The sequence below is a fragment of the Pongo abelii genome, chromosome 11 (assembly GCF_028885655.2).
Source record: "Pongo abelii isolate AG06213 chromosome 11, NHGRI_mPonAbe1-v2.0_pri, whole genome shotgun sequence".
In the NCBI taxonomy this organism is placed as follows: domain Eukaryota; kingdom Metazoa; phylum Chordata; class Mammalia; order Primates; family Hominidae; genus Pongo; species Pongo abelii.
Window position 1 is genome coordinate 21,196,855 of NC_071996.2, and position 71,400 is coordinate 21,268,254.

At 46.9% G+C, this 71,400-nt stretch overlaps 1 protein-coding gene and 1 non-coding gene across 7 annotated transcripts; one reads left to right on the plus strand and one right to left on the minus strand.

The window, feature by feature from the left end:
* Window positions 1-2,178: 2,178 nt before the first annotated feature.
* Window positions 2,179-59,607, minus strand: GYPC (glycophorin C (Gerbich blood group)). 6 transcript variants are annotated; one of them, XM_054549184.2, is made up of 5 exons: window positions 58,134-59,607; window positions 43,644-43,848; window positions 24,659-24,715; window positions 23,397-23,453; window positions 2,179-2,683 (listed from the first exon to the last, which is right to left on the minus strand). In XM_054549184.2, the coding sequence occupies exons 2-5, from the start codon at window positions 43,783-43,785 to the stop codon at window positions 2,562-2,564; spliced, it is 378 nt and encodes a 125-aa protein (XP_054405159.2). In that variant the 5' UTR covers window positions 43,786-43,848; window positions 58,134-59,607; the 3' UTR covers window positions 2,179-2,561. The 6 variants fall into 6 exon arrangements, with proteins under 6 accessions (XP_054405159.2, XP_063568785.1, XP_063568787.1 ...); XM_063712715.1 differs by lacking the exon at window positions 2,179-2,683 and adding an exon at window positions 20,673-21,392 and having other exon boundaries at window positions 58,134-58,589; XM_054549185.2 differs by lacking the exon at window positions 2,179-2,683 and adding an exon at window positions 22,540-22,996.
* LOC112132547 (U6 spliceosomal RNA) lies at window positions 14,426-14,532 on the plus strand. Its single transcript, XR_002914295.3, has one exon. It is a non-coding gene; the product is annotated as a U6 spliceosomal RNA (small nuclear RNA).
* Window positions 59,608-71,400: the final 11,793 nt, after the last annotated feature.

The following is a 71,400-nucleotide window of genomic DNA, read 5'->3' on the forward strand; positions in this document are numbered from 1 at the left end:
TGCCATCAGGGAAGCGAAGCTGGGCCCTCAGCAGACACCATACCTGCTGGGGTCTTGATGTTGCGCTTCCCAGCCTCCAGAAATGTGAGAAAGAAACGTCTGTTCTTTATAAATTACCCATTCTCAGGTACTTGTTATAACAACAGAAACAAAATCAAGACAGTAGAATATAAATCCCAGAGTGCACCTTCTGTGTGTGAATAGCACAACCTGCCCTTTTGGTCCTAACCGCTGGCCTTGAGTTTGGATTACTGGTGCCCACAATGATTACTATTCTAGAGCAGCTCTTGCAGAACCACACACCCAGAAGGGCCACCTAGCCTTGCCCTGAGTGGACAGGGCACGATGTATGAGCTGACAGTCATTCGTTTTAGAATGACATCTTCAACTGTATTATTTTGGCATAGATTTTGTTTTCTCATTAATCATGCGGGAGCACTCTTTTGTCCCACAAAGTAACACACTCTCTCCCAAACTTCTCAAAATGCATGGCCTTCCTGGTCCAGCTCTTTAATATCTCCCATAAAGGAACAGTGCAGAGACAGTGAGGAATGGCAGCCAACACGTGGCTTCAGGTAGGCTAAGGGATGGGGTTTAAAGAAGACTAGAATCCACAGGAGAATGTGCCCAGCCTGAAGCAGGCACTGTCATGTGCTTCCAGCATATTGTTGCAGCAGAGGAAAATGCCTACTATTTCTGGCTTCTCTAATTTTTCAAGAGAATCCAGAAATTCAGATATTTATGGGATGTCTTCCAGTTTTTAAGTGTGGGCAAGTAATCCAATGTTTTTAAAAACCCTGTGCAGGGAGCACTGTGAGATCAAAAGCCTATATAGCTGTGGGTGGGATGTGGAGCTCTGTTTTAGAGGATCAGTGCAGGAGGCTGTCAATTTCCTTCCCCTAGTTTCTTCAGGTGTTATTCCTGAGGACAGAGCATGTGATACCTGCATATGTGACCAAGTTACACTGGTCCTCTGTAAGATTTCATTTTAAAAATTGTATTTTCTCCACTGTGTCCATGGAGGGCAACATGCTTGCCCAGAGCTTTCAACCGAGTTGCCTGGCATCACCTTGCATCCCACCAGCACAGGAGGACTGAGACATATGTTCTCTGGACTCAATTAAAAAATCCCACTGAAGGGCCCTGAGTCAGCCCAACTTGAGTCAAATGCCATCTTTGGAAAGAATCAACTATAAACGGGGTGGGTGTGAAGTACTGTGATTGGCTGAGCTTGGATCAGGTACTTCCCCCTGGGCCAATCAACTGTGGCCAGAGGGTGTGTGTCTGTGAACCTGGAGGGTCCTATGTAAATCGCAGAGCAGTGGTGGGAGGGGTGTGTCCTTGAAGAAGGGAAATGAGATATCCCCTATAGAGAGAAACAGAGCGACTCTGTATGTTATGGACTAGATGTGTCCCCCTGCCAATTCATGAATTCATGCCTTGAAACCCTAACCCCCAATGCAATGGTATTAGGAGGAGATGGGGACCTTTGGGAGGTGATTAGGTTTAGATGAGGTTATGAGGGTGGGGCTCTCATGATTAAATTGATGCTCTTATAGGAAGACACCAGAGAGCTCTCTCTTTCTCTCTTAATCTCTCTCTTCCTCCACCATGTGAGAGCACTGCAAGAAGGCAGCTGTTCTGCAAACCAGGAAGAGAGCTTTCATCAGAGGCTAGGATCTAGGACTTTCAGCCTCCAGAGCTGTGAGAATAAATGTCTGTTGTGGAAGCCACCCAGTTCGTGGTATTTTATTGTGGCAGCCTAAGTTGACAAAGACACTGCCATAGGCAAATTAGACACTTGTTAGGAAAATCTTCCCTGTCATTTCCCTGAACGTGAACTCATTGCCAAAAACATCCTTGCTAATACCAGGCCATGACATTTACCAGTTCTGTCACCTTGGGCAAGTTTTTTGTTTGTCTTCTTTACTCCCTGAGTCTCAGAGCTTTAATTTCTCTAGTGGGGGTAATTATAATGATCTCCTGGTGCTGTGTGAGGATTAAATGAGATAATCCTTTTTGAGTGCCTGGTATGGCCCTTAGCACATTAAATAATAGCTGTTGTTCCTGTTACTCTTACTACTGTTATGACTTTTGTTGAACATTTTTTTCTTTTATGCCCCATGACTCAGGGCTGATGCTGGAGAGCTGGGGTTTGGTTTTCACACATGGCAACAATGACCATAGGAATCTACTTTATTTGTTGCTTTGCCTCATTTGCTAACTTAGTGCTACTTTGGCATAAACGTGGTATCAGTCACTGTGCTGATGGTCCTGTGGCACTTTGGGAAGATGGACAACTGGGGTCAGGGGCTTCAGATATCTAGGGCTTCATGGGACCGTAATTAACAGTGAAGTGGTGTTTTGATCGATGAGTCTCAGAGGAAGTCTTGTCCACCTGCACTGCTAGAGCTAAATTCAGGCGTTGATTCAATCCTGGTTGCTGGGGCCAGTGTGGATGGCAAGCGGGAGGAGATGATGTTTCTTTGGCAGCATCAGGACCCTCCTCTGAATCCCTGACCTTGGGTCTTGTGCTCTAGCCTGCTGGTGTCCCAAGGCTCTCACAGACAAGGCAAAGCTGACAGAGGTGGTGAGTTCAGAAGCCATGCTTCTGGGGTGTCCAGGAAGGAACTGGGAGCAGGCTGAGGTCGCCCTGGGGAGGGGGTTGCCATTTGGCTTGAACCTGGAAGAATAAGTGAGGTAGAGGAAGCAGACGAGTGGTAAGGAGCCTAAGGCAGAGGCGTGAAGTGAGGAAAAGGCTGGAACAAAATGTGGGTCAGAAGCACAGAGACAGGGAGTCTAAAAGAGGGACCCAGACACCAGGTCACCCTGGCTCTTGAATCCTGTTCAGCTTAATATGAAGCTGTTGTCTCTCAGCCCTAACTCCACCCTTTTACAACTCATTTTGCAATGCTGAACTTGAGACTGCAAACCAGGTTTCTGCCTTGCCAGCTTCCCTTTGTTAGGCTCCTCTAATTGCCCCCATGAGCCTCTGTGAGGCAAGCGTGGGAATGGCTCCTCCCTGTTCCTGGGAGAATCAGCCAGCCCTGGTTCTTCCTCATAGTAGTGACAGTTCCTTTCCATTGCAGCCTCTGAACTATTCCCCTGAGATGCACCAGAACCGCCCGAACAGTGCCCCTTCCTGAGGCCTGGACCCCAGATCTTCCTGGGCGCAGAGACACCAGCACCAATAGCAGAGATGAGAAAGTTCGGAGAAGGATCAAGACCTTAGAAAACATATTTTCTTTATTTCCTCAAAAGTCAGGGTTTTCTCCTAGAAGTTCAATCTAGTTCCGTCACAAATTAGGTTGAATGGATGTGCCGCTCTATTTTTTGGCTCCCTACTCATTTCCATTTGTGTTTTCTCCCCTTCCGCACCAATACCTCATTGCCTAATTACTTAAGATGTATAATAATTCCTAGTCTTTGACAGGGTAAGTCCTCCTGTCTAAGTCTGCATCTTCAGGACCATCTTGGCTATTCTTACTCTTTGTTCCTCTTTGTCAGTATCAGAAGCAGCAGATCAAGCTACACAACCACAACCACAACACGACAAAAACAAAAAATCCAACCACTTTTGTGTTCAAAACACAAAAAGTGCTTTGTGTGCTTTGGAATGCATTGAAGACATAGACAAGGGTTATTCTTTAATGTTTTTAAATCAGGTTTATAATTTTGTCCATATAGGTCAGGTATATCCTTTGTTAAATTTACTCTTGTGGACTTTATAAGCTTGAGACAATTTTAAATGATACCTTTAAAAATGACATTTTAAAATGTTGTTAGTGTATAGAAATGCAATTTTAAAAAGTGACCTCTACTAGGAATCTACAGAGTAATGGTAAATTCTCTTATTAATTCAATAATTCACCTGTAGATTCTCTGGGTTTTCTACATGGACAGTCATAGTATCTGCAAGTACTGACTGTTTTGGCTGTTCTTGCCTGATCTTCATAACAATATTTTCCTTGCCTTTCTTTGGGAGTTGGGACCCACAGCATGATGTTTAATGGAAGCAGTGATAATGGGCCCTTTACCTCCTCCTAACCTTAAGGAAATGCTTTTAACATGCCACTCTTCTATGTGATGTTTGCGTTATTGGGTTGAGAAACTTTCTATTTCTAGCTTGCTAGGAATTTTTAGAATGAAAGTAAAGTTGTATCAAATGCTTTTTCTTCAACTAAGAGATACTGATCTTTCCCTTTGAACTGTGAATGTATGACTTTCATTCATTGATTTTAAAAAATGTTAAATCCACCTTACACTACAAGAATAAACCCAATGGTGATATATAAGCTTTCTTACACATTGCTGGATTCAGTTTGCTAATATATTTTAAGATTTTCTTACATCTAGGTTCATGAGAGACAGGTTGCCTGTAATTTTATTTTCTTACACTGTTGTGGTTGGATTTCGGTATCCATAGTATGCCAACTTCATAAAATGATCCCATTGTCTATTTTCTGGAGGATTCTCAGTAAATTTGGAATTGTTCATCTCGTGGGTACTCAGACCTGGTGCTCTCTCTGTGGAAAGAGATCTTTCTAGCTACTGCTCCATTAAGTGGCTATAGAACCATTCAAAATTTTTGTTTTTTAGTTTTCCTCAGTGTTGGTAAGTTATATTTTTAATGAATTTGCACATATTATCCAAGTTTTCAAGTTTATTGGTATAATGTTGCTGTCCTTGTATTGCCTTCTTAATAGCTGCAGAATTTGAAGTTATGTTTTCTCTTTTACACCTAAATTATTTATTCATGCCTTCTCTCATGTTTTTCTTGATTACTTTTGCCTGAAGTTTTAAAATTTGCCATTTCAAAGAACCAGTTTTTAGCATTTTTTGTCTATTGTATATGCTTATTTTTCATTAATTTTTGCTTTCATCTTTAGTATACTCTCCCTTCCATTTTCTTTAGGTTTGTTCTATTGTTTTTCTTAAGATGTTTAGTTCATTAAATTGTAGCCTTTCTTGTTCCTACTATTAACATTTAAGGATATACGTTTCCATCTATGCAAGGGAACTTCAAAAAGTTCATGGAAAATTTAATTAAAAGATAAAAATTAAAAATATAAGCTTTATTTCTCAACATAAGCACCATCAAGTTCAAGACACTTTTGCAAGCAATGAAGCCAGCCAGTTAGTCTATTCCTAAAGAACTGAGGGTCCTTGGAATTTAACCATGTCAATGCAGTCTTTTTTACATCATTAGCTGAAGAAGGATGGGTGCCCTTTACAAACTTTTTAAGATTAGAAAGCAAAAAGAAGTCAGAAGGAGCCAAATCAGGATGGAAGGCAGATGCCTCATGATATCCCATAAAAACTCTCATGAAATTGCCCTTGTTTGATGAGAGGAATGAGCAGGGTCATTGTAGTGGTGGAGAAGGATCCTCTGGGGAAGCTTCCCCAGGCATTTTTTTGCTAAAGCAGAAACTGCTACCTTTCTCAACATACTCTCATAATAAGTAGATGTTATTGTTCTTTGGTTCTCCAGAAAGTCAACAAGCAAAATGCCTTAAGCATCTGAAAATCTGTTCCCATGACCTCTGCTCTTAACCCATCCGCTTTTGCTTTGAATGGACCACTTCCACCTCTTGGTGGCCATTGCTTTGATTGTGCTTTGTCTTCAGGTAAAGCCACATTTTATCTCCTGTTGCGGTTCTTTGAAGGAATGGTTCAGGATCTTGATTCCTCTTGTTTAAAATTTCCATTGGGAGATCTGGTCCTGTCTGCAGCAGATCTGGGCACAATGGCTTGGGCACCCGTCAAGTGGAAAGTTTGTTCAACTTTAATTTCTTAGTCAGAATTTTGTAAGCTGAATGATTTGAGATGTCTATGGTGGTGTCTCTTGTTTCTGCTGTTAATCATCAGTCCTCCTAGATTAGGGCATGAGCAAGATTAATTTTTTTCTAACAAGTTGATGTGAATGGTTGGCCACTATGGGCTTCATCTTCAACATCTTCTTGTCCTTTCTTTAAAGAAGTTATCCATATGCAAACTGCTGATTTTGGGGGCATTGTTTCCACAAACTTTTCATAAGGTACCAATAATTTCATCCTTCTTCCACCTACCTAAGCTTCACCACAAATTTGCATTTGTTTTTGCTTCAATTTTAGCAGAATTCATGTTGCTTTGATAAGGGCCCTTTTCAAAACGATGTCTTATACTTCTTAGTGCCTCAAACTAGATCCTGATAGACATATTATAACAAGTTAGTATGAGCTTGTTTTGGTGCAAAATAATTTTCAAATCCACGCTTAGTTTTTTTATAATATGCATTTTCTGTGGATGTTTTGAAGACCCTTTGAATATCAAATTCACATTTCATTTCATTTTCATATGCAGTCTTTTACATATTTTCTAATTTCTATTATTATTTCTTCTTTGACTCGCATTATTCTGAAGTATGTTGTTGAATTTGTGTGTGTGTGTATATATATATATTTTTTAATATATATAATTTGTGTGTATATAAAATATATATATATATAAAAATTATCTTTATGTTATTGATTTTTAACTTAATTTCATCATGGCCAGAGATTAGGGTTTATAAGATACCAAGATACCAATCCTTTGACAGTAGTTGAGACTTTTTTTTTTTTGGTCTTTGTTAACAATTTTTGTAAATATTTGTTTTTTGTTTGTTTGTGATGGAGTCTCACTCTGTCACCCAGGCCTGAGTGCAGTGGCACAATCTCGGCTCACTGCAACCTCCGCCTCCTGGGTTCAAGCGATTCTCCTGCCTCAGCTTCCTGAGTAGCTGGGACTACAGGTGCACACCAGTATGCTTGGCTAATTTTTGTATTTTTTTAGTAGAGAAGGGGTTCCACTACATTGCTTAGGCTGGCCTTGAACTTCTGGCCTTGTGATCTGCCCACTTCGGCCTCCCAAAGTGCTGGGATTACAGGCATGAGCCACTGTGCCCAGCTCAATTTTTGTAAATATTCTATGTAGGCTTGAAGAGAATGTGTATTTCTTTACTGTTGGATGCTGTGGATACTAATTATTATGTATCTATGTGTCCATTGTTATCTTCTGTCTTCTATCATCTCTACCTACCTTCCTATCCACCTACCTACCTACCTTCCTTCTTGATCTCCATTATATCAAGACTGGTGTATTTTTCAAACTTGTGTGTCTCCTTCTTTCTCTCCCTCCCTTCCTTCCTTTTTTCCTCCCTCTTTGCAAGACAGCTGTGTCAATATCTCCTGAAATAATGGTGGATTTGTCTATTTCTCTGTGAAGTTCCTGCCAACTTTTGCTTTATATATTTCAAAACCGTATTTCTAGATGCATAAAAGTTTATAACTATTATATTAGCTTTGGGGAGTTGATATTTGCATTTTTTTTTACTTTTTTACTTTTATCCTTTCTGCATTGATATGTTTTAGACCTATTTCTTATAAATAGCATGTTTTACTCTTCTATTATGACAATCTTCTCTTTTAAGTGGAAAAATTAATAGATTTGCATTAATTGTATTTCTAACATAATTGATTGGTTTCTAATAAGTCATTTTGTACTTTCTGTCCAATCTTTTCTATATTTGTTTCTCTAGCTTTCTTTTGAAATGATTAGATATTTTTTCTTATTCCATTTTTTTGGGGCTCTGGTTTAGAATTTATACATGTTTTTCTGTTATTTATTTAACAGGTTTGTTTAACTTATCAAAGTCAAAATTTAATAAATTATAATTTCCCCAAACAATATAGAAACCGAGAACATGTTAATTTTAACTCCTTTCTAAATACAGTATTGATGCCCAGTCTTTTAGTTTTAACCATATTTCTAACCTTATTGGCATAACAATTATTATTATTTGCATAAAATCAGTATTTGTTTAGATTTACTTATATTTTATCATCATGTTCTTGACAAATATGAATTCTAGGTTGATAATTTTTTCTACTTTCTCCTTGAAAGTATTATGTCTGTTTTCATGGCTTCCTTTATTGCTGTTGAGAAGACATTTGCCAAAATACTGTTGACACGTTAAAATTTAGCCTGTATTTTCTCTCACATTACTGCTAATACATTCTTATTCTCATCACTATTAGCACTTTCACTATGATATGACTAGGTGTGGATTCTTTGTATTCATCCTATATGGGTCTTTGGGATTTCTGTATTCTGAAGATTGGTGCCTTTAATTAATCCTGGAAAGTTCTCAGTCACCTATTACCTCCCACCATTTCTTTCTTCCCCTTCTGGAAATCTGATTAGATGTAGTCTAGCTTTCCTTACTCAGTCCTCCATATATTTTTGACACACATCTCAAGTATGGACCTAATTTTGCTTAACATACTTGGTGCTCGCGGGGCCCATTTGCTATGAGAGTCTGGTTTTCTAACTCTGGGTCTCCCTTGCCAGGCAAATACTTTTACTTCCTGAGTCAGCAAGCTGGTGCCTTTCTGCATCTTTATTTCTTTTCTGAGTCCACAGAAATGTCCTCCTTGCATTTGAGGCTACTTTCCCTGTTTTGTGCTTTATCTCTTATAACCATATATTCAGAACAGAAGTGATGCATCTAAAGAGGAAGTTTACATATGCTATCTTGACAGAAAACATTACTTCTAAAAGTATATAAAAGAGACCGAGACCATCCTGGCCAACATGGTGAAACCCCGTCTCTACTAAAAATACAAAAATTATCTGGGCATGATAGTGGGTGCCTGTAGTCCCAGCTACTTGGGAGACTGAGGCAGGAGAATTGCTTGAACCCAGGAGGTGGAGGTTGCAGTGAGCCAAGATTGTGCCATTGCACTCCAGCCTAGCGACAGAGTGAGACTCCATCTCAAAAGAAAAAAAAAGTGATAATAATGATATTAAGCCTAAATTAAATGAGCTTTCCTTTGCTGCATGAATGTTGAGCCTAGTTTTGCTTTGTCGTGTAATCTGAGAAAGGGGTGTAGGTTCATGTGCTGTAAATGTTTACAGGCTTGTGGACTTTAATGTCTTAGTAGGTGAATGTTAAGGAATTGTAAGGTGAGATACCCAGGGAATGTATTTGCATGCTCTTCACTTCCTTTCTAGAGATAATGGGTTCTTCTAAATTAGGAACTTTGAAAAATGGCAGGAGTTTTCATCATTTTGGCCTGTGGTGAAGGAAGATTCCCTCTAGTCCATCTCATGACACTAAAAGTGATGTTTCTCAATTCCAAATTTGATGATGCCACTCCCTGCTGAGAATCCTCCTGGGGATCCCAGGAGGATTACAGAGCAAAGTAGAAACTTCACAGCTGGACCCTCAGGGCTGTCAGTGAGCATCTTCCTGTTTCCTTCTCTAGGCTTGCCTCCTGCCACATTCCCCACTCCACCTATACGCTCCAGCGACTCACAGCACTTTGGACATGTCACAGCCATTTCTACCTAATCATTTACCTCTTCCTGAAATCCCCCATTTGCTAGCTCAGATAACTGATAACTCTGATAACTCAATCATACGTCCTTACCCATTCAGTACTAACAGAAATCTTCCTCTGAGGTTTTCTTGACCAACTCCTCTCTCTCCATCCCGCCATCTTCTGGGTCATGCATTGAAGCATCCTGCAGTTTTCTCTCTCCCTGTAGTTAGCAAGCTTTATTGCCATTTTGGGGTTACTTTCTATTATTGTTGCTGCCTCTGGGACCTCCCTGAGGACAGGTATTGTTCCCTATAGACCTAATGTACACACAGGACCAGGCACATAGGAGGTCCTGCATGCACGCTTGGTGACTTGGAATGAAGGTGTGTTCTCCCACTATGGTGTATGGGTGGTGCTGGGCTGTCTCAGGGCCCTGCAAGTCCTGCTCTGCCTTGGCCTAGGAACAAAGCTTCCCACTTGAATCTAGGGCAACACCATCCCCCAGGGCTTTCCTCTATCCTGAGAATTAAGTGTTTGTATCCAGATAAGACATTTCTGGAAGGATGTACCATTACCTCCTCCATTATCCCATCCCAGGCAGACATCTCTGGTAAAGCAGGGAAATTCCAATGGGACGTGGGTTATCTGAACATGTTTGCCCTGCTCCTGAGGGTTTGCTTGGGAAAGTATCTACTTCAATGGGAATAGATGCCAGCTCTGCAAATGGGGATGCTGGCTTGGCATCCCCACTCACCTTGAGGCAAGCAGGAGGGTGTCTGGACCCTCTTAGAGCAATTCTTCTGCAGGTCCCTTGGTTAAACCGCACGTTCCCAGATCTCAGTGTGGATCTTCCGTCTCAGAGCTAGCATTTTCTAATACATTGTGTAGTTATTATGTGTACTGGCTAAAGCCTGGGTTCAGCTCCGGACTTTGCCACTTCGTGCTATGCAATTTGGATGAGCTTTCTAATGTTTATTTTCTCTATTTCCTTATCTGTAACATGGGAAGAAAATAATAATACCTACCTCAAAGGATTGTTGTGAGCATTAAATGAGTTAATAGATTACACCTTGTACATAGTAAATGCTTAGTACACTTAGAAATGTTAGTCAGAACTCATGTCTAATGCACTGTGTAGCCTCAGAAAAGCCCTTGCCCCATCTCTTAGCTGGCCTTCTAGCATCTGAGGGCCCTAGTTCTCTCCCATTTTACCAGTCAGTCCCACCCTAGTTGGCTTCCAAACACTCATGGCATGTTAGCAGTGCAGCTGGGCACAGGTCTGGAATCCCTCTCTGAAGGAAGGGCCTTGACTGTAGTTTGGGTGATAATCATGATGATTTACTTTTTCTCTTTTGGTTCTAAAGACCACTCCCTTGGGCGTGGGCTGGAAAATACTCTGCAATTTACAACAGTGCCAATTTTTGGTGAGGCTCATCTAATTTTTAAAATTCTTTTTATTATATATTTTTGGTAGGGGATGTGGAAAAGTACTTGGTAGGAGAAAAGTATCTGGAAACAATGTCCCATAAAGACACCTATAAAGGTGTCTGATCTTGGAAGGCAAAGAGAAGAGGCACAAGCTGAAGCTCCCTCCTGTCTCGGCCTCTGAAGCGGGTGGGGTCTTGATTCTGATGGAACTTCTTTTAATGGTCTTAGTACCCTAAGTAATTACCCTTCATATGCAAGTGAAATTTTCCAATCTTTTCTGTGCTTTTTTGGCATGCTTGAGTTTACAGTGGGTATATTTGTATTTTATTGTTTTTCACTAACATTATATCACAAGCATTTCCTCAACTTATTAAAAATTCTTTGTAACATCATTTTCTTGCTGTAGAATATTTAATTGCAAGTCTGCATCATAATTCTCTTAACATTCCCCTAATGATGCAAATTTAAATAGTTCTATATTTTTTCTATGGCAAATAGAGCTATTGTAAGCCTTTTTTAAATGGAAATTTTGGCCCATATTTCAGCATATTGTTTTCAGGATAGACTTTTAGAGGGAGAAATTTTGGATCAAAGAATACGAACAGTTACAAGATTCTTGGCACACTGCCAAATGTACTGTCAGTGAGGTCATGCCCACGTTTATATTCACTAGCCAGTGCGAGCCTAGTGACTTTGGGTAAGAGTCGTTTAAATGATCTCTGGCCTAATTTAATATGTTAAAATGCAATACACACAGGTACACCCATATTTACTACACATATATATGCACATACATGTATATATAGAAGTGTATACATATACATCTACCTATTTAAATCTAATCTATCTACCTATATCTACATCTCTATAAAGTTGACCCTTGAACAATGTGAGGGTTAGGAGTACCACCCCCACCCCTACACAGTCAGAAATACATGAATAAGTCTTTTGACTTCCCCAAAACTTAACTACTAATAGATTACTGTTGAGTAGAAGCCTTACCTATAACCTTAATCAATTGTTATATGTATCATATAGTATATTCTCATCATAAAGCAAGCTAGAGAAAAGAAAACATTACTAAGAAAATCATAAGGACTGCGTGAGCTGTCTTGCGCTTGTAATCCCAGCTACTTGGGAGGCTCAGGTGGGAGGGTTGCTTGAGCCCAGGAGTCCGAGGCTGCAGTGAGATATGATTCTACTGCTGCACTGCAGCGTGGGCAACAGAGAGAGACCTATGTCTCAAGAAAATTATAAAGAAAAAAAGAAAATCATAAGGAAGAGAAAATATATTTGATATATTTATTATTCATTAAGTGCAAGTGGAACATCAGAAAGATTTTCATCTTCATGTTGAGTAGGCTGAGGAGGAGGCGGGGTTGGTCTTGCTGTCTCAGGGGTGGCAGAGGTGGAAGAAAATCTGCATAAGAGTGAAACTGCTCCGTTCAAATCCGTGTTGTTCAAGGGTCAGTGGTGTATGTATACATACATATATACAAATATACATACATATATGTATTTTTTATTAGTAATGCAGCTGCACATTTTTTTCCTGTTAGAATCATTTTTCAATGGCAGGTGATTAATAGTGGGTGGAATAAACAAGCTACAGAACTTCCTTCTACCTCCCTGGGGGGCAGCTGCAGTTAGCTGCCAAGAATTCCAATTCAGCTTTGCTATTTAAAATCTCCAGCCTTGTTTTAAAAATCAAACACGTCTGTGAGGGGAAAATCTCTCTCCATGTAAACAAACAAAAAATATCTTTCTGATAATACATTTCAACAGGGTATTGAAAGGAATGAAAAATACTCATGGTAAAGAGCTTTCTTCACTTTTAGGTACCTCTGCATCTCACTACATTGGCTAATTCTAAGTTTAAGGAAGAAGAAAGGAGCAAGGTTTATCACCCCCCACCCCCCATTTTTTTTTGGGTTTTTTTGATTGTTTGTTTGTTTGTTTTTGAGACAGAGTCTCGCTGTATCACCCAGGCTGGAGTGCAATGGCCCAATCTTGGCTTACTGCAATCTCTGCCCCCTGGGTTCAAGCAGTTCTCCTGCCTCAGCCTCCTGAATAGCTGGGATTACAGACACGTGCCACCACACCTGGCTAATTTTTGTATTTTTAGTAGAGACAGAGTTTTGCTATGCTGGCCAGGCTAGCCTCCAACTCCTGGTCTCAAGTGATCTGCCCACCTCGGCCTCCCAAAGTGCTGGGATTACAGATGTGAGCCACTGCATCCGGCCTATCACCCCTTTTTTACTAATAAGGAACAAAACTCCAAGAGGAGAGCCACCTAACTCTGCTCCATGTCATCTCCCAGGAGCTGCCTTGTCTTATTCACCTAGTGAATATCAACTGCAAGACACAAACAGATTCATTCAATTGTCAGCCCACATGTGGTGTCTAGTAATTGCACAGGTACCCAGTATTGAATGGATGCCTAGTATTGCTCTGGTATCTAGTATTGCACAGGTGCCAGTATTGATCAGATGCTAGTATTGCACAGCTATACCCAGTATTACACAGGTATGTATTGCCCAGGTGCAAACATTGTTTGATGCTAATGTTGTACAGCTGTCCAGTATTGCACGGGAGCCAATATTGCTCAGCTGCCCAGTATAGAATAGGTGCTCAGTATTGCATAGGGGTCAGTATTGCACAGGTATTCTGCATGGCACATGTGTTGATATTACTCAGATGCTAGTGGTACACAGCTGTTCAGTACTGCTTAGATACTAGTATTGTACAGGTGCCAGTATTGCCCAGGTGGCTAGTATTCCACTGCTAGCCAGCATTGCACAGGTGCCCAGTATGGAACAGATGCTAGCATTGCACAGGTATCCAGTACTTACAACATATGTGAAGCATGCTCCCTCTGGCATCTCCATGACCTCATTTCTTAGGAAAATGAGAAAGTGGGACACGAGTCCCATATTGGATTTTGTGACCTTGTCTGAAACACTTGCCTGACTTCTAGCACAGCCTTTTTTTGGTCTCATGTTCTCACATGGGCGCAGGATGGCATTCCGACCTGAGGAGCGTGTCAGGGCTAAGCCGGGGAAGACTAGTGAACTTGGAATCATCTACGTTTTCTTCCCTCCTGTGTCCCTCCCACTGCACACTCCACACACATGCCTCGGCATCCCTTTCTGCTCTCCTATCTCCAGATGAAGAGGGAAGGTGGTGGGCCTTCTCACTATTCTCCCTGCTTCCTCCCTGCTTCCTCCCTGCCTGGAGGGACGTACTTGGCAGAGAGCTTTCTAATACTCATCCCAAAGAAGAAAACTTGCAGGTAGAATTTCTGACTCAGGTCAAAAGCCTGGGTGGAATGGCCTTCTCCCTGGCCTCCCAGAGGCATAGAGGCCAGGCCTCATGAGGTAGCCCTTCTGAATCCTTTGCTTTCATTTTCTCTTTGGGATCCTAGTTAGGTATCTTTTGTTGCAGAGGAGCTGCAGATGTGTCTATGTGATACTTAAAAACTTAGTTTATTCCATAGAGATTTTAGTACAACGGCAGATGAACGGTCTTCATCCACAAACTCAACAGGTCTAGTTTGATCTTTTGCTCCAGGGGCTATTGTGTTCTGTACACATGGTGCTTCATAACGAATTCAGGGTCATATTGATTCACAATTGTGTTAAAAGAGGATTTTGGTGCTCACTTACGCAGCACATATACTAAAATTGGAATGATACAGAGAAGATTAGCATGGCCCCTGTGCACGGATAACATGCACATTCATGCAGCGTTCCATATTTTTGTTAAAAAAAAAATTAAGAGGATTTTGTCTCATCCTGAAAGATCTCTCATAAGGTGCTTTTCCCTGTTCAGGCCTCAGTAATTTCTAGGCTGTCTTCCTCCCCAGAGTACAACCTCTAATTCCTCTCAACATTGGATGCAACGTGATTTGCAAATCTGACCATATCTGCACCCACTTTCCTCCTGTAAAGGGCTCTTACCACCTTCAATTACAGCATAGTGGCCAGCCCTCTCATTACCTGTTCTTTGCAGTCTCTGTGTCTGGAGTCATCCTCGGTTACTTCCATACATGCCTGAAGCTGCAGGAAGAACTGCACACTTGCAGGTTCCAATATCACCTCGATTTCTCCGCATTTGTCATCCCCTCACCTAGATAGCTCCTTCAAAACCCATCTCAGAATTCTCCCTCCAACAATCCTTCCCGGACTTCCCCTCAGGCCATTTGGTCCTCTGTGATGGAACCCTAGCAGCTTCAACTATTTGAACACATCTCTTATTGCAGCCAGTGTCCTCCAGGGAGCCAGCGAGGCCTTGCTCAGCTCCAAATCTCTGGCATTGCACCACCCGTAGTGTAAATGCAGAGAACGTTTGTGTCCCGAATGAAGGAATTAATGGTGTTATCTCTGCCTGGGAGCTGAGGTCTGGATGCCTACCATCCTTTCACCCTAACACCTCCATTTGTTACCTTAAGAAGACAATGTCCGTGCACTGCAGCTATGAACAAAATGGTCCTTCCTGGGCCGAGCACGGTGGCTCACGCCTGTAATCCCAACACTTTGGGAGGCTGAGGTAGGCGAATTACCTGAGATCAGGAGTTCAAGGCCAGCCTGGCTAACATGGTGAAACCCCTTCTCTACTAAAAATACAAAAAATTAGCTGGGCATCATGGTAGGCACCTGTAATCCCAGCTACTTGGGAAGCTGAGGCAGGAGAATTGCTTGAACCTGGAAGGCGGAGGTTGCAGTGAGCCGAGATTGCATCATTACACTCCAGCTTGGGCAACAAGAGCAAAACTCTGTCTCAAAAAAAAAAAAAAAAAGGTCCTTCCCTGGAGAAAGGAGTGGACTGACTCTGACTTGGGGAATCTCAGTAAGCCCAGAGGAAGCTTTATCTTGAGAGAGCTGAATATAGAACTTGTTTTTAAGTACTTTTTGAGAGAGAAAAAATGATAATAATTTCAGCTACTTGAAAAATAAAAGGTGGCTAATGTAATGTACTTGGTTCTAAAAAGACTAGGAGATCTGCATATCTTAACATCAGCTTTGGAGGTCTATAATGTTGGCAAGAGACCTCTTGATTACAGGATGATCTTAGAATAGAGGCTGGCGAACTCCACCCAACCTTATTGCCAGGGCTGTGGATTTATGGATCCACCCATGAACCAAAACATTCTCACAGCTGTATGCCTCTATGTGTTCCTGTCATAGCAAACCAATAAAAAAGACCAAACCTGCAGTGAGATCTCTCATACACTGGCCAGAGGATGGAGAAAAGTTTTCTGCTTTAAACTCTTGCATGTGGTTTGAGAAACAGAACATGTTTTTGATTTTCTGGAGAGAAAGCTGGGACACTTTAAAGACCTATGAGCCCTGTTATTTAGTTCATTGCATTGTTCATTCAACATGTATTTATTGAGTACTCACAGGTACCAGGCACAATGTTAGGCAGTGCCTACCTTTTTGGGAGACAATTCTCCATGGGTCTCTTGCATTTTTCACATCTGTTGAGTGAGGCAGGAACTGCACTGTGTTCTTGACTACCTTTTCCAGGATGTTTGTGTATTAAACAGACATGGAAGACCCAGTAATAGCTCCCTCCAGTGCAAAAGGCAGGCATTTTACTGCCCATTATGAGATTCCGATTTTCTTGGTTCAAGATTTCTCTTCTGGAACTCAACCCACCATATGGATAAACATCCTCTGAGATCACCCACATCACCCACGTGTAACTTGGAGATGTAGAGATGTCATTCAAATATGCTGACGTCATGCTGCTTGCTGGGCTGTAAGTGCCTTTGTCTCTGACCCAGGAATCTCATGTCTTCTGTCAGCATCTATGAAACTGGTATAGGCCGAATTCCTCATTTAAAAGCAGGGCAAAACCTCAGACCCTTCACAATTCTTGGCAAGCTTATATCTTCCTTTAAATTACTATTCAAAACATGAAAATGCAAATATTTTGGTTGCCATGTTACTGGTAAGAACTGTGCAGCACGGAGAAGTTAAGTAGCTCTTCCTAGGTCACACAGAGCTAGTTAGTGCCTGAGATGAGATTTTTGTCCAAGTCTGTCCAATTCCACAGCCACTCTCTTTTCATAACATCATGCTGACATGCTAAATTGCAAACATTAAAATGCCTGTAGTTCTACTTGTGGCACTGGGCCAGTTAAAGTACTGTTGGCCCCTAAATCATTCCCGTTGCTACGATGATAAAAATATTTAGGTAAGGAATGAAAAACAATTGAGCAGACTCTCTCCAGGGAGGACAAAAAGATAAAATCATGAAGGGGAGTTCCTTCCATTAAAAGAAGAAGAGAAAATTCTAATATTTACACAACAGTTGGCTCAAAGCCTTGACCTCCTGCCGCTTCTTCTGGTGAATAGATGAGATCCATCTCTCTCCAGGCAGGATGGGCTGAGTCATGTGAAATTCAGACTAAACAATGGTGCAGCTGGAGGAGCAGGTGAGCCCCAGGGTGGGGAGGCCTCCAGCTCTACAGGCAGGGTCTGAGCCTTGCTAGATCTTTTGAAGCCCCTTTGTGAATTTCCATGGTGCATTTTCATCTTTTGTCTTGTTTAATTTGATCATTATCTTATCCATATGATAGAGACTGACCTGTTCCTTCAGTGACTCTTTATTACCTATGCAACAAAGTCCAAATTTCTTAGCTTGGAACTGAAGCCGCTCTATGGTCAAGCCCTTATATACTGTGCAACTGGCCCAAGCCTCCCTTCGTCTCTAAAGCCTTTCCTAAGTCCATCTCACTCCCAAGATAGAACTGATCTCTCTCTCCTTAGTATTTTAAATTGATCTGTATCACTACTCTCTCAGCATCCATAATACTTTAGGGCTTATACATATTTACATGTTTATCTTCTCCCCTAAACTAGGGACCCCTGAAGGCAGAGGCTGCTATATTTAGCTATGTAATTTCAACACTTACATGGTACCTAATAAATGTTTGTGGATTACAGCTATATACTCAGACACACACACATATATATTATCTATCTGTCTCTGAATCTGAAATTTAATCACTAAATACTCTTAGTTTGGGAATGAGCACTCTGAAGAAGCACAAATCATCTAAGAAGTGTTGGTAGGGATGCTTTGGCATGATGTAATCTAGATGATCACTTTCTTTTTCATAACAGTGGCCTGGGTGCAAGCGTCCTGGGTGCTGGAAGTGTGGATAAGGTGTGACTGGGCTGGCTATCTCTATAAGTTAATCATCCCATCAAGAGCAGATAGGCTCCACTGCATTATCTCTCCCCACCACGAGGAGAGACCTCTCAACCAGGGCAGCTCTGACTAGGGATGGGGTTGCTGGCAGAGGTGCCTGGGCCATCACTGTCCAGGGCCACTGGGTGGCAGAGACCTGGCTGGGGATTCTCTGATCCCAGCACTGGTGTCATGCCAGCATCCATGAGTCTTGATGCCACCTGCTCTGCTCCCTGGGCAGCTCCTGCTGACTCATCTCAACCTGCTGAAGGGAGGCCAGACAGGCCTGAGTTAAATGGCTCCTCTGCCATTAGAAGCTGTGAGACCTCCAGTAAAGCTCATTGACCTTTCTGAGCCTCAATTTCTACAGATCTAAAGGGAGGATAAGGATATCCACTTGCTAGGATTATTTCGAGGATTAAAGGAGGCTTATGTGCAAAGAAGCTGGGATTTTCTACAGACAGAGCTCTGTCCCTTTCCCTCTTCTTCCAGCACTTCTCTGCCCCATCCCCTCTCTTCCTTTCCTCTCCTCTTTCTTCCTTCTTAACAGTCTTTTTGACTCTTTGGTGTGTGCAAATTTGTGCATTATTTACCCCAACTTTGCAGGCATGCGGCAGAATGATTTAGTACATTGCTGGAGGAAGTATCAAAGATTTAAAAACCTGGTCCCTAATCTAAGAGAGGAGTATTAATTGCCCACAAGTGTCCACCAGTGTGCACTCTGTGTGTGTATATGTGTGTGCATTATCTCTTTAAGTTGCCCTGCTCTCTGGTGTGGCCATCTGGCCTCTGCTGTTAGCCTGCAACAGTTCCCTCCTCGTGGCATCTGAGCTAGGCCACCTGGGACAACCCAGCTTTGCAGCTTCCATGTCATCACTACTGCTGCTGAGCCTGATTCTGGCTGGGTCTAGGGACCAAGTAGACTGGGAGCAGACTGTGTTTCAATTGTTTTCCAGGACACTAGGCAGGCAAAGAGTGAGGATAAAGGGAGGTGAGGAAGGGGAGGTGAGTGGCCAGGGAGTCAAGCTGAATATAGACAGCTCCTGGGCCCAATGAGGGAGAAAGGAATGAGTTACCATCATTCTTCCCCCACATAGGCACCTGCTCTCTAGGAGGCCTGGAGAGCCCTGGGCTCATCCTCTTCTGGAGCCTTTTCACCCCAATGCGTGTCTATGTGTAGGTTCTGGTGCCTCCTCTGTGCTCACTGGACAGTGATCTGTGCTCCCAAACCTGGAAGATATGGGTGCTCAAAAACCCGAAATGGCATTGCCATAGGAAGGGATATTAGAAACCATTTACCTGAGTGTTTCCAAAATGTGCTCCGAGGACAACTTGGTCCACGAGTTCCTAGCAGGTATCCTGTGAGCAAATGGGGTCTGTGGTTCAACACGCTTGGGAAAGGCTGTGTGCACCGCTCCCCTCCCACCAGTGTCAGCATTCACACTGGGCCAGTAAAGACGCTGAGGAGCCTGCACTGCTTTCACTTTGCATGATACATCATTTTCTAAACTGACTTGTGCATATTTGTTGGGACTATTTATCCCCATTTTTGCCACGCTGGTGTTCTGAAGATCAGTGTGGGCCATGCAGATACAGCCAAGCCCTTTATTTCATAGATGAAGGCCTGTGAGCTCAGGTCACCAGGAAAAGGTCTCACTTTTGGATCAGGCTTCTGCCATCACTGCTTCTGTGAGCTCCCAGCTCATCTCCCCCACCACGGCCCCAGGACTGCCAGCTCCTCTGATGGGTGGACCCCCCCACTGAGCTCACATCCCCATAATCCTCCCAGGGACATCTTTGGGACCTTTCTGCCAACTCCCAGGTGGAGATGGTGCAGCCTCAAGAAGCCTGAGCCCCAGGGAGTACCTAGGTGACCCCAGCACCTGGCGTGCAGTCTTTAACCTCATAGCTGCTGGTCCTTGGAGTGACAGCTGAGCTGTTGGGAATCTTGGAAAAACTCGCCTGGAAGGGGATTGTTCACCAGTTCATCTTCTCTTTCTGTTACTGTTATTTTGAGTGACAGCTATTCTTCAGGAAGTGTGCAGAAGTAGTGCAATAAGGAGTGTTTGTTTACCGCTGCACACAGTTGTTGACACTGGAAGACAGGAAGGTCTGAGCACTTGACCCTCAACGCTGGGAGTCAGGCACAACAGAGGTGTCATTATCAGCATCATTTGTACGTGAGGGAGGAGAACATGGAGGCCAGAGGGGTCAAACAAGTTGTTCAAGGTCCTGGGACCAGGAAAGGAGAGCTGGGACCCAAAGCCAGGGAGTGGAGCTCTGCAGCCTCTGCTTCCACCCCTGGGTTCCACGGTCACTGTGATTGGAAGGATGAAATTCACTCATATTTTTTGATCAGGTCCATTTGTTCTAATACTGCACCTTGGAAAATCAACACTTCAGCTAGTGCCCTGGCCACTGGGAAAGGCTATTTCTAGTGGGACATTTCACCCTTCCTTTTGTTTCATGCAGCTGATGCCCCTGTAGGGAAAGGAAAGCTGGTCACTTGTCCTTCCTCCCTTGGCAGGCTTGGGAGCCGCCTGTACCGGCTGTGCTCTCTGAGAACTGGCCCCCACAGGAGCCAGAAATGAACTGTCCTGGCCCCGTCAGAGAACATAATATTGCACAGGTGAAAAGCAAGCCCTGGGTGGCGTTTATCTTTCCCCAGATAACTACAGTAATACTGTTGGACTCTGAATGCTCGGTTACATTTCAAATTTATTTCCAATCGTTCTGAGCTGGATCAATGGGAGACAAAGGTACCTTTTAGCTCTGGCACCTGCTGTTCTCCCAAATGTCAAGGACTGACATTTGATGCCATTATCCCCAGTCAGCATACAGATGACTTATTTCCTTGCTTCCCCAGCCCCCGGGTACCCCGGCACCCCCTCACCCTCAACAGGGACTTTCCTGCCAGTGAGCTGATGTTGCTCTGCACTGCCCAGGGGGCCCCATGTGCCCAGACTTTCTCCCACCTCCGTGGAGCAAAGGGTGGCCTCTTGGGTGGCCATCACCTCCCTGGGTCCCTGGGAGAGGGCTCTTGTAGCGCGAGTCCTCCTCCATTCCTCCCTGGGCAGGCACCTAGTGTTTCCAGGTGCCTATCTTGGGAAGAAGAAAGTGCTCTCTCTCTGTCTGGTGGTATCAGCAGGGGTGCTGGGCGATGGGGTGTATTTTTCCTGATGGAGCTGGAGGAGGCATTCAGGAAAGTGAAGTCTGTTGTCCCTCAGATAAAGTACTCCTTTCTGCTGCTATCACCAGCATCTTGGAGGGCAGGGTCGCCCTGCAGGGCTGCATCTGCACTCTCAGCAAACTCCGTGCCCTTGGCCTCATTGGTGTGGTACGTGCCCCTGTGCCGGTACATGTAGTACAGCATGACGAAGAGGAGGCAGACTAGGACGATGGCCACAGCAGCGATCACGCCTGCAGGTGGGAAGAGGTGCAAGGGTCTGTCTGAGGCAGGGGCCCTAGGACCTGGGATGGGGGTCAAGACCCACAGGGGTTGTGTGAGGACAGATATGATGCCACAACCAAAACAGATGCTCCTTGATTTATGATAGGAGCCAGGTTCCTGTAAGCCCATAATAAGTTAAAAATACTGTAAATGAAAAATGCATTTAATACTCCAAACCTACTGAGCATCAAAGCTTGGCCTCGCCTACCTTAAGCAGGCTCAGAACACTTACATTAACCTAAAGTGCAAAATCATCTGACCCAAAGACTATTTTATAATATAGTGTATCATACTATATATTGCCACCTGGGAAATGGTCAAAGTTCAAAATTCAAAGTACGGTTTCTACTGAATGCTTTTGCATTCACGCCATTCCAAACTCAAGAACTCATAAGTTGAACCGTATACATTGGAGACAACTGTACCAACATCAAACAGGACAGTTCATTCCTTCCCCATGCTTCACCAACCTGTTGTGTGATGGCCCTGTAACCTGTGCCTTTCTAAAGGCACAGGGAGATCCTCCTCTCCCCTTCTCTCCTCTCCTTCCTTCCCTCCCTTCTCTTTTTCTTCTTCACAGTTCTGCTACTAAGCACTCTAAGCACTCTGCAGACAGGTTGGAATCACACCCCAGGACTGAACCTTGTTTAGAGATTTTCCATTCTAAAACCAGGAAAGTCCCAGAAAACAGGGCAGAGCTCGTTGCTGTATATACACTATACAGGGGGAAAAAAAGATGAGGCTATTAACTGTGCTTGGGGCAGGTTGTGTGGTTTGTGTTTTTCAATGGCCTGATGGCTGCTTCTCACCCTACCCTGCTCCCATTCCCTCCTGGGGACTGAGGACTGTGGCAAATCTGCAGGAGGAGCAGGACTTGGCCACACAAAGGACTGAAATGGGAGAGGGTAATGCAGAGGATGCCAAGGTGGTGGCTGTGCAAGGGAGAAGTCACCCCTCACTTCTGCTGGGACTCCAGAGGGGTGGGGAAGTACAGTGTGAAGCTGCTTAGGAGGGGTCAGATCACTCAGGACCTTGAGAGTGAGGGGTCAGCAGTCTCATGGGACAGGGGTGTTTTGAGTTTGGGCATTTACTTTGAAGCTGCAGAACAAGCCTCTGTCTTTTCTTAGAATGCAGGTTTATTTGGAGGCCTTGGGGAGGGACTGCTGAAGAATATGAAAAGTCTGAAACTGCTCCCAAGTCCCACCTTTATAGAGCAATTTCCTAAACTTCCTACTGCCTTCAGGGGAACACTTGTATCTGCATAATGTTAATAATACCATCTAAGAAGAAAAAAAGCTCAGTGGTGCAATGAGTTGGAGAATGCCAGGTTACACAGAGTCCAACAGGTGTCTTGGATTGCTTGCTGCTGCTGCTTTTTCTTTCTTTTCAAATTGTAGATGTTTCCTGAGTTATTAATAAGCTGCTGAGAAGTGTGGATCTCAAAGAAGGTCGCAGAGCACACAGCACCTCCCAAACTTGGTTGTTCTTCAAACACAGTTTGCAGTCACAGCCATGACCCATGGGGAGCCACTTGCCCAGGGTTCAAAGCAAAGCAAAGGCAGGCTCAAGTTTCCTTGAGGATGGAGGGTTGGGGGTCATGGACCCAGGGAAGAAAATAATGTGGGATGAGGGAGATGGTGGAGAAGTCTAAGTAGCCTGGTCAGTCTACCCTCATTCCACTTCCACCCTCAACCTCCCTCACCAAAGCTGCTGTCTCTCCAGCCCCTGACTTCCTGTGAGTCAAGAGCCCTGAGAAAGGCCAATAAATATATACACAGATACGTATGATGTACGCATGTATATATATTTACCCAGGGCTAGACTCCTCCATTCCACATTGAAAACCACCTCTGAGGGAGAGAAAAAATGGCCACAGCCACCCCTGCCCAAGTCCTTAGGTCAGTTCTCTCCTGGATGTTTTCACCAAGGCCCCCCACCCTGGCTGCTTGAAGGGCTCTGTGATGAGAGCTCACCTGCAATGATGGCAATGTCCATTGTGGTGGAGGAGGAGGTAATCCCTGGATCAGGCCCTGTGAACAGAGGACAAGAATCTGAGGTCAGAGAGGAAGACTCTCCATGCCTAGCAGCACCTTGGCCCAAGCTGCATCCTTTGCTCAGGTGTGAGCAGCTCTGAGAATGGGTCCAAGTGGACAGGAGCAGTGTGGGGTACCCACCGACTCCTAGCAGGGATGCACAGACCAGGAACCAGGTTCTGCTTGATCACTGACTGGGATGGAACTGTTTGAAACTGAACCACCAGGTCACTCCAGGCCCATTTGAGTTCTCTGCAGTATGCATCCACTGAGAGTGGTGCTGCACCTGGTAGATGCTTAACAGAAATCTGTGTGTGTATGAAGGCAGGGATTCTTGTTGTGTTTAAGAAAGAATATTTGTGGAGTGTCTGATGCTCACACCAGGTGTCTCAGTCCATTTTGTGTTGCTATAGCTGAATACTCGGGTAATTTATAAAGAAGAGAGGTTTATTTGGCTCACAGTTCTAGTGGCTGGGAAGTCCAAATTGGGCAGCTGCATCTGGTGAGGGCCTCATACTGCTCCCACTCATGGCAAAAAGCAGAAGGGGAGCAGACATTCGCAAAGAGACCACAAGGTGATATAGAAAGCAAGAGAGTTTAGAAAGCTGAATTTGCTTTTATAACAACCTGCTCTCCAGTAACTAATCCAGTCTCATGACAGATAGAACTGCTCCCTCCCTCAAGGGGGTATTAATCTATGCATGAGGGATCTGCCCCTATGACTCAAATATCTCCCACTAGGTCCCACCTCCCATCACTGCCACCTTGGGAATTCAAACCAAGCAAGGCAGGCTGAACTTTCTTTGAGGATGGAGGTTTGGGGGGCATGGACCCAGGGCAGAAAACAATGTAGGATGAGGGAGATGGTGGAGAAGTCTAAGTAGCCTAGTCAGTCTACCCTCATCCCACCTCCACCCTCAGTCTCCCTCACCAAAGCTGCTGTCTCTCCAGCCCCTCAGTTCCTGTGAGTCAACAGCCCTGAGAAAGGGCAATAAATATATACACAGATATGTATGACATACCTACGTATATATATTTACCCAGGGCTAGACTCCTCCATTCCACATTGAAAACCACCTCTGAGGGAGAGAAAAAATGGCCACAGCCACCCCTGCCCAAGTCCTTAGGTCAGTTCTCCCCTGGATGTTTTCACCAAGGCCCCCAACCCTGGCTGCTTGAAGGGCTGTGTGATAAGAGCTCACCTGCAGTGATGGCAATGTCCATTGTGGTGGAGGAGGAGGTAATCCCTGGATCAGGCTCTGTGAACAGAGGACAAGAATCTGAGGTCAGAGAGGAAGACTCTCCATGTCTAGCAGCACCTTGGCCCAAGCTGCATCCTTTGCTCAGGTGTGAGCAGCTCTGAGAATGGGTCCAAGTGGACAGGAGCAGTGTGGTGTACCCACAGACTCCTAGCAGGGGTGCACAGACCAGGAACCAGGTTCTGCTTGATCACTGACTGGGATGGAACTGTTTGAACTTGAACCACCAGGTCACTCCAGGCCCATTTGAGTTCTCTGCAGTATGCCTCCACTGAGAGTGGTGCTGCACCTGGTAGATGCTCAACAGAAATCTGTGCTGTGTATGAAGGCAGGGATTCTTGTTGTATTTAAGAAAGAATATTTGTGGAGTGTCTGATGCTCACATCAGGTGTCTCAGTCCATTTTGTGTTGCTATAGCTGAATACTCGGGTAATTTATAAAGAAGAGAGGTTTATTTGGCTCACAGTTCTAGTGGCTGGGAAGTCCAAATTGGGCAGCTGCATCTGGTGAGGGCCTCATACTGCTCCCACTCATGGCAAAAAGCAGAAGGGGAGCAGACATTCGCAAAGAGACCACAAGGTGATATAGAAAGCAAGAGAGTTTAGAAAGCTGAATTTGCTTTTATAACAAGCTGCTCTCCAGTAACTAATCCAGTCTCATGACAGATAGAACTCCCTCCCTCCCTCAAGGGGGTATTAATCTATGCATGAGGGATCTGCCCCTATGACTCAAATATCTCCCACTAGGTCCCACCTCCCATCACTGCCACCTTGGGAATCAAATTTCAACATGAGCTTTTTCAGGGTCAAACCACATCCAAACCATAGCACTAGGTGTTGCTTAAATTGCCTTCTATCTACTCTATCATGCAGTCTTCACAGCAATCCTATGAGGTGCCTGGTGTTATTGGCCCATCTCACAGGAAGAACACCAAGGCTCAGAGATGTGATGTGCCCATGATCACACAGCTCATGCAATATCAGGTCAGGACCTAGCCAGTGCTCTTGCCTCTGGAGTGCACTTTCTGTCTTGGAGAAGCCCTTCCCAGGGCTCCTGTCTGAGAAGTCATTCCTGAAGCCCGCCCATAGGTCTTTACATTGACTCTCCTGTGGGAAGGACCACTCTATGACACTATCCAAGTTACTGAGTGTGTTTTTTCACAGCTTAATGGCCTGGCCAAAGAGGGTAGGATGTCTAGGACATTGGGGACCTGCATGTTTCCTAGAGCTGCTGCACAGAATGCCTTCTCTCCTCTGGGAGATGATTGTGAAGAAGGATTTATTGTATCACAGAAATATCAGTGTTAACATAGGAAACCCCATGTTCCCATTACAATGGCCCTGCATAATAAAACAGAGAAGGATGCTTCACAATAGTCATTTCCAGTCAGATAATCACTTAAATTATAGTGTTATGAGGTCACTCTCCCCAGTGCAACTGCCAGATGCCTCTTTCTTATAAGTAACTGCCTGCTGGAGTCAGGAGTCATAGTGGGTGAAGGGAGAACAGACTCCCAGCTAGGGGTCCACAGCAGGAAGCAGGTGGGCCAAGCTAGGGGTGTCTGGGGCCAGGAAGGAGCTTGGAGTTAGTTAAGAAGTTAATACAAGGCATTGAGGCAGCCAAGGGACCCAGTGAACACTGGTTCAGGAGTCAGGGCCTCAGGAGCCAGGAACCAGGCAGGGTAGAGGATCCAGCATTCACAGTGCTTCTCAGTAGCTAGACCTGAAGCAGGAACCACAGCAAGTTCAAGCAGGTGCTAGACTTTACTATGCCGTGTGAACAAGTGCAGCCTCCAATTTAGTATCTAGCACATAGTAGGTACTCAATAAATATTCACTGAATGCATGAATGAATGCATGCATATATAAATGAATGGATTTAGTGGTGGAGTTCTAGACTTTTCTAACCACTATACATCTCAAAGTTCGGAAAGAAAGAATAACACCTTGCTTAAATAGGCATGGATGGTTATAGAAGCTCAAATACCCAGAACTGCCCTCAGAAATTTTCCAGGTGAAGACCTGCATTTCTTATGACAGTTTGTGCAACACAATCAGGGTTAAAAGAGACTGTTATTTTCCCTTCCTTTAAAACAAGTAATAATTTCATACTAAGTGTCAGGTGCTGCTCTCAACATTTAATGCATTTTAACTCAGACCTTGCAACATTTCCATTCCATAGGAGTTATTATTAGCCCCATTTTACAGATTTGGCAGCTGCATCCCAGAAAAGTGTTATTTTCCCCAGCTTGTAAAGCCACCTTGAGAGTCAGAAGTCAATCATTTGAAGTCTGGCAGCTTTGAGTCAGTGTGTTCAGCCTTGTCGGGCACTGCGAAGTGGAGAGCCTTGGTAAGCTGGTTTCCAGATGAGATATTTGGCTTGAACAACTTGGGGTGCATTTCTTGGCTGCTGGTTAGGGACCTTGTACCCAAATCTGTATACTGGGAGACTACACACACTTCCAGCAGGCCAGCCAGGCTGGGAAGGGAGGTGGGACCTGAGACCTTCGAGGCCTCATTGGGAGACCATTGGGATTGCCAGCTGGGCCTCGCAATGTGGGCTCCCTCCAAGCTCATGCCTCCTGAGGAGCATGGTGGGCAGGAAAGGTCCCTCAGCTGGAACTACTCTCTCCATGCCCCACCCCCTCCAAGTGTGTGGAGCTGAATTTACACGTTTCACAATGTGACAGACTCCAGGGAAGTGACATTTCAGCCCGACCAGAGCTGCCCTATATTAATAGATCAGAATCAGCATAGAGAGGAAGCTCGAGGCTGTCTGGGAAGGTGCAGATGCTGTGAGACAGCAATTCTCAAAGCATAGTCTCTGGATACACAGCATCCTCTGGGAGCCTGTTAGAAATAGAAACTCTCAGGCCCCAGCCCAGACCTACTGAAGAAAAACACTAAGACTGGGACCCAGTAATTACTATAGTAGATTCTGATTCATGCTTTAGGCTGGGAAGTGCTGGTGTAAAGAGGGCTTCCAGAAGCGGTGACATCAGGATTTGTCCTTTAAGGGCAAATAGGAGTTTGCTGCACAAAGCATATAAGCATTCCAGACAGAGAGCTCAGCATCTAAGGCAGCTCTCCCCACTTCTCAGCTTTCTCCCCAGTGTCTGCTTGCCATCCACAGCTCCAAGGCTCCGGAAGCCTCTGGAGATGGAGGGGTGAGAGCCCCCCTTGGCGCACTCCCTTGCCCTGTACCCATTCAGCTAGCAGCAGTGATATCAGGTCTTTGGAGAAGACTGGCTGAGTGAGCTCAGATCCTGCCCAGAAAGTAGGTGGTTGGTCTGCATCCAGCTTAAGGGGCCTGGAATGAAAGCCTGTCCCTTGCTGGAGCTGAGGGATACTTCTGAGGTTGAGATTAGGATCATGCTGAGCTCAGCAACTAGGACGGGGGTGATCTGCGGGCAGCCTTGGGGGTGGGTTTATGGCAGAGAAAGGTGTTGATTACGGCCAAGCTTGGGTCTGGTATCAGAAATAGACGATTACCCAGCACAACAATTGGACAGACATGAGAGGACCCATTTTTTGGAAAGACCCAGGCATCCTACTTTTTTTCTTCCCAGCCCTCCTCCAGGTTGCAAGGTCCCCCCGGGCCCCTGCAACACCCCGCCAGACAGGAAACTCCACACATTCAGGCTTGTCTTGCTCACAACTCTATAGTCAGCATTGGACTGCGTACCCGGCACTGAAGGACAACTGCTGAATGTTGGAAAGACTTCTGGGGAACCACAAACAAACTAAACTGCAGCCTTCACTATGCTCATCTTTGTGAAGATGGGAATGGCTTTTCTTCCATGGAATTTGCCATTGGCTACAGTCATCCCTACTAACTCTCTATGTCCTCAGGATATCAGCTGTCCATTCTCTGGAGGAAGGCAGCCACCCCTGGAGGCAGCGGGGTACGCAGGCACAACCCTGCAGTGCGGGCAGTGCTCTCTGCTTCAGCTGGCAGCTTGAGTTGCCGCTGTTGGGGTGCAGGACCTCAGTTGCAATGGATTCTCAGGGCCAGTGGTATTTTTCAGATGTGGATGGAGAGCAGGCGTCAGGTGCTAGCCCTGAGGATGGAGGTCACACTCCTCTGTTGCCACCAAGAGCCTTTCTTCTCTTGCATTTTCAGATGACACTGTGCTAAAAAGTTCTCTTTTTTTCCTGCATGGGTTTGTCTTTACATTTCCCGGCCCATCTCCCATGGCTCCCCTCTGCTGTAGGAGTTGTTGAAGGGGTCCCCCACTTCCTGTCTTCCTCCTGTCCATCAGTCCCAGCAAAGAAGGAAGAATTCAGGCACAGGGTGAGGGCTTGAAGGAGGGGAGTTGAGAATGAGGATAGCTTCAGACTAGAACACCTAGGTGTTCTGGGAGGAGGAAGATGATTTCAGCCTCAAAATCGTGAGAGGAAATGCAGGTTTTTCATGGGGATCCTTGGAGACTTCCTGCAATGACAAACCTTGTTGGTGACAGTGATGCAGCAGCAACAGCAACGTCGACTGCTTGACAGTTGGCCAGGTGCTGTGGCAGTTACATGGAATGTTCAATTGCAAGGAACCTACAAGCCTGGTTAGAAAAGTCAATTAACCAGGCCAGATGCAGTAGCTCACGCCTGTAATCCCAACTTTGGGAGGTCGAGGTGGGTGGAACACCTGAGGTCAGGAGTTCAAGACCAGCCTGACCAACATGGTGAAATCACGTCTCTACTAAAAATACAAAAATTAGTTGGGCATGCTGGCGGATGCCTGTAATCCCAGCTACTCAGGAGGCTAAGGCAGGAGAATCACTTGAACCTGGGAGGTGGAGGTTGTAGTGAGCTGAGATTGCAGCATTGCACTCCAACCTGGGTGACAGAGTGAGAATCCCTCTCAAAAAAAAAGAAAGAAAGAAAGAAAGAAAAGTCAATTTACCAAGCACTCTGAAGCAGAAAGGCTTTGTGCAAGTCTGATTTGGGGTTCAAGAGCCAGACAGAGATGGGGTTAAGAACAGTAACCTTTGTGGACATGGAAAGTGCTTCTCAGCTAGCACTGTGGCTTTTCTTCCTGCTCTAGATTCCTCAGCGTCCTTGCACAAGTGAAGTAGAAATCAGATGAGAGTTGAAGTACGTTAACTAACTTTTTTTTGGTAGGAGAGGTCAAATGCATTTACTTGCCCTTGATGGCTGGCTATTATTGCTTCTGGAAAAGACGCAGTGTTCAGACTGTAGGGTCTCAGAATAAAGTGCCCCCAAGAAATCAATGAATAGCTTATTACCCACCCATCCATTTCTCCTAGAAGCCAGCCAGGGTTGGCTGAGCAGTTAGCATTTATTCAGCCCCAGAGTTACAGGGAAGAGGAGAACATGGTGTGTATCCCCAGGAAGCATATGACTTGGCTGGGGAGGTGCAAAAGTCAGACTGCCCACAGTCTCTATGCGATGAAGCGTCAAAATGAGCATTGACGAGGTGCTTGGGGGACTTGTGGAGACACAACTGTGAGGCTGAACCCCAGGACTCTAGGATTCTATGGCAATGGGGATGCTCATAATTGTGCTGGTTCATTCTTTCCTTCAGCAAACTTTTGTAGCACCTCCTACCCTTCAGCCATATGCTCCATCTTTAAAGCCAAGCCCCTGCCATCAGGAGCACGCTGTGTAACCGACAAGGACAAATGCTTGTGGGTAAGTTGGGAAAAGGTTGCTCTCTGTTGGAACCTATAGATCTCCAAAGGTTGCACTCTGTTGGAACCCATAGATCTCCAGTGTCCTCAGGAAAGGCTTCCTGGAAGGGGTGTCCCCAAGTCTGTCCTTCTGAGATGGTGGGTGGGCAATGAGAGATACATGAAGGGAAGGCCGTGATGATAGAGTGGTCAGTAAGCCTCTGGGTTGGGTGGAGAGCTTCCCTGGATGCCTGATCACCATGGGCTCCAGGGACCTGCTGGATGTATGCTATGAGGGCTTCAATCTGCCTTCACTCTCAGGCATGGCCACTCTTCCTATCTGTGCAGAAAGCACATGTGCATTCATCTGGTCTTGCAGATGGAATACACAGGTTAGGTTGATGTGAACTTGACCAGCCTGTTCAGAACGTGTCTGAAAGTCTCAAGGTCAAAATGATTGCGCTGAAGGTCCGTATGGGTGACCTTACAACAGTCCCCCAACAATCCCCAGGGCTGCCAAGGTGCTGTGCAATTTAGCTGTACTGCTTTGACTCTCTATAAGACGATCAGCAGTGCTTTCCTCCTCCTAACGCTTATCCAGTCTTATCTGCTGCTATGGTATCAAAACACCACATCGATGACAGGATTGGACCCACGCAGGCTGCACTACACCATCTGGATGGAAGTGTAGAGGCTTGCAAGGGTGGGTGGGGAGGAGATGTGGCCTCTCTGCCCTGAAGAAGACAGTCATTCCCACGTCAGTAAATTGGGATGAAGCAGAGGCTCAACACTTAGAAGGCAGAGTCAGGAAAGGACATCTCTTCCTTATGTACATCTTGGAGTCTTGCTGGAGAACTTTTCATACCTAGTCACTTGCTTTTGGGATGTGCTCCCAGGAGGGGAACTGGAAAGAAAGTGAGGCTGCCATGACTTAGAACTTGAAATGTCTGGTTCCAGGGTTTCCTCTGTATAGATTTCCCTGTTATTCCCCCTGAGACTTAGAAAAAAAATTTAAACAGAACCTTACTTCAACAGCATAACCAATCTGCCTCAGCTGAGCTACAACATCTAAGTAAAAGGAAAAGGTGCTTTTTCTCCCTTATGAGGCAAGAGTATGAAAAAGTGGAACCATCGTCTCCAAAGCCCAGGATGCTGACAATAGCAGAAATCAGCAAGGCACTCTGAAGGAGGAAGAATCTGGGGATAAAAGCTGGCTGAGCAAGGTGGAGTTGCCCTTGTCCACCACTGGGGAGAGGACTTTGTCAGCTGTGGATGGTGCAGCGTTTGTAGTTTATCATGAAAGCAGCAAATATCCTTTTTTTGAGATAGAGTCTCGCTCTGTCACCCAGGCTGGAGTGCAATGGCGCGATCTAGACTCACTGCAACCTCTGCCCCCCAGGTTCAAGTGATTCTCCCTGCCTCAGCCTCCTGAGTAGCTGGGATTACAGGCAGTTGCCACCATGTCTGTCTAATTTTTGTATTTTCAGTAGAGATGTGTTTTTCGCCATGTTGGCCAGGCTGGTCTTGAACTCCTGACTTCACATGATCCACCCGCCTTGGCCTCCCAAAGTGTTGGGATTACAGGCATGAGCCATCTCACCTATTCACAAATATCCTTCTTTACTCATGGCATAGACTGAAGGAAAGCAGAATCACAATTCCCCCAGCCTGACCCCCAGCAGACACACCCTGCTGGAAGATTTCTAGGGAAATCAAATTTGAAAGAGGCAGGAAGAGTGGGGAGAAGGCGATTCTAGTGGCTCTTATGTCTGGGAAGCTCCTGGGGCTTGGTCAGCATCTGGCTGCTGGAGATGGGTAGGGACTGGAGTGGGTGTCTGGGGTCAGGAGGCAACTGAAGAAGCTCAGGCTTAAGACAACGCCCAAACTGCTGAAAGGAGCCAAGTCAACGTGTTCTTCCTGGAAGCAGAAAGCTGCCCTGAACAGTTGGCGTGGCTTCAGCACACTAGCAGGGCAGCCCCCGCTGTGTAACCTTTGACTTGCCCCTGCATCTTCATCACGCTGACGGATCTTCACAGTGGAAGTGGAAAGAGAACAGAGTCCTTAAGAGGGAACTGAAGCTGAAGGGAGAAGCAGGAGATGCCATCTGAGAGTGAATCAGCAACCAGGCTTGCAAGACCCCACCCTGACAGAGATGGGGACCGGGCACAGAGGAGGACTCTGAGAATCTATTCCTTCTGCCTGTCCCCTGCCTGTCCCCATGCCTGGTGCTGGGTTTGGGGATTTGGGGCCATTGTGCCAGGATCTGGTCCATGCACACACCCTTCTGCTCCATAGCTCCTGAGACTGCAGTCTCCCTGGCCTTGTTGTTGGGAAATTAAGCACGTGTTCCCAGCTGATCCACCTACCAGACCACTGCTGATTGATTTAAGGATAGCTGAGCTCCAGTGAGGCAGCAGGGAAATGCTTTTCCAAAAATAGGTGTTTGGAGCACCAAAATGGCAAAGGAAATGGCTCTATGCAGATGTTCTGAGGAGCCAGGAAGGCCCGTGTATCCTTGCCAGTTCCAAGCTCCACCAGAGGTGGCTGGAGCGCAGAACACCCTGGACACACCTATTTCCAGTCCCAGCTCCACCCAGACACCTCCCTGAGGACAGTGAGGGTGTGCAATCCTGCACACCGTGCTCCTGGGGTCACCCATCTGCCAGACTCAGGGCCAGGCATCTGGCCTCCCCGCTGTGAAGTCAGCACACTTGCCAGGCATGGTGCAGACAGGTGAGGGAGTGGCCCCTCAGTGACGACACTCATGGCCAGACCATTTTGAGGAATGCTATGTAGCTTTTCTCTTTCTTTTCTTTGTTTCTTTTCTTTTTTTTTTTTTTTAGATGAAGTTTTTGCTCTGTCGCCCAGGCTGGAGTACAATGGCGCAATCTCGGCTCACTGCAAACCATGGTTTCTTCACATGTAAAACCCGGTGGCACAACCGTGTAGCCTCGTTGTAAGCTAGTTTGTGGTACACAGTGCCTGACATAGGTCAGGCTATTTGGATATTAATTATTCTCATCGTCAATATGTCAAAGTGGGATTCCTAGAAACAAGCACCTTCAATACTCCGGTACACTATTTGGCATATGCATCACCCTGAGAATCAAACAATCCCCTTCTAGGAATTGATCCTAGAGAAACAATCTGGAACAGGAACAAAAGTCCGTGCTTGGGAAAGTAGATGGCAATGCAGTCTAAAATGAAAAATTAAAGAGAGAGAACAATCTAAATGTTCCATATTTGGGCATTGGTTATGTAAATTATGATACCCCCATATGACCCAGTATTATGCAGTTAGGGAAGGGGTGCACGTGAACTTAGCAACAGGAGGAAATGCTTAGGGTATGATGTTAAGTGAAGAAAACAGGACCCTCTAAATAGAAATGATGAAATATATTCCACAAAAATCTTAAAACAAAGGAATGAAAAGAAATACACTTCAAATGTTAAGTACCGGCTTTTAAGAAGTAGACAGCTTAGGAGTGGTTTTGTTTGCTTCTAATATATGGCTGTCTGTGTTTTCCAAGTCATCTACAAAAAACATGTGTTACTTTTACAGTGAAGAAATGGGGATGAATCTTCAGAACTGGCTATTGTCTTGAAGAGTCTTCAAAGTTGCCGACTAGAAGGTCTGTCAAGGTCCTTTCCCACCACCATCACCTGCCCGCCTTGCTCCAGGTTCCCACTGGATGCCTGCACCTGCTTGGCGGTGTCTCCCGCTAGCTGGTGTCAGCCTGTTGTTGGATAGTAGAACCATGACCACCCTCTCTGAATGGCCCTCTGAGTCTTGTGTCCACACATCCTTTGCCTAATCTGGTCAGGAGATGCTCCAAGTAGCCATTTTCATTTTCAAGAAAGACATGCGTGTTGTGGAAAAGAGACAGTGCATTCAGTGACCACAGCTCCTTTCACCCTTTCCCTGGGCTGCAATTGCAGATTGAGAAATGTGGGCTGTGGCTTCAGTCCATGGTTCACCCCCAGTCCCCCTTGCTTCTGCAGGTGGAAATGAAGGGAAGTTCTGACCTCTCAGGGAGCAGGTCAGAGGCTGGGCATTTGGAATCACAGGGCCGCTGGCCGCAGACTTTGTTTCTTTAGCTCCCTGAGTTTGTTATTGGTGTGTTACTCATCTGTCCTCTCAGGGGTCTCCAGTGTGAACAGTTTCCTAGAGACTGTAAAGGTTCCTCTCACTTCCTATGCTCATTGAGAGTCCCCTGCCAGGATTATCTGAGGGGAGGCTCTGGGTTGTCCCTTGGATTTTGGGCTCATGGAGGGAAACCCTACACTGAAGTGTGCAGACTCAGTTTCCCCTCTTGGCCTCATCTTTCTCCATCTCCTCCTCTGACAGTTCTTGTGACCATCTTCAATCTCTTCATCCTTATTCACATCATTGGCTTCCTTTTCCAAGATATAATGAATCTTTCTTTCATCAACAATTTGGCTCCACAGTTTTATTTCCATATTTATAAAGAAATATGAGGTTTGGCTCCTGGACGCAATGATCACTCTGGACCCCCCACTGGAGTTGTGGATGTACAGTGAGTGATTAATACTACGGATTCAGAACCTGAGTTGCATGGGATGGAAGTGAGGAAACCCCTTAAAGAGGTAAAAATTATTCTTAGCTTACCTGACCGTACAAAAACGAGCCACAGGTTGCATTTGGCCCACGAGCTGTAGGTTGCCGAACAACCTGTTCATATCACCATTAAGATGCTTTCTCTGTCTCTGCATTAATTTATTTTAGATGGATCTTCACTTTTGTTGCCCAGGCTGGACAGCAGTGGCACGATCTCGGCTCACTGCAACCTCTGCCTCCTGGATTGAAGCAATTCTCCTGCCTCAGCCTCCCGAGTAGTTGAGATTACAGGTATGCACCACCGCACCTGGCAAATTTTGTGTTTTTAGAGACGGGGTTTCTCCTTGTTGGTCAGGCTGGTCTCAAACACCCGATCTCAGGTGATCCACTCGCCTCAGCCTCCCAAAGCACTGGGATTACAGGTGTCAGCCACCAGGCCCAGCCGACTCTGCACTAATTTTTGAGCTCCTAGAAGACACTGACTGTGTTTTTTTGCTTTAGCATCTGAATGAATGAGTGATGTTGCTTAAAATATCCTCTGACATATCCTGGCTGATCCTTCTCTCATTTTTTTTTCTTTCTCTACACACCTGCCTCTCAGAATCCTTCCTAAGATTCTCTAAGTCACTCAATAGTCACTCCATAGATGTATACTATGCTTCCAATGACATTAATGACTGTCATTTATTAAGTTCCTGGTGTGCAGCAGACCTTTGTAGAGTCCTGGAGACACAGAGGTGAAGCTGGCATCCTCTGCGTGTGAGCCTGTGTGGGCCCGTGTCTACTCACACATGTGATCTGGGTTCAGACCATTTGGCCCCTGTGCAGCTTGGAGTCACATTTGGGTGCCCTTCGAGATCCCTGCTCCCCAGACAGATGCTGCGTGCTAATCTTTACCACTTCTCTGGAGGACTTAATTCATTTAAAAAATCACATAATTGCATTTTCAGCATAATTAGGTACTTAATTGCATGATTAAATGTCCTCGATCAGGCTGCATGTGAAAAGAATGATGATTTAGTTAGGTACGCTTTGTTATTGGGTTTCCAGAGGGCTTATCAGTTGGTGAACAGGATGTGGAAAGTGTTTTTCTCCTTCCTCCACCGGGTTTGACAGGCAGGAGCAGCAGAGCCCATGTGGGGAGTGGGCAGGACTGCAGGGGCGGCAGGAGGGAGGAGGGAACATTCTGCTGCCTGGAAGCTCAGTTCAAACATTCAGGAGGATTGGCTCCAAGGAGGAGGTTCATGGCTACATCCCAAGGCAGATGGCCGTGCTTCCTCAGGAGATGTGCTGAGGAAGGGGACGCCAAAGTAGCCCAGAAACAACAGGACCCACGGTTTATGGGCTCAAAGGGTGGAGATGCAGTGGCGAAGGATGCTGGAAGGAAGGAAAAGTGCAGGAGCAGGATGCAGGAGGCCGCTTCTCCTCATTCCCTAGAAGGCTTCCCCACCTCCCTAGCCAAGGAGGGCTCTGTGAGAACTCAAAGGTTCAGGAAAGGCCGCTGCTTTCTCCCTACTCAGGCCGGCCAGAGGCACAATGGTTCTGTATGAGCCAGAGGCACACAGGCTCAGTGGGATGGGGAGGGAGCCTGCAGCAGAGGGTGGTGACCAGGCTCGCAGGAAAGGATGCCTGTGAAGGTCGTGGGGAGTGTATACACTGTACATCTTAGCCATTGCTGTTGGTGATGCTGTGATCTGTCTTTTATGTCAGACTCGTATTTGAAAGCCTGTTGGAAAGAAGGGGGGCATTTATTTTTTTCTTTCTTTCCTCTTTCCTTTCCTTTCCTTTTTTGAGATGGAGTCTCGATCTGTGGCCCAGGCTGGAGTGCAGTGGCACCATCTCGGCTCACTGCAAGCTCCACCTCCTGGGTTCAAGCGATTCTCCTGCCTCAGCCTCCTGAGTAGCTGGGATTATAGGTGCGTGCCACCAGGCCCGGCTAATTTTTTTGTATTTTTAGTAGAGAAGGGGTTTCACCGTGTTAGCCAGGATGGTCTTGATTTCCTGACCTCGTGATCTGCCCACCTTGGCCTCCCAAAGTGCTGGGATTACAGGCGTGAGCCACCGCACCCGGCCAATGGGGGGCATTTTCATCTGAATATTGGACAGCTATGTTTGGGGCAGTGGTGAAGATAAATGCACACCAACAAATAGCTCTTTCCAAAAAGCATCTTAAAAGTGCTTTAAGGGTGCATCCTGATAGATGGCATAGGGAGCATGGGTTTTGGTGCCAGAGAGATTTGGCAGTAAGTCCTGGTGCTCCATGTCCCGACTCCAAGCACCCCTCCTGGACCCTTGCATGCTCGTCCGTAGGGAAGGATTACGGCAGGCAACACACACAAAGCACTGAGTGTGGCTCTCAGGGCGTTGCCTGGCACGTGGGAGCTATTCTTATTGTCCTCATATATTTAAGGATGAACATACACACTCACACACTCACACGCATACACTCACATACACACAGATGCACACACACTCACACACACTCATATACACACATACACACTCACATGCTCACACACAGACACACACACCCTCACACACTCATACACACACTCACACACTCCTACTCTCTCACATTCTCTCACTCTCACACACTCTCTAACACACTCACACATTCTTTCTTACACACTATCACACACATTCTCACACACAAACACACTCACACTCTCACATGCACTCACACTCATACACATACACTCTTACACACACACACTCTGCCACATATGCACACAGGCACACATGCACACACAGGCACACATGCACACACACACTCACACACATTCCTCTCACACACACTCTCCCACATATGCACACACAGGCACACACACAAATATGCACACACACTGACACACACACACAGCCTCAGGGGACAGAAGCCTAGACTTGCTCTTTGGGAAAATACGGTGTGGGAGCCTGGCTTCAGGGGCCAGTTCCTGTGACTGGGGCAGGCAGGGAGTGCTTTATCTCCTGGAGCAGCTGGGTACCTTGAGCACTTCCAGCTGTGCTGTGAACCCTCCTTTGTCCTCCAATCCTGTCTTCTGGGTATCAGGGCAGGAAAGGAGTTTCAGGAAGTTACCAATTCAATTTCGTTTTGCTTCTAAAACAGAGCCAGAAAGCCACCTGCCCTGGCTCAAGAGCCCATCCTGTCCTTTCTCTGTGCTTAGGGAGAAAAAGCCATCTCTCTTCACTGTCCCTGCCCCACCACCCCTCTGCCCCATCTTCCCACTGTTTTTCTAGCAGATGAAAATCCTCTAAAATACATCTCAATCCATCACCCTGGCAAGCTCCTGCTCCATCTTCCAAGCCCTCTATCCAGGTCTTGTGATTTATATTTGCCCAACATTAATCTTTAAAAGCAAAGAAGCCATAAACACATACATAACTCTGCCTCCTGTCAGAAGAAATCCCATGACACAAATCAACTGCCATCTAAATTAGACGCTTCTTTTATAGAAAGTGATAAATGCGCTGGAGACTAATCAAAGAAAAGTCAACTAACTTAGACTTTGTTTCACTTCAGGATTTTGTAGGTGATGTGGTTGAAGGTGGACAACCAGTTAATGTCTAATGACCAACAGGAATGGGTGAATTGGCCCAGTCCTGCTGTTTTGATGCTTCCAATGTAAACAGGAGGCTTTGTTCATCATTTCTCATCGGGTTCTTAGCACTTCAAAAGCAAGTTTGAAAGCTAACACTTAATCTTAGGAGAAGAAGGGTAAGTGCAAACACAATCTACTCTTCTGTCAGACTGGTGTGCTAATTTCCTTGATAAAGACAAGAAGCCTTTGCTTAAGCAAACCAAGTAATAGAGTGAAAGCAGATACCCAAAAAGACATGAGGCAGCTACAGGGGTGGATCTGTTTCTTCAATTAGGATTAGAGGCTCCTAGAGAAGCCAGGTTGTGTGGAGGGCTCACAGCACAGCTGTAAGAAGCCAGGTTGTACAGATTTCAAATAATTGTATCATTTTCAAGTATAGATGGTTTCATAATGAGACAAATGCATTAATTTTTTTTTACACATTTAACGTAACTACTTCTGAGTTGTTTTGGGAAGTATAAAATCTGTGGTTTTAGGTGGGAAAAAATGAAAGAATATAAATGGCTAAACCCAGTATATATCATTAGCTTATTTTTCTTTTCCTTGTCTTATTACTTCTTCCACCATCACTACTGCAGTGAATATCACTAATAAATTTTATTACTTATCTGTTTGGGTGAGGAAAGGGCAATGAAGGATCCTGAAGACCAGGCTAAGAAGTCTGGGTTTTCTCGGGTAGTGACGAACAGCCATGACAGGTGAAGAGGTCATAGAGAAGAGGATTCTCTAGAGTTTTGAAGCAGGGTAGGGATGGAAAGGAGAACCCACTGTTTAGAATAGCACTTAGAAGCTACTAAGAAAGAATCAGGATGGCACAATGAGAGGCTCACAGGAGTGGATGATGGACAGAGACAAGGGTCTGGGTGTGAGGTAGGAGCTGCGGGAGAGGCTGGTGGTCTGAGAATTTGGGATTTAAGCAGCAGTGCTAGTAGAAGCAAATGAAGGGAACATCAGTGTGATGGGAGATGTAGGAGGGTTATGAATAATCATTTATTATTCTATGTTTCCACACGCCCCATTATTGAATCACTTCCACAATTACAGTAAAGTATTAAAAATTAAGATGTGTCTCAGATTCTACATTTACATACAAAATAGATTTCTGTTCATTGTGGGAGGAATCCACGAGATGGATGCAAAGGATGGGAAGGGAATCTGGGAAAGCCCCTTGGAGGATGTTTCTGATGACGAAGGGTCTGTCCACCCTGGGCTTTGCGGCGGGGCCTGGTAGGGCTGCAGCAGGTGGGTGCGCTTAGCAGGAGCCACTCGCTCTGGGCACTCAGCTCTGGCTGCACCTTGGAATCATCTGGGACCCTTTCAGAAACACCCATGTTCAGGTCCTTTTCTACCACAGCTGCCAGACACAATACAGGAAGCCAGTGAAATCTGACTTTCAGATAAACAATGAAAATTGTTTGAATATAAGTATGTCCCAAATATTGCATGCCAGCCTCCGTTTGAACTCACCAAATGTGTTGGAGGGTTAACAGTAACAGAAGCTGAGGAAAAAAGTTAACTTCTGAAGGTAAAATGTGCTGTCTCAAACAGGGTGTGTGTGTGTGGCGGGGGTGGGATTCAGAGGGGTGAACCCCTCCAGCCAGAGCTCCCAGGAAGGAGCAAGGTGCTTGGGCTTTCGGCACCAGCAGGCCTGGCTTCCAACCCGACCACACCGCATCATACCTTAAACGAACAAAACACTTAAAAAAAAGCTTCCATCTTCTCTGAGGCTCAGTGCCGTCACATGGGAGCAGGAGTGTCTGCCTCATGGGGAATTCTGAGCACACGCAAAATCCTGTCACACCTGTGGGAGGCACCAGCTCCCACCACCACGTTCAGGGCTTGAGGGCCTCTCTAGTGCCCCTTTCTCCACCCGCAGCCTTGCCAAGCCTGTATCCCCACTTGTTTCCAATCAGGTCCTTCCTGTTGCCATAGCCACCAGAAGCCTGCCTTGCTTTGGTATCTCAGAAAGTAAAGAAGTTTTCTGGGTCTCACTGCTCCCATTTCTGAGAGGTTGGGGCCTGAGGATGGGTCTGAGGGAGCAGCTGGTGAGCGGCTGGCCCAGGCCTACTTTATCAGCACCAGGCCAGCCAGCGCAGGCCCACCAGGTACCCCTGCAGCTGACTGATAAGAGGCTCAGTTCTGCTTCTCCCACTCAGAGGCTTATCAGCGGCAGGCCTGGGTGGAGGAGCCATTTCCATCTGCTTGAGTAAGAGGAGGGAAAAAAGGCCCTTGGAAGAAATATTGTAATACAATGCCCAGGCACACTCAGACACAGCCACTCACAGCCTGCCTGTGAGTCTGGGCTTTGTGTCCTGATGTTGCAGACAGGAGGCGGGTGTCTTACTTTCTATTCAGAGACAGGGTCTCTTAGGACAAGGCGCCACAGTCCCGCTCTGGAAGGACTTGGGAGCCCTCAGGTCGCATAGGGTCCAAGCTCAGCAGAGACTCGAGCTTAAATCCAACAGGCTGATCCTTCTGGATTGAAGAGGTGTCATTTAAGTCTCCCAACAGTGTGCCTGTGCCCATGTATATGTGCATGTGCGTGTGTGTGTGTGTGTATGTATGTGTGTACACGTGTGCATCTCGTGGAGAGGATCTGGCAGTGCTTAAGCATGAAACCATTTGTCCACTTAAAATTATGGTACCTAAAGCACCTGGTTGAACTGAGAAGAGGAGTTGGCACAGTCTGCCTGCCCAGGAGTCTGTGGGGGACAGTGTTGCGGAAAACACTTGAATTCTAGTTGTGGCTCTGCCATTTGCTATTGCTGTGGCTTTAGGACTGTTACTTCACACCTTTCCAATCCCATTTATTTAGGAACACTCAGGATACCCAGTTGTGTTAGGACCCCAGAACTTGTCTTTTAAACAAGGGCAAAATGACACTCTCCTCCCGAGTGCACACTGGCAACTTGCCTGGCACAGGGAGGGCTCAGTGAACGTGATCACCTTCTCCACCCCCACCCTGCCACTGTCCCAGGTTGTGGTGAGGGCAGAGGGATAAGAAATGTGAATGTCTTTTGGTGTGCATGAGCGATTCCAAGTACAGACAGATGCCCAGGGGCCAACTTCCAAGACATTAGGTGAAGATGAGGAGTGCGGGAATCAGGAGTCAGTCGCCTTCTGGAGCAACTGGATTATTGTCCTGGCATCATATTACTTGAGGACAGGAGGCATACAGAAAAAGCCCTTGTGCTTGGGTTGGAGGGTTTCGCTCGCTTGCCCTCCCTGGACCGTTCATCACATTAAGCAGATGAAAAGCACCTCCCAATACCCTTCTGGGTCTTAGGATCCGGACCTCGAGTGTAACTTGCCTTCTGGGTGAGTTACATTAGTCTGCACCTCTGACATGGGCGAGGCTAAGACTGACGTGGTGGAATACTGGGTTCTAGCCCGAGCTGTGTGAGCCCGAGCTGCTCTCTCTGCCTCTCTGATTTCAGAGAGGAGAAGGAGGCCATGGATCTGGGCTGTGCCTTCATTGTGCCAGAGAAGTGTGGGTGGGGCTGAGTGTGGTTCCTGGCCTTCCTCCCCCAGGGTTAGGTGGCAGCTTGGACCTAGAAGCAACAGGTCGAGACCTCCCTTGTCCACATCCTTTCACAGTTGTGTTCTCTGTCCACTGCTGGGCCAGCCCCTCCACCCCGAGAGGAGAAGGTCGCTGCTCTGTGCTCTCTCCTGGGCTGATGCCTCCAGGGCTTGCACTGACCCAGAGCTGCGGGTGAGGGGCCCATGCACATTCTCCCTGCTCCCTGAAGGTCCTGTGTGCTCTGTGGACTGCAGGTGCCGAGGGGAGAGGGGACCCACACTCTCACTCATTCCCTGCAGGGCCAGGCACCCGAAAGATACAACTGACAATTTCAGACAGGCTCTGAAAGCTGGCCTCTATGAGTGTGTGTGTGTGTGTGTGTTTGTGTGTGTGCAGGTGAATGTGCAAATTGGGCACTGTGTGAAGCCCCCCATTTCAGGGACTGCAGGAGGGCTCACTATCCTCTTCCTCCTTCCCAGCTCCCACCTCATGTCACAGGTTGCCCGGGCCTTCCTCTCAGTCTCTTGTTAGGGCTAAGGTGAGATCCAGAAGGGCACCTGCTCAGAGTCATGAGCCTTCTGGAGGGGCCTTGAAGGCTCCAAGACTTAGAGGGGATGGTGGAATTCTGGATGCTGTAACAGGTGCCAGGAGGTGGTCCCCTCATCTCTCTGTCACCTCACCTGTCCACCTGCATCTCTCAGCTACCTTTTCCCTCCCTCCTCCCCCAGCCATGTGTCCCTGGATGTGTCTTGGTCAGACCAGGCCTGTACCTGCCTCAGGACCCTTGCACTTGCTGCGCTCTCTGCCTGTCATGCTTCTCTCAGATGGCCTCATGTCTGGATCACTCACTTTTTTCAGGGCTTTCTCAAACATTGCCACCCTCAGTGAAGCCTTCTATGGCCACCCTATAAGATGGCACCCCCTCACTCCTCACCTTCCATCTCCCTTCCCGGCTTCACTGTCCACCCAGCCCTTAGTGCCATCTGATGTACTGGGCATTCTAACCATGTGTCCACCTTGCCAGCGTGTGAACTCCTCTTGGGATTCCTGCTGGTTTGTTCACTGTCTTATTCCCAGGGCTTTGGCCTGGGCCTGACACACAGCTGGTGCTCAGTGACCATTTGTGGAATCTGAGCTCCCAGGCCACACGTGTGCTAGGACAGTCGGCGGAAGTGTGGACTCCAGGAGACCACGGTTGAGCTCAGGAGCCACAAGGTTATGACTGGACGAATGGGGACACACATCGACCCCCGAGGCTCCATCTCCAAATCTAATGGTGGCCTCCTGGTAGGGAGAGGTTTCAATAAGGAAGCACGCAGGTGCACAGCTAACACCTGACCCTTGCATGGAGAGGTTGCTCCCCTGTGCCTGTGCCTGCAATAAAGTGCTGTTTTCTGAACTTGGGTGTTAGCTGGTTGTCCCTAGCTGCAGGGCTCAGGGAAGCCTGCCTTGCATGCTTGCACCTGCTCTGGCTCTCCCTCCTGCACCTGCTCAGTGAGGTGGGGATTTTCTGCAGGGCAGAGGCAAAGCCCCGAGTGCCTGTATTTCTAGAGGAGGTAGGAGGAGGGCAGGAGAGAGGGGAAGACTACGAGAGCCTCTCCTACCTGCTGGCAGCCTGGGTAGTGGCAGGTCAGGGAACGGGAACTGATGCTCTTCTCGTGGGCCCAGGTTAGTGGGCCTCCCTGGCTGCTGCCTGCTCCCTGGCCTCGGGGTGGATTTTTCTTCCATGGCTTCCCATCCATTCATGGGGTTGAGGTGCAGTGGGGTCAGGTGGGCCCAGGCCTAGAAGTTGTGCCATCAGAGAGTCTCCTGTTGGTTAAAGTCAGGAGTCTATAAAGGGCTGGATCCTATGGCAAAGATTCAATGCTGCTATTGTAGCAGGGAAGCAACACGTGACACTCCGTAAATGATAGGTGCTGTTGTGCCCCAAGAAATCTTCAAGTGTGCAGATAGGGGGCAGCTGGATTTGGCAGTGGGTCTCAGTTTGCAGCCCTCCTGTTTAAGTCTCCCTGTCTCTGAGTCTTTCTGGTCCCTCCCTGGTTAACATTTACTGAGTGTGTGCCCCGTGCTAGGCCTGGGCCTTTGTCCACAGCCTCTCATGCAAGGTGCCTCTGGGAACTAAGCCACCAAGAGGCTGAGCTGTGCCTGTAGCCCAGCCTGGCCCCCTCGAAGCCTGTGACCCATGCGATATCCTGCTTCTTGTCAGAGCACAGGCACATCCCTGCTGCCTCAGCCCCTTCTAGGGATTACTGAAGTGCCTGTGAGGACATAGGCATTGCTGGGGAAGCAGAGGCCAAAGGGGGTGAAACCAGTACCCCAAGGCCACCCTCACTGGGGAGGCGAGGTGGGTGGCCTGCTGGACTCTTTGTGCCCCTCTGTGAGTGCACTGGTTGGAGAGGCGCTGCACAGTGAGACATCTCCAGGCAATCCTGAGCCCCGGGGTGGAATCGGGGTGTCCCAGAAGGGCCCCAGAAAGTGAGTCATGGCTAAACTTAGAGCTTGGTCCAGCGAGGCTAGAGCAGCTCTGGGCAGTGACGTGCTGCAGCACAAGTATCCCTGAGTGGGAGCTGCGGTCTCAGAAGGAGACATCATGAACTGGAGCAGAGAGAACTTGTTTCTCCTTGGGGAGGGCCTCACACGCAGGGAATTCAAAGGAGAACCGTCTTTGAGAACCACTGGGGCTCTCAGGGCAGGAGGCAGGGCAGTGAGAGGCCAGCCTTTCATCCTTTCATCCTCCAGACAGTTCAGCCTCTGTTCCCACAGCCCTAGGCCGAGGAAGACGAGATGTGGCCAGAAACTCAGATAATTGTGCCTCTGAGATGTTGCAACCTCAGAGAAGGCTTTTACCAAAAGCACCACCCTGGAAACAGAAGAGAAAAGGACCAAGAAGAGAGTTAGGCAGAGGACAAAAGCCCCCAGGAAATAATAATAATAAGGCTCAGAAGTGCCCATGAGTGGGAAACACTAGCTCATCGGAACTTCGAAGGAACACCGTGGATTTCATCCGCCTGTGACCGCCACGTCCTGAAAGAGGCATTTTGACTTCCTCTAGCATTGCTGGTTTTCTCAGTGAGTGACAAGCTTCATTTCGCTCAAATAAATTGTTTAAAAATAGCCTGTCCCAAAAGGGTTTTTCAGAGGCTCCAGGATTCTGAAATAAGAAATGACCCAGGGCGAATTACCAAGGCCTGATATAAATCAATATACTCGACAGCCTGCTTGAACCATCTTTCTCTCCCTCCTCCTGGGAGAGGATACTCTGTTCTTCCTTGAAACTCCCCAGTTTCTGCACATATGAGCGGTGGTGCTGTGCAGAGATTAAGAGATAGCCTAGGGGTTGGAACCCCTGGGCTTGAATCACAACCCTGACACTCACAGACATGTCCTGTACCCTGAGGATGGGGCACGGCCTGGAGCACCCACTCGCAGCACAGGATGATGACCAGAGACAAATGTCACCAGGCAACACTGCGCACATAGTGAGCTCTGGACATTAGCACTGTTCTTCCTGCTTTGTATCCCTGCAACTTGTCTTTACCGATTCATTCTCCAGAGTTAGAGAATCCTCAGCAGTAAGGATTGATCACCGACAACTTGTCTCTTCAAGCACAAGATTTTAATTCAACAAGCTGAGACTATGTCTAACTAGGTCAAAATTTACTCTAATTTCCTATTAGCTAGAAAAGCACCCATTTACATGGGGGGAATTATACTCCTTGAAGTTATTCTCTAAGTAGCTAGACAGCTATTGAGCCAGTTCAGCAACTAATCGCAGTAAGTCATAGGCAATTCGATCTGAAACCTGAATTCGTGTGATAAGAAATTTCTCACCAGGAAGACTGGATGCTTTTTATTCCTGTCATGATGTGAACCTTGCTGTCCCAAGAAACCCAGCAAGGCTTCGAGGGCAGCCATCTCATCTCACACCTTTGTCCCCTCTCAATTCTGAGGACTGATGGCAAGGGAGAACCACCATAACGCCAAGTGTTTCCAATGATGGTGGAACCAGGGATGTATAAAGTGATTAGTAATTGCTTGTGGATGAATTGCTGTCGCGATCGAATTTTGTATCCAGTCTCTTTTTTAACATTTCAGATTTTCTTCCTGGAGTTTGAGCGTAGACCTTCTGAAGTTTGATAAGCATTTTTCTCATGGAATTAATTGGTAAAGTGATAAACATCTGTGTGTGCATTGTAGTTGGCTGTAGGCAAATATTTAACCACAATGAGATCATTTTACAACTGCATGGGGTAGAGACGTCTGCTATGGAGAGATCATCTGAGATCCAGGCCTCAAAGTGTCCTCCTTGAGAGCAAATAGTGACTGAGCATCGGTTAACTGCTCTGGCTCTGGAAGGCACCAGGCAGGAGATCTCAAACTTGTCTCGGGAGTGAGCCATCACAAGGGGCCCTTGGGGTGTGGCCGCCGGGCCTTATTCCTTACTCAGATGGGTCAGATGAACTTTTATCTCTTATGTATTTCACGACTTCATGTCAGAATTAATTTTATAAAATTGCCACTGTTGCAAAAAAAGTCAAAAACAAAAATATTGCAATAGAGATTTGTAGTTATGACACTCTTTTGTGTGTGTGTGACTTTTAGGGTGGGGATCCCAGGTGAGGACCCCCTTCTTTTGAAAGTTCATGAAGATGTGGCCTTCATCTCAAAGCAGCCTGGCACTGTTACCTGTGCCTGAACCAGGTGCAGCAAGCAGTCTGCTGGGCCCTGTGTCTCTAATCAGCATTTTGACTTGTTCTGTTTTCTGATGCTCGTGGATCTCCCCTTCCTTACTAGGGTGAAGCCCCTTTGAAGATATGGTCTTTGTTCCTTTATGTCTCCTGTGCAGCACCTTGCATGCAGTAGGGACTCCCTGGATTAAAATCAAAATGCATCAGATTGGACTGGGATGATCTGAATGGTGGGGCTCTTGACTGTATTCACTATAAGTGGATGAAAAGCTCAAGGCTTGGGGCTCAGGTCACCTGCTACACAAGAGGCCCCTGCAGACTTGGAACTTAGAAAAGGACTCCACAGGCCGGGCATAGTGGCTCATGCCTGTAATCCCAGCACTTTTGGAGGCCAAGGCGGGCAGATCACCTGAGGTCGGGAGTTTGAGACCAGCCTGACCAACATGGAGAAACCCCGTCTCTACTAAAAATATAAAATTAGCCAGGCGTAGTGGCACATGCCTGTAATCCCAGCTACTCGGAAGGCTGAGGCAGGAGAATCACTTGAACCTGGGAGATGGAGGTTGTGGTGAGCCGAGATCATGCCACTGCACTGCACTCCAGCCTGGGCAACAAGAGTGAGACTCCATCTCAAAAAAAAAAAAGAAAGAAAAGGACTCTGGATCATGTGGTAGGCAATGCATGTAGGAGTCATGTCTGGAAACTGACCCAAATATTTAACTGCTGGGGTATGATTGGGGAAGGTTGTTTCTGTTTTCTTTACGATACACTCAGGAGGGATTCGTTGCAGAAGGGTATGGGAGACTTAGTGCTGAACCCAAACCAAAAATAAGCAAAACAGCCTTGCTGAATTCTCTAAATCCATGTATCTCTAAATCCTCTGTCTCTAAATCCTCTGTCTGCTAGGTGGGGTCTGATGGCTACAATGACCTTGAGTGACAAGCAGACAGAAGAGGCTATGAGGAGATATTCTACATGGCAGATGCTCTACACTGAGCAAAGAAGTGGGAACAGAGTCCTAAAAATAGTGGAGTAGAAAAAGTTTCAAAAGCATGGGGCACCTAACACCCAAGGTCAAAAGATGTTGTAGGCAGCAGTTCTTACTTTCGTTTCTAGTTATGTTTGGGAGGTCAGTAGGATCCATGGACCAAATGCCCGTCTGCCCCGTCCCAAACCAGATCCCCAAGGGTCTGCCTCAGGTCTGGGGCTGATACCTGTCTGCTGCTAAGAAATGCAAGGAGGTGGTGTGGAGGAAGAAATGTCTGTGTGCTTGTGTGTGTGTGTGTGTAGGGAGGGAGGGAACGGGGGCAGGAGAATAGAAGGCCAGCATCACAGTTTCTTACTTCCAATGACTCTTCAGCCTCAGACCCTCCCACTTAAGAATGATGAGTGAGTTTCAGTGGCCTGAACAGTATACTCACAAAGGAGTCAGGGACCGAGGAGTGGTCCAGTCTGGCTCCCTCTATTGCAACCTGGTTGTGTAAATTCTGCCAAGTCACTGTACTTTCCTGAGGTCTGCTTTATTTACCTGCAAAAGAGGGGGACTAGTATCTCTCGAATGAAGAGAGGAAACAGATTTGAAAGTGCCTAGCAAAGTGTAACAGAAATTGCAGTCATGCAGTGACAATGATCCTCCGGCTGGCTTGCTGTATTTTAACACAGAATAAAGTTGCCAGCTCAGGGGTGGTTCCGCGGTGGAGGCATTCCAGGAATTGGCCAGGAGTTGGTGGGGGCATTATTCTCTCCCAGTGCCCCTGTAGTGACCTCGGGAGGCAGCTGCCCACTGCTTCCCCGGGGGAAGAGTGGGTTGGCCTGGGCTAGCAGGACAGTCACAACCCAGCCTTTGTGTACCACTCTGAGCACTGCATTTGCAGCTGCTGGACCACAGGTGGGTGCCTGCGGAGGACGGCAGAGGGAACACAAGTGGTTCCGGGTGTGGGGGGAGCAAAGAAAGGCCTTTTCTTCAGAGGCCAGAAGAGTGACCTCAGGGACATAAGGAGCTGAGCAGAAGGGCAAGGGGTCATGGGCAGCCCCCTCCCAGCAGGGCAGACTGCAGAGTCCCAGAGCTGGAGGAAGACACACCTGGCTTCCAGGAGAGAGCGTGTCAATGATGCACAGGGAAGCACTGGGGAAATCACCTCTTTGAGCCTCACTTTGTGTCTTCCTAAACTGGAATGAATAATATCTGCATCTGTGTGATGCCTTCAGCACTAAAGGAGGCACTGTGTGTGTTACACGTCCTCACTAGGTGTGGAGCAGGGCAGAGTGGGCGCTTGCCAGGGTGTGCACAGCCCCAGGCGCCTGTGCCGAGTCTGCTGTGGTGCTTTGCCCTGCGTCGACATCCCTTGGGCCCCCATCTGAGGTGATCAATGCACCCAGAGGGTCTCCAGGGCTCCCTTCTGGGCCCCTCACAGGGTGGTCTCTTTACACTGACATCCTCCAGCCTTATCTGTGCCCTAATCTCCCTCTGAGCTGCCACTGGGTGATCATCTATCTGTCCCATGAATCAGTGGTTCCCCCTTACCTATGGGGGATGCTTTCCAAGACCCCCAGTGGATGCCTGAAACCAGAGATACCACTGAACCTTACATACATGATAGTTTTCCTATATGCAAATACCTATGATAAAGTTTATTTTATAAATTCGACACAGTAAGATATTAACAACAACAATGAATAATGAAGTAAAACAATTGTAACAACGTACTGTATAAAAGTTATATGAACTAGTCTCTCTCTCTCTCTCAGTATCTTACTGTACTGTACCTTAGGTAACTGAAAGCTCAGATCAGGGCAAGAGACTGTATCTCAAAGTCACCCTCTTCCCCATAGAGATTCTTCCTACATCCTTCCTCTTGATCTTGTTCCTACAATTCTACAATGAACATGAATTGCTTCTGCAATAATGAAATAGGGCAAAGACAACTTATTTTTAAACTTGTAAGTGAAGAGTAGCCTATTCTTCTGACTTAAAAGGCCAAAAGAGTAAGAGAAAGATAGAGATAGAAAATGAGAGAGACACAGAGAGAGAGAGAGAGAGAGAAAGACAGCAAGTAGTGCATGACCTGAGCCTCCCTAGCATCTACTCCAGCTGTGTTCATGAAGACCCACAGGGAGAGGTAGAGGCTGCCCCTGCAGATGCCCAGCCCAGGGAGTCCTCCCGTGACAGACAGGACTGCTACGGAACCAGGACTGCCAACATAGAGGAGGATCAGAGCCCCGGGGGCTGGGGTCAGATTCAGGCAGGGAGAGCAGAGGCAGTGGGCTTCGGCCCCTCAACCTCCAATGGGCTGAGCTCAGGTCACAGGGTGACTTTCATGGGCCAAGGTGCTTTACCTTATGGGTCCCTTCTCCTCCCAAATATTAGAAATCATATTGTATGGCTGCGTTGGTATAAAGGCAAATGTACTATTTGATCTTAGAGGTTCATTTCCTTCCTTCTGATTTTAAAAGAAGCTCTAACACTGTTGTGGGCCTCTAGAAGCACTGTGGTCTCTGAGCACTGCGTCCAGGGGTCAGACCCTGGCTGAGCCTTCAATGTAGAGGGGGAGGAGGAGGAGGTGTGAGGGGCTGGTAGGTTCTCTGGAAGTCACATCCACTTGCTAGTTTTGGTATCATCACATGCAAAATGGAGATAAAAATACCTCCCTGGGGCTGCCAGAGGGCTAAATGAGATGGCGTCTGTGGAGCGGAGCCTCGTCTCTACTCTCTGAGACAGGGCTACAGTCACCAGATGAGGAGGATGGCTCAGGATAGTGTAGAGAATCAGTGACAAAGAAAAAAAAAAAGACTATGAAAATTTTTTAAAAAGGGAATACTCAGGATTTTCAACCATAACTGAAATTAATTTCACTAAAATAAGAAGTTTTGCAGAAGTTGAAGGAAAGGGATTCATATGACAAGTCCATCCGGGGCATGATCAAGCAAGGCCTGGCTCCCCTCCCAGGAGTTTGGGACCTGGAAAAGCTGGAAAAGGCTGAGAAGGAGCTTTCTCCAGAGACAGAGAGAGAGAGAGAGACCAGAACCTTAGAGAGACCCAGCTCAAAGCCCATTCAAAGGGGAGCATGAAGGAGAAAGGAGAAATGACTGCCTAAAGAAGACATTGAAAGGTAGAGTACATTAGGGCCAGGTGAGCCGAGGGAAGGAGGCCACCCCTTCACACTCAGGGGAGGGGCACTGGCAGGCAGGGGAGAGGTCAGGGCCTGAGCTGAGAGGAGCTTAGAGTGCACCAGGGTCAGGGCCTCGCCCAGGGCAGGGAGAGGGTGCAGTGAATGCTGGGGCCCAGGGCACTCTCTGCAGACCCTGCTTGCCTACATGGATGGACCTTCACATCCCTCCATCTGTTTGCTGACTCATTCACTCCTTCCTTCACCCATAGGGTGCTTTCAAAGAGTCTACTCTTCTCCACGGAGAACGAGATGGCCCAGGTATGAGTGGTTGAGGGGCTGGTGCCCAGATGAGGTGGGGGTAAAGATGACCTCTCTCCAGGGTGATGTGAGGAAATGGAGCCCCGGAAGGTAAGAGGCTTGCTCCCCGTCACACAGCTGGCGCGTGTGGCCAACAGCAGGGCCTGCGTGTGTTTTCCGGGCTGTCTCCACTGCAGTGCTGACTGTTGGATAAAAACACGAAGGAGGCCGAGCGTGGTGGCTCCTGCCTGTAATCCCAGCACTTTGGGAGGCCAAGGCGGGCAGATCAGGAGGTCAGGAGATTGAGACAATCCTGGCCAACAATGTGAAACCCCATCTCTACTAAAAATACAAAAATTAGCCTGGCGTGGCGGCACATGCCTGTAATCCCAGCAACTCGGGAGGCTGAGGCAGGAGAATTGCTTGAACCAGGGAGTCGGAGGTTGCAGTGAGCCAAGATCATGCCACTGCACTCCAGCCTGGGGACAGAACAAGATTTCATCTCAAAAGAAAAACAAAAATAATAAAAACCATGAAGGAGCAGCATCGGGAGCGAGAGGGCCTTGCCCTGGTCTCTGTGGGACCACACAGATGCAGATGGCCCCCTGTCATTGGGTATGATTTTCAGTGGCAAAGGGGCAAACATTTGAGGAGTCTGGAGAGCAAGGAGGGAGCAGGGCAGTGGGGAGGAAGCTGGTGTTTAAGCACACACGCAAGCACTCAGTGAGCGGAAGCAATTAAGCACAATTATGAGCACATACCAGGCACTACACTAGGATGTTTATCTATGAGAATACACTGAATCCTCCGAACAAAGTCCTGAGGTAGAGACTATTGTTAGCTCCGTTGACAGGATCAGGACTAGCTATAGAATTTGCAGAGACCAGTGCAAAATAAAAACATGAGGCCCCTTGTTCGAAAGAGAAGAATTTGAAGATAGCAGTGACAGAGTGTTAAACCAAGGAAGTGCAGGACCCTGCTGGGCGGGTCCCATCCCTGTGAAGCCATCCCTGTCCCAGACAATGGACCAGCAACTTGTCCCAGGTCACAGCCAGCTCATAGTGGATCCAGACCCAAAACCTCATCCTCAGATTTCAAAGCTAACCCTTTATCACTAGCAAATTGACACAAAGTCTATTTGAGCTAAAGGTTCAAAAAAAATACAGAAGGGGAACCTGAACTTGAAGCTTCGAGCATTACTAAGGCCTGTGTGTAGGTTTCAGCAAGAGCACTGGATGAGTTTCTCAAGTGAAAGTGGATTTCACACCCAGTGGGCCCATTGCCCGGTGAAGACAAGAGAAGGGCTTGGCTGGGCCCCATACCAGAGGCATCATTGTTTTATCAGGTTTTGATCTGGCAACCCATAATTTCCCCCTTTTTAAGACTCTGCTGAGAATACATGTGCCCATTGGCTGCTGACAAAATGTGAAGATTCTCCATTCCAGAGTTCAAGGAGGAAGAGTGGCAGTGCTGGGCTGGGTCAGCTGGAGACCCTGTGCTTGAGCCCCTCGTAAAAATGCCCACTGCGTGTGGGAGCAGCGGGTGCGAGGCGCCCTGGCAGTGGCTCTCCGCGAGGATGTGTCAGTGAAGACCATCATGTGCAAAGTACAGATAAACAGCGCCATCAGGGTGTGCCAGGGATGCAGGGAGATAACCAAGGCCACCCTGCCCAGGGCTGGCTCTACATTCCCCGAAACGGAGCTTCCTCCCCTGAGCCCTGGAAAGGGGTCACTGTTGTGCCTGCTGGGCTCCAAGCAGTGTGTGACCACAGTGTTTTGGCAATAAGAGAAGGGGCATCTGGTAGGCCGGGCACGGTGGCTCACGCCTGTAATCCCAGCACTTTGGGAGGCCGAGGAGGGTGGATCACCTGAGGTCGGGAGTTTGAGACCAGCCTGACCAACATGGAGAAATCCTGTCTATACTAAAAATACAAAATTAGCCAGGCATAGTGGTGCACGCCTGTAATCCCAGCTACTCGGGAGGCTGAGGCATGAGAATCGCATGAACCCAGGAGACGCAGGTTGCGGTGGCCGAGATTGCGCCATTGCACTCCAGCCTGGGCAACAAGAACAAAATTCCGTCTCAAAAAGAAAAAAAAAAAGAGAGAGAGAGGGAGAGAAGGGGCATCTGGCTTTCACATGCATAAGCAGAAGCAAGAGAGACTAGAATGCAATTCCATAGAGAATTCTGGGCCTGGCTCTACCTGCACATGGGAAATGGGCTCTTGCCAGTTTCTGCCATGGGTTGAGATTTTGTATAGGAACATTGTTCTGGAAGAATGTAGAAAAATGAAGATGTATAGTAACTAAGGGCAGGAGCCAGCATTCTGTCAGAAGTTCCGATTATGTAAGGATCTGAAGAAAACCCCAGGCCAAGATGAGAGGGAGGCGGGGTAGGGGAAGGGAGTGGATATGAAAATGAACCCCAGCTGGGTGAGAAGGTGGGAAGGACTAGGTGGGATTCCTGGGGCCCAACAACTGTGCCTTTAGAATTTGTTTGGGGTTGACTCCTGTCCATTTCAACTTAGTATTTACTGGCCTCCAAGTCCATGCCAAATTCTGGACCAGGAGCTCCTGAGTGAAGGCTTTTTAAAGGCTCTTTTGGTATTGGAATGGTGGCAGTCCTGGGACCGTGGGCCCTGGGTCATCCCTGCAATCATCCACCTGCCTCAAAGTGGCTCAGCAAACCCCTCTCTGTGACAGGCCCTGAGTGGGGGACAGGCAGAGTCACAGAGCCCCTGGGGAGGTCAGAATTCTGGGAAGAGGCAGACTCAGGAATCTGTCAGGGCTGCAAACTGTGCCCAAGGATGTGGTGGGTCGTTTTCTAGGCTTGGGAAACTGGGTCCTGGAAGACCGGCAGGTGAGTGTGCGCCGGACCCGCGGAGTGTTGAGGGGCCTGATGTGAGCAGTTGTGAGGGGTGCAGCTGGAAAGCCAGCAAGCCTGGGATGGTGCGTGAGGGAGGGCTCGAGGGCCACCCCGAGCCAGCTGCTGAGGCGGGCAAGGGCAGCAGCGGCCCAGCGCAGGCTAGGTCTGACCACAGGAAGCAGAGCATGGACACAACGGTGGACTGGGGTGGGACACAGGCCCGGCTGAGGAGCTGGGGGAGGCAGGCAGGTCCTGAGTGCTTGTGCATGCAGTTCCTCGGTGTGCAGATCCACAGCAGCGTGCCCTACCTGGCACATACAAGCTGTGGGCCCACATACCCTAGAACACTCCCCTTGGGTTGGCCTCAGTTGCCTGTGGGGTCTGGCAGTTTGTATCTACAGCCTGGCTGCACCCTCAGTGCCTGGGTGCCCTGTGGCGGCTTATCTCCCCCCGAGCCTCTGGTGTTTCATCCGAAAGTCTCTACAAAAAATCCAAAAATTAGCCTGGTACGGTGGTGCATGCCTGTAGTCCTAGCTACTTGGGAGGTTGAGGCAGAGAATCTCTTCAACGCAGGAGGTGGAGGGTGCAATGATCTGAGATCGCACCACTGCACTCCAGCTAGAGTGACAGAGCATAAGACTCTGTCTTAAAAAAAAAAAAAAAAAAAAAAGAAAAGGAAACAAAATGCCTATCATAGCAGGTGTGCAGGGGAGACCCAGGAAAGCCCCTTACCAGGGCTTGGCATCTAAGTTTGCTGTTATTTTATCAAAAGCTAAAAACAACAGTTGTCTGGAGGGTGACTCCTGAAATTACCAGCATCCGCAGGCCAGGTTTGCTCCAATAAATTCCGCTAACAAAAGCCACCTCCCAAGCCTCTGTCATTGGGAGCAGGTCCAGGCCCTTCTGCTGTTGCTCATCGGGTGACTTTGGGGAAGTGGCTGTTATCATTCCCACTCACAGATGGGAAAACTGAGGTGCTGAGGTATTTCCTCTCTCTCCCAAAGCTGGTGAACATTGGAGGGCAGTCAAACCCAGGGCTGACTCCACAGCACGGATGTTGCTCTGGCCTCTGCTCTGCCTCTCACTCGTCATGTGATGAGGACACGTCCTTTCACTTCTGAGGCACGTTTCCTCACGGGGGTGGGGTGCTGACAGGAAATGGACAAAGGCATCAACCGACACTTCCCAGAAAAGTAATACAACCTCTTATGGAAGTAAGAAAACATGCTCAGTCTCACTTAATTATAGAGGCTCATTCCAAAGTGACAGCGTTTTTTTGTTTTTTGTTTTTTTTTTAACCCCTCAGTTTGGCCAAGATAAAAAATGCAGTGTGAGTGAGGATGCAGGGAAATAGTGACTTTCATAGGCTATTTGTGAGCATGAGAAACCGGTGTGACCTTTAGGAGGGTAGTTTCTTAAGACCTACTAACATTTTAAGTGGATACACACTTTGTCCCAGAAATCAAATGCTGAGGTGGGAGAATTTATCCTAACAGTTTACAGACACACGCATGGCATGTAAAATCCTCCTTACTCATTGTCACAGGAGTACTGTGTGTGGTTTAAAAAATTAAATGAAGTCTGCATACAGCCTAAATGCCCATCACCAGAGGAATTGGTTAAAGAAAATAACAAGGTATAACCTTTAAGAGATATTCTGATGGAAAAAAACAAGATGAAGTAAAATACATAAAATGCATTTTTATTATGTAAAATAAGAAATATTTGTATCAGCAAATTTACTTCTGGAAGGATTATCCTCAATAAATAAAGTAATTGCCATTGAGGTAGGGAGAAGGTGTCTTTCTCCTATTTTTAACTCTTCATTCACTGTTAACTTTACTGTTTGTTTGGTTTTGTATTTAGGGCGTGCTTGTTGGCCCATTGCGTGTGCTCAGTTACCGGAAGATGTTTTGGCTGTGGCCTCAGACAGGCACTCGAGGCATAGATGTACATACAGGTCTGCCACCTGAAGAGGCAAACTGACTTGGCTTGGCCCAACCCCTCACCTCTGTTGAGGGGACCTCTTCCTACTCACTGCAGATGGGTTCACATGTTCCCACTACAAGGGCAGAATGCCTTGTACTTCACAACACTTTGCTCCCCAGGGAGCTCTGCAAGTCCCCAGAAATACTTGCCCAACCACGGGCACCCCTTGGAAGGGTCCAGCTGCTGACCACCAGCATCATGTGACTCCCAGTGCCAGTGACATCTGGAGGAATTGAGCAATGGCTGAGGTGGAATTTCATTTGGCACTTAATGCAATCCTCTGCTTCTGCCAGAGGCGGTGAATTCTATATAAAGCTGCCAAACCTGGCCGTCTTCTCACTGAGCCTTGACCCCTTCCATCCAAGGGCAAGGCAACCGATTGCTGTGCGTGACTCACGCGCAGTAACTGTGGCATTGGGGCCTAGCCCAGCTGAGCTGAGCAGAGCAGGCCGGCCTGCCGGAAGTGGGTCCTCTCGGCTCTAACCTCTGGCTCTGATGAGCAGCTACATAAACTGAGACAGGATATAGACACATCCTGTCTGAGTTAGCAGCAAGAAGTAGCCGTCCCCCACCCCCTGCAGTTCTCGCACAGCAGGGATCCTGCCATAAATCAATCCGAAGTCTAATGTGGAATGGCTTGCAAGCAAGGGCTGCACCGCTGTTTGTCTCCCAAGGCAAGTGTTGAAGGTCTGAAACCTGAGTCCTGGAGAACTGCTTGGGCTGCTGGGCTGGGCTGGGCACGGGGGCGGGGGTCAGGCAAGCCCATGCTCTTCAGACATGGGAATGCCTCTCAGCCTCACCTCCTCAGTGACTGAATTGGAATAATGACAGTGGCTTCTGTCCCTTTAACCCAGGACCCGCCATATACACACACACACAAACATATGCTCAAGTTACGTGCTCCGGGAACCACAGTCTCATGTACAATTATATAAACATGCCCAGCACGGATCCAGCACTTAGGTTGTGTCAGTCTCCGTGCCGGGACATCTATATGCACTTCTTACTGCTGGATGAGTTATCTCCTGTTATTATTCCTACTTTGCAGATGAGGAAACTGGAGCTAAGAGAGGCTGCCTTGTTTATAGGCAGTGCAGATGATCCCAGTGCAGACTGAGGGGCCTGGCTCCCAAGCACCACTGATGCCTGCGCACTCCCAGGCTGACGCAAGCACAACCACAGGCACACGGAGTGCCGTGTACACCCGTAGACCGAAGCAGCACTCCTCCATGCCAAGCTCCAAGCTAGGGCGGGGTGAGGAGTGAGGCCTCACAACCTCCTGGATTTCAAAGACTTATAAAAGAGTTGGTGTCTCCAATACCCATATCATTATCATATCAATAAGGTATCATTGTTACATGATAGGCTCAGGATATCTCCTCTCTGACAGACTCTAAGAATCAGACCGCGGCAGGGTGGGGGATAAGAGGGATGTGCATTAGGTTTTTTGGTAAAATAAAATGGTAGTTTTTATTGCAAAAGTCCAACGGCAGAGGAAGAGGGCAGAAAGAGGCCCAGCAATGTTTCCAAGCATCTACAAAGACTTTCATCGCATATGATTTCCTATCAGCAAGAAAACGTGATGGTTTAAAAGAGAAAACAAGCAGAGAGGAATTACAAATCCCCAGAGGATCCAGGCCGCAGGATTCCCTCGCATCTGTGTGCCTTTGCGGCGCCCAGCGGAGCGAGCAAGTCCCTGGGCAAGGCTGGAGTTGTCTGGAGTTCACCGGAGCCTGGCCGGTCGGACCCTGGCTGGGGAGCAGCACAGAAGCAACTTGTGATGTGAACTCTTACCTAACTGTTCTTTAGGGAGACAATTCTGGCCTCACACACTTCACATGCCCCGCACAAAGAAACAGAAAGCGGGCGACACGCCCTGGGAGGGCGGGCTGGCCGCCTCTCCAGCTCCGGGCGCGTGGAGGCTGCGCGTCGGGGTCCGGGACGCGGGACAGGGACTCCGCGCAGCCCAGGCGCCGGGGAACCGGGGCTGGAGTCGGGGATCTGAGCCCAGTAGGCGCCTCCTCCGCCTGGAGGCCGGGCACGGACCGGGACACCCGGGCGTCCGTGGCCGTGGCTCGGCCCCTGGCTGCTGCGGGCCGCGGCCTCCAGTGGGTCCACAGGACCCTTCTCCACAGCGGGTACTCACCGAGGCTGAGGGGCCACGCCGTGCTGTTGGGGCTTCTCATCGACCACGGTCCTGGGCGTCAGCCCGGGCAGAGACCGCGGGCACGGGCCGGGCCGGGCCGGGCCTGGCCGGGGGAGGGTCGCGCTCCCGGGCTCCTGACCCTCGGCGGCGAGAGGAAGCGGCACCTGGGTCACACTCCTCCCGCGCGGGCCGAGGGGAGGGGCTCTGGCCCGGAGATAGGCAGACTTCGTTTATTTTTTTTCTGCAGACTTGGCTGGTGGGGTTTCCACCCCCTTTTTTTTTTTTTTTAAACACACACCCGCCCACTTCTGAACTCTTCTTTGCTCCAACTTTCCTGCGCAAGTACCGCGCTTTTCTAACCGTTTCTCTTTCCATCTGCCACTACCGGATACAGAGGTTGTGGTTGAGAATTCCCCTTGGAGTGCAGGGAAAACTCCCCAATGTGACATGATGGCCTGGCCCAGCACTGTCGGGGATGGTGACCAAATAGGGCAGACCTGTGTTGAAATCTTGGCTGGCTGCGCGGCCGCTGGATAGCTGGGCGGCGTCTCTGAGCCAGCCGCGGGGCATTTGTCCCTGGAGAGAGTCCCTGTCTTGTTGGCCTTTGGGGGCCCTGTACCCATGGATGGGCTGTTAAGCAAAGATCATTCCAAAACAGGAAGAATTGCTGGACAAGGGTCGTGATTTGTTCCCATTGCTTTTGTCTGAAGTTGCCAGACACCGTGCAGGTTGTGAATTCGCTCTACTTTTGCCATGAAAACCTCCACGTGGATTTCGATACATATCTTTGTTGGTTAAATGCAGTCAAATGGCACCACCTACAAAAAATGTATCATAGCATTATCAGCCCCTTCTGCCCAGAGACAAGGGCAGGGAACTTGAGGCCCTTGTTTTAAATCCCCCCCCAGGGGGACACCCTGTGCTTCTCCTGTGTGATGTCTGAACCTTCCTGTGCTGCTTCTCATTGTTTACTTCATAGCTTCCCAAACACTTTTGTGACGCCTTCCTCTCCCCTACCTTCTGCCATTAAGGCCTATCCTGCACAATCCGGAGAGCCAGACTAGCTGTCTGTACAATGTATGGGCGGTGCCTTTGGGGCTGTCATCTGCACTGAATACAATGAGAGGCTGCGCCCTGGAGATATGCAACACAGAGGCTTTGCTCACATCTAGCCGGGCTGCACAAACTCCAGGCTTTCTTGACGCAGTGGGAAAGCACTCATGATTCACTTTAGTTAGATCATGAAGAACCTCCGATGCTGATACATCTTTACTCCAACTGCCATGCGCAGCACAGCCGTGTTGAATTGAAATAAACTACTCACGGAATGCCTTTGGCCTGGTGGGGAAGCCCTGAGTCTTGATTTCCTCATCTATAAAATGGAGGCAAGAACACCTGCATTCCGGGGTTTTACAGAGGCAGTGATTGTAGAATCACAGTGGGAACAGAAAAGGCATTTAATAAACAGAAATAAGCAATGATTAATTTGTTTATTTTTATTTATTTATTTATTTATTTTTTCCGAGACGGAGTTTTTGCTTTTGTTGTCCATGCTGGAGTGCAATGGTGTGATCTCGGCTCACCACAACCTCCGCCTCCTGGGTTCAAGCAAGTCTCCTACCTCAACCTCCCGAGTAGCTGGGATTACCAGCATATGCCTCCACGCCTGGCTAATTTTGTATTTTTAGTAGAGACGGGGTTTTTCCATGTTGGTCAGTCTGGTCTGGAACTCCCGACCTCAGGTGATCCGCCCACCTTGGCTTTCCAAAGTGCTGGCATTACAGGTGTGAGCCACTGCACCCGTGATTGCTTTAACAGTTGAACTTTTTTTTTTTTTTGGTAATACATACATATATGTCTAGGTGGAACAGTAGTCCCGCTCCTCTGTCCTGAGAGAAAATAACTTTAATTATCTGAAATGCAGCTGGAAAGTTGGAAAGAAGCAGAAAGTCCTGCCGGGTAACAAAGGACAAGTCATTAGGTCATTGTAGCACATTTAGAGGAGTCACTTTTACAGACTCTTTTAGAACCTACTGGCCTTAGACATAATCATAAGAGATTTCCTTAATTTCTTAGGGTAAGACAGGTTGAAGGCATCAAAATGTTGCAGAGAATTCCTTACAGAAAAGAAGCCAAAAATTAATAAACTAACTAACTAAACAGCGAAAGTTGAAAGCCCCACAAACTGCAGAGGTCAGATACAAGAACAAAGTAGCATTTGTTACAGAACTAAAGCAATCTCAGCTCCAGTCATCATAGGAGGAAGTGACAGTTCCTTGAGCTATTAAAGAGCCGGGGCTTTGGAACTCAATCTGGGTTAGTTACTCTACTGCCTACTAGCTGTGTAACCTTCAGCATTTTACTTTCTTTCTCTGAGCCTCAATTTTCTCAGCCTGGAAATTGGAGCAATCTGCAAAGTTAGGCTGTTGTGAGTAATATATTCGATAATAATTAATGAGGTAATTACAATGAGAGTACACTAGAGTTACTTAAAGATGTTGGCCCCCTTCCTCCTCTAACACATACTTTGTTCATAGTAAGGACCCCAAGTCATTTGAAAAAGAAAGTAAATAGTGTGTCTTAGTGTGTAGCAAATTAGCTAACAGGGAAACATTTGATATATTTTAGAAAATTTAACTATGAAAGTGTGTAATGTTAAATAAATGACTCAAGAAGGGAAAATAATTATGTGAAAAATTTAATTATATGGTAACAGTCTGACATAAGTCAAGAAATGTATTATTAGTGTGTCTTCATGTGTTGGATATTTATTAATGAAGTTAAAAAAAAACTCAGCTATATCTTACAACAATAAACCAGTTCTTATCTTGCCTAGTTCCCATAAATACTCTTAAACAGAGTATTGCCAAGAGTTCATTGTAAAGATGAGAACCCAGAAGTTCAGCGCAGTGACAAGAACTTGCTCTGCAGTGCAGCCGGGATGGACGGTTCTAGCTGTGTCTTCATTGACTGTGCTGTGGCTGATACAAGCCACAGAGCCCTCCAAGGTGTGAGATGGTATGATCCAGTCCTGGAGATGAATTTTCTCTTCCTCTTCAGGGAAGCAACTGCTCATGGGAAACTGCCTTCCAAATCCTCAGTGCTAGTTCCTTATTGGGAGCAGAGTTGGAGGTCCCCTGCTGCTGTTGCTGTCTCCTGGGTGAGCCCTTACAGACGGTGGTGGGTAGATGTTACTTGGGCCTTTAATGGAAGGTTTTGCCCCTCATCACAGTAACACATGCTCTTTGTGAAAAAGAAAAAAAAAATAAAGAAAGAAAAAGCCAAAAAGTTACCTAAACCCTAAGAACTGCTTGCAATCTCTAGCACATTAAAGTTATTTACCTTTAGTCTTTTTTACGCATTTATGAATATTTGCTTTATACTCTTGAGATTTTACTGAATATGTGATTTCAAGTGCTGAGCTTTTACTACCAAACATTATGTCATGAGCATTTCCTCATATAAAAGTAGAAAAGCTCTTTAACTCATTTTAATTACTAGGTTGTTTCATTTTCTTTGCTAGTTGAATAGTGCTGTGATAACCATATGAACATAAATATCTGGATTTCATAATTTTTTCCTTAGCGTATATTCTGACAAGCAGAATTACTCAATCAAAGGTTAGAAATGCATTTAAAGCTTTTGATACATTCATAAGTTCTGGCTGTAACCTTTACTTTCTTCCCAATCAGGAGTACCAGTGTTTATCTCAGAGTCTCTTGCCAGAATTAAACAGTAAACTTAAAATCATAGTTAATTCTGTAGATAAGAAACATACGTAGTTATTTGTATTAGCATTTTCTTTGATTACCAGAGAGGCCGAATATGCTTTGATTAGCAGAGAGGCCAAATATGTAAAAGAATCACAGGTTCTTTTAGGTGAATATTTTGTCCACACTGTTTCCTCAGTTGGAGGTGTGACGGTTAATACTGAGTGTCAACTTGATTGGATTGAAGGATACAAAGTATTAATCCTGGGTATGTCTGTGAGAGTGTTGCCAAAAAAGATTAACATTTGGGTCAGTGGGCTGGGGAAGACAGATCCACCCTTAATCTGGTGGGCACCATCTAATCAGCTTCCAGGGAATATAGAGCAGGCAGAAAAACATGAAAAGGAGGGATGGGTCTGGTCTCCAAGCCTACATCTTTCACCCGTGCTGGATGCTTTCTGCCCTGGAACATCAGACTCCAAGTTCTTCAGTTTTGGGATTTGGACTGGCTCTCCTTGCTCCTCAGCTTGCAGACAGCCTATTGTGGGACCTTGTGATCATGTAAGGTAATGCTTAATAAGCTCCACTATATAGATATAGATCCTATTAGTTCTGTCCCTCTAAGAGAACCTTGACTAATACAGATTTTGGTACCAGGAGTGGTTCTAGAGGAACAGAATATGAAGGATGGAGTTCTTTCATTGGTTTTGGAGTTTCTGAAGTTGGCTGCTTAAGATGATTAGACCCTAAAATGCTAAGGACTCTACTTCTAATAGTATGGAGAACACTGATAGTGCTTGGCATGAACTGTTTAGAGAGTTATGCAAAATAAATGCATTTGACACTCCTGATTCTTCACTTGTGAGGGGCCAGTAGTTTAGTGACTCTATACATAATGCCTTTGACCATATGTGGAGAAACAAGGAACATAATGAAGCTGGTCGGTTGCTCCTAAGTTCAGGGACAAAGTGATGAAAGAAAATGATAAGCTCAGGGATTCTGTCTCCAGGCTTCAGAAGCAGATACTGAGCCTCAAATCTGCTAAGACTGCCCTGAGCGAAAGTCTTAACTTCTATAGAGAAAGAGCTGAAATTGTGGAAAAACAGACACAAGTTGTTATCATGCTAGTGGCTGACCTGCAATGAAAGATGCATGCACAGCCTCACCAGGTGTCTACTGTTAGAGTGAGGGCATTGATTGGAAAAGAATGGGGCCTGGCAACTTGGAATGGGGACATGTGGGAGGACTCTGATGAAGTCGGGGAAACTGAGTTAGTAAACTCTGATGAACCTTTTTGTCCAGAAGGAACAGCTTCTCCATCCCCAGTGGTGGCAACATCCCCTCCCCCACCCATGCTGCTATCAGCCTTTCCACCTTTGTCTGAAGAGATAAACCCTGCGCTGCCTGAGGCAACAGTAATTGCCTTCCCTGAGGCAGTTGCCAGGCAAAATAATGTTGATTCTCCTCAGAAGCCACCCCCAACACCTCTGTTTGCTTCTAGGCCTATAACTAGACTAAAGTCTTGGTGGGCCCCTAGAGGTGAGGTGGAGAGTGTGACCCATGAGGAGGTGCACTACATTAGAAAAGAACTGTTTGAATTCTCTAATTTATGTAAACTGCAATCTGGAGAACAGGCATGGGAATGAATATTAAGGGTGTGGGATAATGGTGGAAGGAACATAAGAGTTGGATCAGGCTGAATTTACTGATTTGGGCCCACTAAGTAAGGACTCTACATTTAATGTTACAGCTTGGGGAGTTAAAGAAAGTTCTAATAGTTTATTTGCTTGTTGAGCTAAAATGTGGATTAAAAGATGGCCCACTGTGAGTGAGCTGGAAATGCCTGATCTCCCTTGGTTTAATGTAGAGGAAGGGATCCAGAGGCTTAGGGAGATTGGGATGGTGGAGTGGATTAGTCACTTTAGACCTACTTATCCCAACTGGGAGGGTCCAGAAGATATATTCTTGACCAATTCCTTGAGAAATAGATTTTTGAGGGCAGCACCTGCATCTTTGAAGAGCCCTGTATTGCTCTTCTCTGTATGTCAGATCTAACTGTGGGAACCGCAGTCACTCAGCTACAAAATTTAAATACAATGGGAATAATTGGATCCCAAGGTGGCAGGGGCCATGTGGCAGCACTCAACTGTCAAAGGCAAGGTGGCCATAGCTACTGTAATGGACAGCAGAGTCAAAGCGGCAATAAGAATAGTCTGACTTGTGTAGAGCTCTGGCATCAGCTAAATAATCACAGTGTTCCTAGAAGTGAAATTCGTAGGAAGCCTACCACATTCCTACTTACATTATACAAATGGAAAACTTCTAGGTCAAATGGACAAGATACTAATCTGAATTATGAAAACAGAGAATCATGGCCCCTTAATCAATTTGCAGACTTGAGCCAGTTTACAGACCCGAACCCCTTGAAGGAAGGGGAGGCCGGGTCCCCTTGATGAAGGACCCCACTACATTACTGACAGTTTATGCAATGAATCTTTCTCCCATCCTTTCCCAAGGAGACCTCCAGCCTTTTACCAGGGTAACTGTGCATTGGGGAAAGGGAAATGATCAGACATTTCAGGGACTACTGGACACTGGCTCTGAGCTGACCTTGACTCCAGGGGACCCAAACTGTCATTGTGGTTCTCCAGTTTAAGTAGGAGCTTATGGAGGTCAGGTAATCAATGGAGTTTTAGCTCAGATTTGACTTACAGTGGGCCCAGTGGGTCCCCGGACTCATTTTGTGGTCATTTTCTCAGTGTCAGAATGCATAATTGGTATAGACATATTTAGCAGCTGGCAGAACCCCCGCATTGGCTCCCTGACTGGTAGGGTGAGGGCTACTATTGTGGGAAAGGCCAAATGGAAGCCATTAGAGCTGCCACTACCTAGAAAAATAGCAAATCAGAAAGAATACCACATCCCTGGAGGGATTGTGGAGATTAGCGCCACCATCAAGGACTTGAAAGACGCAGGGGTGGTGATTCCCACCACATCCTCGTTCAGCTCTCCCATTTGGCCTGTGCAGAAGACAGATGGAACTTGGAGAATGACAGTGGATTATCGTAAGCTTAACCAAGTGGTGACTCCAATTACAGCTGCTGTACCAGATGTGGTTTCGTTGCTTGAGTAAGTTAACACATCTCCTGGTAACTGGTATGCAGCCATTGACTTGGCAAATGTCTTTTTCTCCATTCCTGTCCATAAGGCCCACCTGAAGCAATTTGCCTTCAGGTGGTAAGGCCAGCAATATACCTTTACTGTCCTACATCAGGGGTATATCAACTATCTGGCTTTGTGTCATAATATTATTCAGAGATACCTTGATCACTTTTTGCTTCTGCAAGATATCACACTGGTCCATTACATTGACGACATTATGCTGATTGGATCCAGTGAGCAAGAAGTAGCAAACACACTGGACTTGTTGGTAAGACATTTATGTGCCAAAGGATGGGAAGTAAATTTGACTAAAATTCAGGGAACTTCTACCTCAGTAAAATTTCTGGGAGTCCAGTGGTGTGGGGCCTGTCAAGATATTCCTTCTAAGATAAAGGATAAGTTGCAGCATTTGGCCCCTCCTACAACCAAGAAAGAGGCACAACATCTAGTGGGCCTATTTGGATTTTGGAGGCAACACATTCCTCATTTGGGTGTGTTACTCTGGCCCATTTATTAAGTGACCTGAAAGGCTGCCAGTTTTTAGTGGGGTCCAGAACAGCAGAAGGCTCTACAACAGGTCCAGGCTGCTGTGCAAGCTGCTGTGCCACTTGGGCCATATGACCCAGCAGATCCAGCGGTGCTTGAGGTGTTAACCTTTGGGAAGCTCCATAGGTGAATCACAGTGGAAGCCTCTAGGATTTGGGATCAAGGCCCTGTCATCTCCTGCAGATAGCTACCCTCCTTTTGAGAGACAGCACTTGGCCTGTTACAGGGCTTTGGTGGAAACTGAATGTTTGACTATGGGTCACTGAGTCACCATGTGACCTGAACTACCTACTATGACCTGAGTGATTTCTGACCCATCTAGCCATAAAGTGGGTCATGCACAGCAACATTCCATCATGAAATGGAACTGATATATACGTGATCAGGCTTGAGCAGGTCCTGAAGGCACAAGTGAATTACATGAGGAAGTGGCTCAAATGTCCATGGTCTCCACTCCTGCCACCCTGCCGTCTCTCCCCCAGCCTGCACCGATGGCCTCATAAGGAGTTCCCTGGGATCAGTTGACAGAGGAAGAGAAGACTAAAGCCTGGTTCACAGATGGTTCTGCATGATATGCAGGCACCACCCAAAAGTGTACACCTGTAGCACTACAGCCCCTTTCTAGGACATCCCTGAAGGACAGCAGTGAAGGGAAATCTTCCCAGTGGGCAGAACTTCAAGCAGTGCACCTGGTTGTGCACTTTGTATGAAAGGAGAAATGGTCAGATGTGTGATTACACACTGATTCATGGGCCATAGCCAATGGTTTGGCTGGATGGTCAGGAATTTGGAAGAAACATGATTGGAAAATTGGTGACAAAGAAATTTGGGGAAGAGGTATGTGGATGGACCTCTCTGAGTGTTCAAAAACTGTGAAGATCTTTGTATCCAATGTGAGTGCTCACCAATGGGTGATCTCAGCAGAGGAGAAGTTTAATAATCAAGTGGGTAGGATGACTCATTCTGTGGACTCCTTCTGTGGACTCCACTCAGACTCTTTCCCCAGCCATCCCTGTCATTGCCCAATGGGCCCATGAACAAACTGGCCATGGTAGCAGGGATGGAAGTTACGCATGGGTTCAGCAACATGAACTTCCACTCACCAAGGCTGACATGGCTACAGCCACTGCTGAGTGCCCAATTTGCCAGCAGCAGAGATGAACACTGAGCCCTCCATATGGCACCATTCCTTGGGGTGATTAGCCAGCTACCTGGTAGCAGGTTGATTGTATTGCACCTCTTCCCATCATAGAAAGGGCAGAGATTTGTCCTCACTGAAATAGACACTCCAGATATGGGTTAGTGTATACTGAATGCAATGCTTCTGCCAAGGCTACCATCCGTGGACTCACAGAATGCCTTATCCACAGTCATGGTATTCCACACAGCACTGGCTCTGACCAAGGCACTCATTTTACAGCTAAAGAAGTGTAGCAGTGGGCTCATGCTCATGGAATTCGCTGGTCTTACTATGTTCCCCATCATCCTGAAGCAGCTGGATTGATAGAATGGTACAATAGCCTTTTGAAGTCACAATTACAATGCCAACTAGGAGACAATACTTTGCAGTGCTGGGGCAAAGTTCTCCAGAAGGCCATGTATGCTCTGCATCAGCCTCCAATATATGGTACTGTTTCTCCCATAGCCAAGATTCACAGGTCCAGGAATCAAGGGGTGGAAATGGAAATGGCATAACTTACCATCACCCCTCAAAATTTTTGCTTCCTGTTCCCATGACATTACATTCTGCTGCTAGAGGTCTTAGTTCCAGAGGGAGGAACAGTGCCACCAGGAGACACAAGAAAGATTCCATTAACCTGGAAGTTAAGATTGCCACCTGGACACTTTGGGATCCTCCTACCTTTAAGTCAACAGGCTAAGAAGGGAGTTACCATGTTGGCTGGGGTGATTGACCCAGACTACCAAGATGAAATCAGTCTACTACTCCACAATGGAGGTATGGGAAAGTGTGCATGGAATACATGAGATCCATTAGGGTGTCTTAGTGTTACCATGCCCTGTGATTAAGGTCAATGGGAAACTACAACAGCTCAGTTCAGGCAGGATTACAGATGGCCCAGACCCCTCAGGAATGAAGGTTTGGGTCACTCCACCAGGAAAAATAACATAACCTACTGAGGTGCTTGCTAAAGGCAAAGGGAATACAGAATAGGTAGTAGAAGAAGGTAGTCATCAATACCAGCTACAACCACATGACCAGCTCCAGAAACCAGGACTGTAATTGTCATGAATATTTCCTCATTCTTTTGCTAAAAACATATTTGTGTTTGTACACACTTGTACTAAGAAAATATATTCATTTTAGTTCCTTTTCTTTTATCATGTGACATAAGATTTATTGACTTCATATCAACATTTAAGTATTGTTAACTTTATGTAATAGTATTTGGGTTGGGAATTGGTGCATTTCTAGTTGTACAAAGGATAGTTGTATTATGTTAGATGTAAATATGACCTTATGATTGTCTTTATTTGGAGATTATGAATGATCTCAGGAGGTGTGTATGGGTTCAAGTTGACTAGGGGTGAACTTGTGATGGTTAATACTGAGTGTCAACTTGATTGGATTGAGGCATAAAAAGTATTCATTCTGGGTGTGTCTGTGTGGGTGTTGCCGAAAGAGAGTAACATTTGAGTCAGTGGGCTGGGGAAAGCAGATCACCCTTAATCTGGTGGACACAATCTAATCAGCTTCCAATGAATGTAAAGCAGGCATAAAAACATAATAAGGAGAGACAGGCCTAGCCTCCCAGCCTACATCTTTCACCTGTGCTGGATGCCTCCCACCCTTGAACATCAGACTCCAAGTTCTTCAGTTTTGGGACTGGCTCTCCTTGCTCCTCAGCTTGCAGAGAGCCTATTGAGCCTATTGTGGGACCTTGCGATCATGTAAGTTAATACTTAATAAACTTCTCTCTCTCTCTCTCTCTCTCTCTCTCTATATATATATATCCTATTAATTCTGTCCCTCTAAGAGAACCCTGACTAATAGAGAAGGAGTGGAAGGAGTGGCAAATGTTTTTCTTTTTGATTTATGTGAACCTTTTATACACAAAAGGAAACATCACCTTTTCATGTGTGTTGCAAATATCTTCTCTTTTGGCCTTTCTCTGGTTCTTTCAATTAATGCAGAAACATAGGTTGATTTACATGATTGGCAAGTTGGTAGCTTTTAAGAAAACCCAAATCCAGCTATGCATATTTTATGATGGATGTGGACAAGAAGAAGTTTATTTTGTTCATGCTGCCACAGGCTCCTTCTAAAGGGGTGGACAGTAAGAAGTGGGGACCGGAGAGGGTAGGGACAGAGAGATAGCCTTGTACCTGATCTAGACACAGAGAGATTAGTGGCCACAAGCTCCCAGCCTTGACTAGGAACCTATCCTCCTCTTTCTCAGCAGAATGTTCTTTCTGAGAATTCACTAATGGGGTGGTTTGAAGGCTCAGATGAGTGCCTCCAGGCAAGGGAAGAGACCTTATCATGCCTGCTCAGACTGAGCTGATAGATCCTCTTTCTTTTAGAAGTTGCTAAAGGCTGGCTGTCACCATGCAAGGCAGATAGATGGGAAACCACCATAGGGGCCAAGAGAAAACTCCCTTGCCCTCTGAAGGTTCACTGAAAAATTAACTCTCAAAGGGCAGATTAGCTGGAGAAAAGGTCTACAAGTTTATTTTAACATGCATAGCATAGGAGCATTGTAGAATAATTACCCAATTAACCAATGGGGTACTTCTATATCCTTCTTCTTAGGAGAAGGAGAGATGGAGAAGTGTATTAGTCCATTCTCGCATTGCTATAAAGAACCACCTGAGACTGGATAATTTATAAAGAAAAGAGGCTTCATTGACTCTCAGTTCTGCAGCCTGTACAGGAAGCATAGCTGGGGCTTACAGTCATGGCAGAAGGGAAGCAGGCATGTCTTACATGACTGAAGAAGGAGGAAGAGAGAGAAAGGGGAGGTGCTACACACTTTTAAACAACCAGAACTCCTGAGAACTCTATCACAAGAACAGCAAGGGGGAAGTCCACCTCTGTGATTCAGTCACCTCCCACCAGGGCACTCATCCAACATTGGGATTACAATTCGACATGTGATTTGGGTGGAGACACAAATCCAAACCATATTAGGAAGTTTGGATAATTTTAGGAGAGTAATAAGTGACTTTTAGGGAAATTCAATGGGCTTGAAGAACATACAATGGCTTGTGACAAACTGTTGTGCCTGCAGAACAGACCATGGTTTGTGACAAAAGTCTGCCCAGGTGCGTTGACAGACTTCAGACTTTCTTCCTGACATGTGAGTTCAGTTAATGAAAGCTCAGGGAAGGGACCAGGGATCATGTTTTCTTCTTAGGAAGGTCCAGACATTAGACAGATTAGGGAACTTCAGAGAACAACTTCATCCTGGGCTTTGGGAGAGACAGGATTAACACCCAGGAGGTGTTGGCGGGGAGGTGAGAAAGGGGAAGGCCAGACAGACTTTGAGGCTTCTTCAGTTCAGCATGTCAAAGGACCATATTTTGAGGTATTGATTTCTGAGCCCCAACAGCACCCAAGCATTGTGTGAGGCTGTGGGAGCTGTAGTCTACTCCCCTGACTTACAGCAGCACCTCATTCAAGGGTAGATCTTTCAGCATCCAGAATGGCCCCCTTCTGGAAGCTTCCTAATGAGCATCTCTAAGAGAACAGGAAGAGCATAAAAACTCAATGGGAACACTGGGTGGTCTGGGGTGGGCTGAGGCGATGCATAGGCCAGCCTCAACTGCTGGTGTGCGCTCTAAAAGCCGATGTCTATGGACTGGGGTTGAGAAAAGTTGGGAAGCTTCAGATTGGGAGGAGAAAAAAGAAAGAGCCCAGAGAAATGTGAGGAGGAGCTTGAATTTCTAGTAATAGAGTCAGTTAAAAAAGGAGACAACATATAGGCAACCTGGGTGGTTCAGATGCTCCAGGAAGTGTGTATTTTTCCCTACAAATGCATTGCAGCAGGCATAGGAATATAGGACCCATTTCCTGAGCATATGGGTATTATTAACTGTCACAGCTAATTGTCACAATAGGTGGTGCTTTGCTTTTGTTTGTTTTCCTGTTCACTCTTCATTTTACAGAAGCTGAGGACCAGAGGGGTGACCCTCACATAGCGGCTCGGTGCCTGAGCTGGAATTCCAACCAGGGCTGTCGCCCTCTAAAGACCTGCCGTGGCAGTGCTGCCAGCTCACTGTCCTTGGGCTCCCTTCCCACCTCTCACATCCCTGTGTCCCTGTGGACTCCTGGTGCCACGGCACAGCTGCATGTGGGCGATTCATGCTGGACACCTGAGACACAAGGAGAGGAGGCAGGGAGCTGCCAAAAGAGGTTCAGTTAAAAACTTGCAACAATGAGGGAGTGAGTTACCAACTTTCAGGAAGCCTTGTTTGGGTCCCAGCCCTTTTCCCTTTGGGTATAAGTTGTTGGTATGACACTGAACTAACACATTGCATCTCCAGCTGCTCCCTGCTGAGCTCTGGCGCCCACTAAGGGATGAAAGCAGCTCCTCTTTAGGCCTTTTGTTGTGGCTTTTTCTCTTTTTGGCCAACGGGAGAGAGGAATTTGGGAATTATGCAGATTGGGGTCTTTCAGAATCTAGCCTTGTGAAGAATAGGTGAAAAGTCTGTCTGGGCATGGTGTCCCGGATAGTCGTCTGGACATGGTATCCTGGGTGTGGAGACTTAGTTTCCTTCTCTGTGGTAAGAATTCACCTTCTTTTGTTAATGTAGATACCAGGGAGGGGACTCATGACAGTTGAATTTCTCTTGGAGAAACTTCCCAAGGAAAACTTCAGAGAAAGCCT

Bases quoted from the DNA above. Each gene is read 5' to 3' on its own strand.
- GYPC (XM_063712715.1), bottom strand. From the start codon at position 43,785: ATGAATGGATGGGAAGCCATGGAAGAAAAATCCACCCCGAGGCCAGGG. The intron at 24,716-43,643 runs GTAGGAGAGGCT...CTCTGTTCACAG, and splicing joins ACTACCCAGGCTGCCAGCAG to AGCCTGATCCAGGGATTACC. The intron at 21,393-23,396 runs GTGAGCTCTCAT...TCCCACCTGCAG, and splicing joins GGACATTGCCATCATTGCAG to GCGTGATCGCTGCTGTGGCC.